The sequence below is a fragment of the Myotis myotis genome, unplaced genomic scaffold (assembly GCF_014108235.1).
Source record: "Myotis myotis isolate mMyoMyo1 unplaced genomic scaffold, mMyoMyo1.p scaffold_m19_p_10, whole genome shotgun sequence".
NCBI lineage: Eukaryota > Metazoa > Chordata > Mammalia > Chiroptera > Vespertilionidae > Myotis > Myotis myotis.
The window spans coordinates 15,782,977-15,855,065 of NW_023416314.1; the positions used below are offsets into that span (position 1 = coordinate 15,782,977).

The window sequence follows — 72,089 nt, forward strand, 5'->3', positions numbered from 1 at the left end:
TTCTTTGGGGCCCAGCCAGCGTGGCTCAGTGGTTGAGCGTTGATCTATGAACCAGGAGATCACAGTTTGATTCCCAGTCAGGGCACATGCCCAGGTTGCAGGCTTGATCCCCAATAGGGGGCGTGCAAAAGGCAGCTGATCAATGATTCTCTCTCATCATTGATGTTTCTGTCTCTCTCTCCCTCTCCCTTCCTCTCTGAAATCAATAAAAATATTTTTAAAATGTTTCTTTGGGGGAGAGATAATGTTGTATGATTAAGAAAAAGGCTCTCATCTTATCCTCCATTTCATCTTTCTAGATGACCAGCATGATTTCCTACCTACTCGATGACCAATCAATATTTATTGATTTAATAAATTATAAGGCTCTAAAACAATCTAGTTTAAAGTAGTAACATTTCTATAACTACATGGAAATTTATAAGTACAATTAGCCCATTTGATTCTTTTCTCTCACTTTCAAACATTAAACAAAATGTTATTTGTTTTAAACTTCTTCAAGGACTTCTTTTTTATTATCTAAGGAAACAAACAGTAAAAAATTTTGAACATTGCCCAGCCAAGTGCTGCTCAATGGTTGAGCATTGTCCCATGCAGCATGAGGTTGCTAGTTCGATTCCTGGTCAAGACACATGCCCGGGTTGTGGGCTCGATACCCAGTGGAGGTGCGCAGAAGGCAACCAATCAATCTTTCTCTCTCATCCATGTTTCTATCTCCCTCCCCCTTCTCTCTCTTAAATAACTAAAAGCATGTTTTTTAAAACAGAGGGAGGAGGAACCAAAATGGCAGCTTAGGTAAACGCCAGTACTCACATCTTCCCACAACCACATCAAAATTACAACTGAACACAGAACAACCATCATTCAGAACCACCTAAAATCTGGCTAAATGGAAGTCATATTACCAGAGAATTAAAGAAGAAAGCACATTGAGACTAGTAGGAGAGGCAGAGGCACAGAAGGGGCTGGTCTGACTCCCACATGTGGCATGGTTTTCATCAGGAGGGATATCTTGGCTGAGAAGGCCTCCTGTGAGGAGCAAGGGATCCCAGCTCCACACCAGGCCCCCAATTCAGGGCTCCAGTGCCAGGAAGAGAAGTCCCAGTAACTTCAGGCTGTAAAAAGCAGCGGAGATTGTGGCTGAGTGACATGGAAGCTGCTGGAGTTCCAGGCAGTTTCTCTTAAAGTACCACTGACAGACTTACCACAACTCACTCTTGAAAGGATTCAGGGGAGGAAATAAATTATCTGGCATCAGAGCAAGATCTTGGGGGCAGCTTTCTCCCATACAGAAGTGCTGGGACCTCCCCCCAAACAGACTGGCAGGTACTATAGCTGAGTCTCCAGCAACCTGGCCCACTATGTTCACCTCACCCTGGTGATTCCCTGAGATTCTGCCCCACCCAACTTGTAGCCCCACCCAAGCTGTTTGCAGTGTCTTTTTCATATGAATGGCTTGTCCCGGCACAGGCTTCAGACTTTCCTAAAAGCTCTTAAACAAGCAGCAGTTGGACTCAGTGTGCCTCATATCTCTCAATAAGTGGCCCCAGGCCCAGCACTAGCAGAAGCTTGCCAAGGTTCACAGCTTGGCCTCTCTTGGGCACCTCTAAGCCCAACACAAGTAGCAGCCATCTGCAGATCACTCTGTAGGTCATGCTGGGACACCCCAGGCAGGGCACAGGCAGTGGCTGACTTTACACCTCTGAGGAGGCCCCAGAGCCAGTGCACCTGGTGGACAGCTTTAGTCCACACCTGATTACAACTCTCCCACATCCATGAGCAACACACTCAAGGGGCAGACTTGGTGAGCACCAAGGCCCCACTGAAGCAAGTCCTGCTCCATAGGGGTGTCTCCTGCACAGCAGCTCTTCCTGTAGTAGCAGCTGGTCCTCATAACCAATTGGCCTGGGGTCAATTCCTCCCAGTAATACACACAGCAGCCAAGGCTCAACTACAACAGGACAACACACAAAGCCCACATCAGGGCACACCTAGAGTGCCCAGCTCAGATGACTAGGGAGGACACCTACACTGGGCCCTACAAGACACCTACTACACAAGACCACTCTAGCAATTCCAGGAGACCTAATAGCTCTACCTAATACATAGAAACAAACACGGGGAAGCAGCAAAAATGCAGAGACAAAGAAACACGTCACAATGAAAGAGCTGAAGAAATCTCCAGAAAAAGAACTAAATGAAGTGGAAGCAAGCAAACTACTAGTTACAGAGTGAAAAACAATGGTTTTAAAGGATATTCAAAGAACTTAATGACAGCTTCAGGGGACTTAGTGAGATTTTCAAGGAAATTAGTGAGAACATGAAAGACATGAAAAAGGACTAGTCAGATATGAAGAATACATTGACTGAAATGAAGAATAATTTATAGGGAATAAACAGTAGAGTAGAGTATGAGAATCAAATCAGCAATCTGGAATATGAGGAAGCAAAAAATACCCAATCAGAACAGCAAAAAGAAAAATGAATCCAAAATATGCAAATAGTGTAAGGAGCCTCTGGGACAACTTCAAGCATACCAACATTTGTATCAGGGTGGTTCTGGAAGGAGAAGAGAGGGAGCAAGAAATTGAAAAGAAGAAATAATGACAGAAAGCTTCTCCTACCTGGTGAAAGAAATAGGCATACAAGTCCAGGAAGCACAGAGAGTTCCAAACAAGATGAACCCAAAGAGGCCTACATCAAGACATATCATAATTAAAATGCCAAAGGTTAAAGACAATGAGAGAATCTTAAAAGCAGCAAGAGAAAAGCAATTAGTTATCTATAATATAGCCCCCATAGATTATCAGCTGATATCTCAACAGAAACTTTACAGGCCAGAAGGAGTGGCAAGACATAGTCAAAGAAAGGACCTATAACCAAGATGACTCTACCCAGCAAAGCTATCATTTAGAATTGAAGGTCATATAAAGAACTCCACAGACAAGAAAAAGCTAAGGGAGTTCATCACCACCAAATCAGTATTATAAAAAATGTTGAAGGGTCTTCTTTAAAAAGAAGAAGAAGAAAAAAAAAAATATGAACACTAAAATGGCAATAAATACATATCTATCAATAATTAAATCTAAAAATCAAAATAAATGAACAAGGACTCTAATGAACAAAATAAACTTATGAATAAAGTAGAATCAGAGGCATGGAAACATGGAACAGACTTATGAATCTCAGAAGGGGAGAGTGGAGCAGGAAGAGATTAACCAAAGATATTATATGCATATATGCATTACCCATGGACACAGATAATAGGGTGGTACAGGTCTGGGGTGGGGCAGGATGTGGGTGGAGAAGGGTAATGGGGGGAGGAGGGGGAAAGAGGGGATATCTGTAATACTCTCAACATAAACATTTTTTAAAATAATACATAAATAAAAAGAAAGAATGTTTATTGGTAAAAAAAAAATGCTTTTTGACTAACTAATTTCCTATAACCCTAATACCCTAATAGATTAATCAAACTTTTGTATAAACTTTACTTAACCTGAAAATTAAATGTGCTACACAGAGAAGGCTTAAAACAAATCATTGTTTAGCATTGCTGAATGGGCCCAAATCTAATCTTAAACCAATAAGTATCTCTTCGGCTCTATCTTGGATAAAAGCATAATAAATATCCCTCAGCTCCCACTTTCAATCTCACATCCAATTGTTTATATTTTATAGGCTTTTCTGGTTTTCTCTGAGGTACTGAATAATCTAGATTATAGAATTTTACCCACATGTTGGAGTACTCCTTTCCAACTGATCCTAAAGGTATATTCATGCTTCTTGTCTTTGTCTTAATATGTCCCTGATTTGAGCTTCTCTCTGACTCTCAATTGTTGAAATTAACTTGTATTTTCAATTATTCAGTAAATCTGAAGATGGTGGCCCATAAAGCTGTATTCATTTACATCTATGAGGGACCAAAATGGCATTCTGATTTCATGGTATTAGATATTTGACGTTCTGAAAGGAATAATAGACTAGAGGACCCTAGAGAACTATTCTCCTGATTTATTTATTTTTAATTTTTTTACCAGAAGTACCTCTATTATTCAAAATAAAAAATAAAAAAATTGAGGTACTTGAAACTAGCCATGTGTTTCCCCAGAGCCCTAATTTTCTTGGGTACTCTAAGAAGTGTGGGAACCAAGCAGCTCAGTTTTTAAGAAAATATCTGGGTCCTGGTCAGTTTGGCTCTGTGGTTAAAGCATCAGCCTATGGATTGAAGGGTCACAGGTTGGATTCCTAGTCAAGGGCACATATCTCGGTCGCAGATTCCCTATTGCAGACACATTGATTGGTTGCCTCCTGGTAGAAGCAAGTGCAGGAGGCAACCAATCAACATGTCTCTCTCTCACATTGCTGTTTCTCTCTCTCTCTTTCTCCCCCTCCTCCCTCCCTCCCACTCTCTCTAGAAATCAATGGAAAAGAAAAATATCCTCAGGTGGGAATTAAAAATATAAGAAGAAAATATCTGAGAATGGATGGGGCAGATGCCATATTAGATGGTGGTTAAGAAGAGTCTTGAGTCTACTGGCCTGGATTCATGTGCTAGTAGTACCATTTGTTAACCATATGGCCTGAAACAAATATTTAACTTCCCTATGTCTCAGATTATTCAGATATAAAGTGAAAACAGGCTTTTCAATAGTACCTACTTCATAAGGCTATTGTAAGGATTAAGTAAGATAATACCTTTTAAGTCTAGCATGTAGTAATCCCTCAATATGTGTTAGCAATTATATTGCACCCCAATATATTTTATTTCAATATTAGAGGCCTGGTGCACAACATTCGTGCACTGGGAGGGGGGGTTCCTCAGCCTGGCCTGTGCCCTCTCACAGTCCTTAGCACAGAGGCAGGAGCGGCTCCTGCCACAGCCACTGAGCTTGCCAGCTATGAGCCCGGCTTCTGGCTGAGCGGCACTCCCCCTGTGGGAGCACACTGACCACCAGGGGGCAGCTCCTGTGCTTAGCTTCTGCCCCCTGGTGGTCAGTGTGTGTCATAGGAACCTGTCGTTCTGCCCTTCAGTCAATTTGCATATTAGGGTTTATTATATAGGATATCCTTCTACCTCTGCCTGGACCTGTGAGGAACTCATGCAGGATCCCATGTTCGTTGAGAAGTCACACTGCGCTTTAAAATTCCAACCGCAGCACTCAGTTCTATCTAACATCAATCAAGCTTGGTTCTGGTCCAATTCCATGACCCTCAGGTAGACATGGTACTTCCAAAGTAGTTGCTCTGGAGAAAAGAAAGCTGAGAATTCACCATCTTATAAACATTCTGGCCGAAACCGGTTTGGCTCAGTGGATAGAGCGTCGGCCTGCGGACTGAAAGGTCCCAGGTTCGATTCCGGTCAAGGGCATGTACCTGGGTTGCGGGCACATCCCCAGTAGGAGATGTGCAGGAGGCAGCTGATCGATGTTTCTCTCTCATCGATGTTTCTAACTCTCTATCTCTCTCCCTTCCTCTCTGTAAAAAATCAATAAAATATATTTTTAAAAAAAAACATTCTGGAAGTAAGACAGGTTCCTCTTTTTTTTCTTATGGAAGTGCACTATCTTGATAGTCTTATCTGAAAAAGTAAAAGTGGCTACTTTCCTACAGAGGGAAAAGCATTTTTGCCAAATGAAATGAAAAATTTACTGTTCTCTGTTTCTTCCCACAGTATCCGTAAATATGCTGAGGCCGTTAATTTGACCAGCTGGTTTTTGAGACCCTGCTGAAATGAGAGATGCTCTCGTTTTACATTTCCCTCAAATTCTACCACAAACCACACTTCTTAGGAGAAAGAAAAAAAGTCGCCATGTAAGCATGTTTACCTTCAACAGACCAGGAAGTTGAAACTTGTCCATAAATGATGACTCACCATTGTAGGTCTATAAAAGTAAAGGTGCTGGTCTATGGAAAGACAGCAGCCTGCAGGCACAGCCATTCAAGATGCACTCAGGTGTCCTGGCTGCCTTCCTCTTCTTGAGCTGGACTCCTTGTTGGTCCCTGCCACTTCCCAATGATGAGGATGACGACGATCGGTCTGAGGAAGACTTCCAATATGCAGAGGTAGAGTATCTTGCCAGTCCCAATGGTGCGAAATATATCATAAATGCCCTTCTCTTTTAAAAGCAGGGTATTTTGGTCTCTTTTCCAGCGCTACCTCAGATCATACTACCATCCCCTGAACCCTGCTGGCATCCTGAAGAAGACTGCAGCAAGCTCCATGGTTGACAGGCTTCGAGAAATGCAGTCTTTTTTTGGCTTAGAGGTGACTGGCAAACTTGACGATAAGACCTTAGACATCATGAAAAAACCAAGATGTGGGGTCCCTGATGTGGGTGAATACAATGTTTTCCCTAGAACTCTCAAATGGTCCAAAATGAACTTAACCTACAGGTAAATCAATGGCTACATCTCTTTAATTTTTGTTAGTTTTCATATAGTAGTAAATGTCTAATTTTCAGCATAAGCTACAGATGAAAATGTCTCATAACATCAATTAATGTTATCATAACCAGCATTAATTTTTATTGGAAATTTCAAAGTATTTCTCTTAGATATGAATCAAAATAGAAATAAATTAAGTTTAATAAAATTTGCAAATATAGTGCATCAAGCATATTTATTTTAACAACACTAAAAAGAGAGAGTTCTACTCTTTCTACAAACTTTATAGAACTATTTCATCTATTTAGGCTATAGCAATACAATTGTAAACTTTTAGCATGCAAAATAAGTTTTACTAAACATCTGAATACTTTAAATTTAAAATGCCAAACGGTCAGATATTTGGAGATACTCATAATGTCTGATTGAATGCTTCATTTTAAATCTTTGTATGACATCAAAATAAGTTCTTTAAAATTTATTAAAGAACTTTTAGAGAATCGTTGCATTTTGAGTTGAAAAGCTATATTCTAAGAAAACATATTCTAAAATAGTTTTCACCTTCTAAACATTTAATTGAAACGTTTTCTGTTAAATAGAATTGTGAATTATACCCCTGATATGACTCATTCTGAAGTGGAAAAGGCATTCAAAAAAGCCTTCAAAGTTTGGTCTGATGTGACACCTCTGAATTTTACCAGACTTCACAATGGCACTGCTGATATCATGATCTCTTTTGGAACTAAAGGTAATGATGCAGAATCACTTTTGACATATTTGTATGTTCTGCTCCTTAATTGCCTCTTAGTTTTTAATTTCTTCTTTAAGTCATCCATTACTTTTTATGAAATTCAACAAAAATTCACTGAGCTGCTGTGTTAGGCACTACTGGGTATAAGTAAATTCTGAACTCTTGCTTTTGTGCAGAGCATGGCGACTTCTACCCTTTTGATGGCCCCTCTGGTCTGCTGGCTCATGCTTTCCCTCCTGGCCCAAATTACGGAGGAGATGCCCATTTTGATGATGATGAAACTTGGACAAGTAGTTCCAAAGGTAATATTTCTTATAAAGATATAATTAATGATTACTAGGTTAGACCATTAATAAGAAGTTAAAAAGTATATACATTATACATAAAAACATATGAATTATATTTGGTATTTGATTTTCCAAAAGTATAAAAGCTTATCTTATTAGTTTCCACAAATGACATTTCTCTGACATTTCTATTTAACCAATGTGAAAAGTAAAAAATGAGCAAAATCTACTTAGTTTAGTGATTTGAGGGACACTAACTAACTTTGAAATAGGACCAAAAATGTCTTTCTGTCAACCAAGGTGTTTTTACTGTGGATTACCTTTTTGTCTGTTAGAGAAATACAGTTTATTACAAATATACATCTAAAAACTATTAGAGCTGGATATGTAGGTCATAGATGAATTGGATGTGAGTTGAAATAGTTTCTTTCCCACCCCCTGATGGAAATATTCATGGCACAACTCCAGTCAAATTTGTGTTCCCTGTTATAAGAGTTACCTATTTCAGATTTGTCTATATCATTGATTTTATAAATACCATTAAGAAAACAAGAAAGTTCTTAGTGCAAATATAACATGAAACGGGCCAGATGAAAGTTGTATTTAACAGAGAAAAATAAAACTTAGCTTTGAATAAATCCAGTCAGAAGTTGAATCTTTAAGGCTCAAGAGAATTGGAAATGTTTATTTCAGAAAGAAACCTACAAAAAAAAAAAAAAAAAAAAAACCACCACAAATTGTTACAACTAAGTCTTAACTTTGAAGCTGTATTGACCCTTAGTTGTGACAACTAAAAGTAGTCTTCATAGATAGCTAATTTTTATTATTCATTTAAAATCAAAGTAGTATCTTTTCAAAGAGTAAAATTGGGCCTTGAATGATTAATGTCTCAACTCCAGCGCCTCCAATCTGTCTTTGGAAAGAAAGATAAGAATGTACATATTTATGTTCTGAATATTCCACAGGTAAGAATGGTTTTAGGAAGAAAAAAATAATATTTAGTATTTTTAAGATAGAAGATAGAGTCACAATAAGCCTCAGTTTTAGGTTTCTGAATAAATTCTGGGTTTAAAATATTTAATTAATCCTGGTAAATCCACAAGTAAACCAGGATTAACTTTTCAGCTAAAGGCCAAGAATGGTATCCATTATTAGTCATTTCAATGACAAATTACTATCATTCAGATTATGTGAACTTTGCTTGCTCTTCTGGCCTGCAACATTTACTGAGTTAATTATCCATTTTCTTCATGCATAGGCTATGGTAGCAAAGGGAATTTAAGGTCAATCTGAAACCACTGGCTCCAGTTTTCATGTATTCTTTTTCTTTTAAATTTTTTATCTTTTTCCAATTTAAAATACCAGTATTATGAGGCTCAAAAACTGGTGGAAAGAATGACTTAAAGAAAATAATGTAAATACAGAATCATAGTAGTCTTTTAAAGTAGAGGGGGGTTGGACAATCATTTTACTAGTAAGGATTTCTGTTTCTTTAAACTCTAGGGTCTAGAGATATTCTGAAAAGGATTGTTTGTTTGGAATTTGTTCACAGTAGATTCTTAGACCCTCTTTAGTACACACTCCATCCCTGGTTATCATCCTTTTGGATGCTGCCTAGTATTTCAATTATGTTCTACATAGCATCCTATATACTAGTACAGGATGGGGCAAAAGTAAGTTTACAGTTGTTTGTATGGAAAAATAATACAATAATCCTATCTAATAATAGACAAATAGGGTAATTGACTGTACCTTGACTATGCTTCCCATTGGCTAATCAGTTTGATATGCATATTAACCGCCAACAAAGATGGGAGCTGGCAGAGCAGCGAGACCTGACTTTTCTGGGGCCAACTCCGGCCAGAACTCGGCCAGAGTGAAGGCCTGGGCCCCGGGTGCTGGAGGCAAATGGTGCCAGCAGCCAGGGGAAAGGAAGGCCTATTGCACGAATCTCTTCATGCAACAGGCCTCTAGTTAATAAATAATAATACAAGAATAAACTCGGTGTTTCACATATATACTCACAACTGTAAACCTACCTTTGCCTCCACCTGGTTTGAACCCCCATGTGACTCCCACGACTCCTCATTTAAGGTCATCACTGTTCACTCTCCTCACCTGACCCGAGAAAACCGAGAACAAGTCAGGATTGCTAGTAAATTCCTCTTATTACCAAGTGGTTGAGAGCAATCTGTTGATATTCTAATTATGTAAGCAACTATAATGAGAGCACTAACTTATTTATAAAGATTAATAAATAATCTTTATAAATAAGATTAATCTTGCTTCTTCCTTCAAGCAACTGAACGTTAATTTTAAAAAGTGAGTGAAATAGCAAAGAGAGAGAAACAATGACATACAAAATAGATGAGGAAAATAACATTTCTTCCATTAACTACTCATTGGAGGACCTTGTTTTCTAATTGTTTCCTGTTTCCTTACAGGCTACAACTTGTTTCTTGTTGCTGCCCATGAGTTCGGCCACTCCTTAGGTCTCGACCACTCCAAGGACCCAGGGGCACTCATGTTTCCTGTCTATACCTACACTGGCAAAAGCCACTTCGTGCTTCCTGATGATGATACGCAAGGGATCCAGTCTCTCTATGGTAACTCTTTTTAAAAAATATATATATATTTTTTGATTTCAGAGAGAAAGGGAGAGGGAGAGAGAGATAGAAACATCAATGATGAGAGAGAATTGTTGATTGGCTGCCTCCTGCAAGCCCCCTACTGGGGATAGAGCCCGCAACCCAGGCATGTGCCCTTGACCAGAATTGAACCAGTGATCCTTCAGTCCGCAGGCCAATGCTCTACCCACTGAGCCAAACCAGCTAGGGCTTAACTCTTAATTTATCAGCTTAAAAGCAAAATAGATTTATACATTTATTTTCTAAATTATCAGTGAATTTGCCACTACCACCTTTGCCATTGTGGCTTTGTTATTAAAACCTGGGAAAACATGCCCACTTATTCTTTCCAAATAGAACAACCTGATTAAATAGAAAATATTCCATTCTCCAAAGTTTTCATAACTCTTTATATTTGTGTTTTATACATTGCAAGGTACATTTGATACTCTCAAAACACCTCTGACATAAGAAGGGAAAATATTTTGTTCCCCATTTAACCAATGAAGACACCAAGCCCTGTAGATTTTATAATTTTTTTATATCCTCACCTGAGGATATGTTTATTAATTTTAGGTAAAGGGGAAGAGAGAGAGAGAGAGAGAGAGAAAGAAACATCATTCAGTTGCCTCCCATATGTGCCCAAACCAGGGATTGAATCCACAACCTACAATGTGCTCTGACCAGGAATCTAACTCGCAGCCTTTTGGTGCATGGGACCATGCTCCAACCCACTGAGCTACACCAGCCAGGGCTAAGCCCCGTACAGTTAGATGGTATATCTACAGCTGGGGTGAAAGGGAGATCTTAACCAGTTTTTATAAATTCTGGGCATTCTTTCGATCACAATGGTTTGCCACAGTAGAACTATTCAATTGGCTTGTAGTAGGTTTTAATCAACATCTACAGTGACTATTGTAAAAATTTCTTTCTTTTTTCCTTCCAAATTTTTAATAATATTTACAAAGTAATTAATCCTAAACTCAAACAAGCAAATTATCCACCAAAAATAGAGTTAAAGCCATAGTGCACAGTCATCAGTGTAAAACTCCTAATACACAGCTCAGAAAACGTGCTCATGCCACCCAACCCATTGTCTCCCCTTTGGATTTCAATCTACTATAACAGCTAGTGTAGGTGTGAGCAAGCACTTTGTAATTATTCTTCCTACAATATTGTGACCAAGGGACTTGACGATTGAACTCATATGTACTAAGTAGAGAAAGGGCAGTTTAGAATAGTCATTGTACACTGCGCCTCTTTTGCACTCATGTGAGCTGGAAAGTTTACAAACACGTGGCAAGTCATGTTAGTGCTGCCGAAGGCCTGGCTTTTCACTGAGAGACAGCTGCACGGTGGGAAACTGGTGAAGCAACATGAGCTGATGTTGACAGCTGGGAAAATGGGCAGAGAAAGAGCCAAGGTAAGGGCTTCCATAGGGACGATGGGCCATCAGAAATGGCTTCAAGAAGAATGTGTTTCTCAAGAGCAGTCTGTCAATAGGTTATGCAAAGCATGGGGGAAATGTCCTCAGTCTCCCCAACCCCATTTCTATCACCATCCTCCAAAAACCTAAACTTGTATTTCAAATGAATCTCAAGGGGTTTTGAAGGATGAAAGCAGAAGGGGACATCCCACCTGCAAGACCTTGGTAACCCTGGGGGAAGGAAGGAAGATAACATGGTATTTGGTCCATTATGTAGGAGGAACAGGATTTACTAGGACTGCCCTCCCCAGAGGGAGCCCTCTCCTACCCTCCATTAGCAGGACCAGGTCATCAGTAAGGTTCTCCTCAGCAACTTCTTTCACTTATTTATGATTGCAGGTCCAGGAGATGAAGACCCCAACCCGAAACACCCCAAAACCCCAGACAAATGTGATCCCTCCTTATCCCTCGATGCCATTACCAGTCTCCGAGGAGAAACAATCATCTTTAAAGACAGGTATTCTTGACAATATTTTATAAAATCTGCATGTAACAAACATCTGTGAAGCCATGTCTGCAAAATGCCAAAACATCCAGTCAGACCTCCAATGGTGAAGTGGACAGTGAACATAATAGAACTTTGAGCAGTGTACTTACCTATTTCAGATGAAATAGCTAATAGGTAAATGTTTATTTTTCAATAAATAACCTTGGCATTGTACAGATTTTTTAATATCTTTGGTCTACTCTTCTATATAAAGATAGTCAAGTAAAAATATAAGTCCAATTTATTTATTTAAAAACACAAATATTGGAATTAATTACCATTACCATATTAGTAAACTGTTACTCGTAATGGCTACATGAATTCCTTTTGGTGTGAAAGACTTTGCACCAGGTACACATGTTGGAATATGCTTTACAACCTAAACCTGTAGGCAATGAAAAATGAAATATTTAATTTTAATCTGCTTATAAATATGCTTATTTATTCATCATCAGTTAATTGTTCCCTCACCTGTGACCCACTAGCATTTCTACATCCTCTATTACAGCTCTAGTGACACTGTACTATACCCCAGGTATTTTCTCATTCAGGTTCCCCAGGCCATGAGACTTTGGCTGATGCAGTTTATGTAACTCATGTTTTCTTTCTGGAGCCCTACACAGTGCCTGGTTTATTTGTTTTCCACCTGCAAGATCTGCAAACTTGAGCAAAGCATTGTCCCAATCCACAAAGGACTTATAGTCTTCACAAAGGCTCTGTGAGACTTTAAATTTGAGTATTGCAGGCTAGAGTTAGGATAGCAACAGCTTGGATAACTGGCACTTAAAGGGAAATGCTTTCCTCCTTCACAGGTGATAGAGAATGTGTCTAACTTGTCTGCATTGATATAGAGACAGGTGTCTAACAGGATAGAAATACTGCACTTACAAAGTGACAGAAAACTGTATTTTTATTTTTGTGTTAGATTCTTCTGGCGCCTGCATCCTCAGCAGGTTGACGCGGAGCTATTTCTAACAAAATCCTTTTGGCCAGAACTTCCCAACCGTATTGATGCTGCATATGAGCATCCCTCCCATGACCTTATCTTCATCTTTAGAGGTAAGCTTTCCACTAGCTAAGCCTCCCACGCAGGCAGTGATAAACTTGATGATACCAAGGACTTAGTGAAATGATCACTCCTGAAAATATACCTAAATTAAGAATCAAGTATAACAAAATGGAAAAGAGAAAGCACCTAAAACTTTTTATCAAGTATCCTCAGATTTGACAAATGGGAAGTCTACATTACTATAAGTATATAAGGGTATATATACACATATACATATATACATATACATACACTATATGATGAAAACCCACTTTTGCTTCATAGCAATCATGTCAATTTTTTTTATTTCCTTTTAAAAGTCATTTACTGAGCAAGCATTATAACAATGTACATTTTGACAACTTGAAAAAATGTTAGCCATAATTTCCCCCTGGAAAAGTCTATTTTCTCACTTTCTTTTCTAGTCCTTCACTCTATGTAATATTAATATTTAAATATTTATATTCGTAGAATATTTAAAAATTCTACCTGTTCCCTTGACATAAAAATCATAAAAATTTTTCCAAATTGTCACTCCACTGTTATGATCATAATTTATAGTGGTTATATAGCTTTCTACTGACATTGTTTCTATTGTTTGATTAATATAGTTAATGCTATAATGAAGTTATTTTTTAGAGGTGGAAATAACTTTTTATCTCCTATAAAATTTGACTTTCAGTCTAATATACTGTTCCTACCATGCTTTTTATTCATGCAGAAATCTTAATGTATTTTCCACCCAGTTTTAACTTAATATTCAGAGGAAATAAGTTGCCAAATTAATTATTATATTTGGTTGGCTATTTTTGTGTTAAGTAGGAAATTAGAATCTTAAAACTTATTTTTGTGTGAAGAATGCTCATATTTCTATGTTTCACAAATATGGTGACCACCAAAGCTGACTAATTTATTTCTAAACAATTGATTGTGGACCACAAATACTGACTTGTTTATTTTTAAATGCATAAGATGGCTCTTTCTTTGTTAAAATAGATGTCTGTCTATGTGAATCCTAATAGATTCCCTTGGATAATGAGACCATCCTTTCACTTTTTCTAGGCAGAAAATATTGGGCTCTTAATGGCTATGACATCCTGGAAGGTTATCCCAAAAAAATATCTGAACTAGGATTTCCAAAAGAGGTTAAAAAGATAAGCGCAGCTGTTCACTTCGAGGACTCAGGAAAGACCCTCTTCTTCTCAGGAAACCAGGTCTGGAGGTATGTCCGCCATCTTTACTGACCCATTATCTTGTGTCACAGAGGCAAAGTGAGTCTTGTCCATCTCTCACGACGTTAAGTTATTATCTCATGCATTATTTAAAATGTTGGAGTGTCATTTAATTTCTGTTTTGTGTCAGCTCTTGCACGCAGCCTCTCAGACAGAGATTTTCAAGTTTCAAGTCCTCTTGAAAATACACATATATTCATATAATTCTCACCACTCTTCTTTCTAAGCCATTGGTTGTAGCTCAACTATGCTAAAACCATCTTTTTTACACATAGATGCTAAAACCCTCTTTTACACAATAGAAAAGTATTCAATTCATTAACATATGTTGATTTCGCTCTAAGAATACTTTTCTAATAATCTACTTTCAAGCAATTTGTGAAATGAAAGTAAGCTTGTAACTGTCCTTACAAAGATGGTCTTTAAGCCAAGTCAAAAAATACTCACCAGACATCCACTATACACTCAGTATTGTAATTCCTTATTTTTCAAATCTACTAAATGTTTTAAATGAACTTAAAATTTTAAAACTTGTCAATTTTGAAAGATACCATTATATTGATTGTATTATTTCTAAGTACTTTCTAAGAAATATAACCTACTTAAGAGGTGTTTTTTTTTCTTATTAAATAGCTATGATGATACTAACCATATGATGGATAAAGACTACCCCAGACTAATAGAAGAGGACTTCCCAGGAATTGGTGATAATGTAGATGCTGTCTACGAGAAAAATGGTAACTAATTCCGTTGCACTGGCCAGAATGGAGGGCTTCTATACTCCCTCAAAATCATTCCCTTATAAAGGATTTTTATATAGGACTTAGATGTGCTCATAAATGTTGTCATTAAGGAATTGGTCCGTCTGTGTGACTACTTCCACAGACAGCAAGCAAAAAATATCATGCTTAGCATAAATGAGAATTTTACTTAATGATTGCCAAACCTTAAACACTATCTAAAACCATGCTTAAAGATGCCAAGATGCAGGAGTATTGCCATAATTCAAATGAGGGGTAGAGTGGGGAGTACTTTATATATGAAGATCAATGGCTATCATAATTGTATAATGATTTTTACTTTAATTATGAAAAGGGATATAACCCCTAACTTACAATAAATAACTAATATCAATACTTCAGGCATCAAAACGAGAACTCATGAAAAGACAACTAACTTGTGATAATTTAGGTGAGCGGGGAAACTTTAGACCTTTCCCCCTCAAACTGTAAGCCATATAGTAAAGCGTTAGCAGGGTTTATAGAGATAAGTAAATGTTGGCATATTTTTTAAAAAGTGGCATCTGTCAGAATGGACTTTTTAAGAGTAGCTGGAGTAAACCCTTACTGTTTTCAAATTTGATTTTTCTTTTTTTGGTCTTTTTCTTATAGGTTACATCTATTTTTTCAACGGACCCATACAGTTTGAATACAGCATCTGGACTAACCGTGTTGTTCGGGTCATGCCAGCAAATTCCCTATTGTGGTGTTAAGTGTCTTTTAGATATTGTTATTTAAATCCTGAAGAACATTTGGGATAAGGATTCAAGGATCTGGGAAGGAGGGAGTGGGGGAGGGGCAGATATCAGGGAAAGCTTCGTTCTGTGAACAAGCTTCAGTAAGTTATCTTTGACTATATAATATCTATATGGCTATGCGTGGCTGGAACCACATTGAATTTTAAACTAATAAAATTCAATTTCTCTAAAGGTCATTTAATTTTTGTGTGAGATATAGAAGCAATAACTGACAATATTTCCCAACATCAAAAAATGAAACATAAATGGTCTGTCGGAGAGTTAGCATAATTTTTAATATATTTATAAGGAAATTTTGCAAAGGCATAAGTATATCACATTTATATAATTAATAAGTCATCTTTGTCAAAAAATATAAAATAGTATAAAAATAGAATTTGGGGGACCATATGGTAGCCAGAGAAGAACAAAAATAAACCAAAAGGAAGTGTCTGTAATAAATATATTATAAACAACTTTGCAAAGAAATAATATGGGTTTTGCATTGAAGGATTTGGGTGTATATGTACCATTTCATACAGACACGAAGGCCGCATCAACATCACTAAAGGTAGGAGACAGAGACTAATAGTGAGGACAGTAGATGAGGCCTTTGGACTCTGTTTAATTTTACTTTTAACAATGACTCAATGGCTACTTTCAAAGAACACAAATATTTCTTTGCTTATTTATAGAAGATAAAGAGGAACAACCTTTCTGTATTCAAATACTTCAGGTCTTTCAAAAAATCAAAGTAAAGTATTAAAATTGTTATCAAAATTGTCTAAGATAATTTCTCATAAAATTATTGGATTAAGAGTAAAAGTAGCATTTTTACCCTATTTTTATCAAGTCAATTGTTTTAGTTGTCTAATTTACCTTGGGTATATAGGCTATTTTATTTATAAACAAAATATATCTTATATATAGAAAGGAGGTATGTTAAAACATCTAAGATAAAGAAAACAGTTTAAATAGATTGTGGCCTTCCTGAGGACTTGCAACAATGGCTTTTTCTCTCCCTTTAAAACAAATTCCTCAGTACTTTTTACAGTGCCTGGCACTTGGCATTTGTTGAATATATGAATGACCATCGAGGCGTCTGAGAGATCTTGTTTATAAAAACTCAGGCAAAGAAAAGAAAATGTGTTATATTTGCAAAATGTATTAGGAAGTGTTTATATTGTTTATAATAAAAAAGATATTTTCAACACATGGTGTTATATTTTGTCTTTTGATGTATTTTAAGCTTTTCTCATAAAAATGTCTAAATTATCTATTTATCTTGAGAATGTTTCTTGGGGAATAGAGCTCACTCACTATTTTAGTTTTATTTTGTTTTGTTTGTTTGTTTGTTTTTTATAAGACTAAATTCAGAATTTAGAATTCTTATACCAGGCTATTTTTTTAACTAAGGTTCTGGTAGAGTTTGGTCAGCTTGGTGCCAGCTTCCCTAGAGAGTATTGTAGAATAATGGCATGGAAGGAGCATAGATCTGGAGTTGTAATGCTTACTCAGTGATGAACTTCGCATGTAACTTTGGACAGGTCATTTAGTCAATTTGGGCTCTGCTTTTCTGATGTTTAAAAAAATGAGAGGATTAGCAGCTTTGGTGAAGTTAGGAAAATATGGGAGGCAGGAAACTCTAATGAGGAAGGCAAATGCTATCTATCAAGGAACATCAGGGTCCACTGAGTTTAAGACATTAGGTCCCTTCTGTTCCCTAAACATTGCCCACCCCAAACATTGAATAAGTGCCTGTTAAATGTAGGCACGGAAAATGTTGAGATGAACCAGAAAAACTTGGTCTCTAGCCCTGAAGAGCCAACACAATTAAAATTTATTAAGTGCTTTTTCAGAGGAGCAGTGACCACTTGCTGTGAGTTCAGCGAGAACTGCTGATTTCTTTCTCCAAGTGTAGCCCCCAAAGTCAATCTATGCATTTGTTATCTTCCTTGACAATTTAGTTTGATTTCTGATTTTTAAGGTTTGCTATTGAAGTCGAAGATAGTCCATCCACCCATCCATATATCCATCCACCATCCATCCATCCACCCATCCATCCAGTAAATATTAATTGAGCACCTAAGTAAAGTAGATTCTGAGGTTACAATGAAAGAACAAAACCTCATTGCTTTCGTGGAGCTCACAGTCTAGTTGGAGAGACAGATATTCATCAAATAAGTACAAATTACAACTGTGATAAAGAAAAGGAACATGGTGCTCTGAGAGCATATAATAAGAGAGATTTTATCTTCTGTGTATGTAGCGGGAGGGGCACTGTAGGGCGGCTCAAGAAAGGCTTCACAACTGAAGAGATACCCAAGCTCACGCCCAAGGTGAGCAGAACTGGGACAGTGAAGGGAATCAGGGAAACGGCTTCAGCGCATCTCTCCAGACTCGAGTGCAGTGTATTTGCCCAGGACCTCAGGTCTGGCAAATGCACTCCAATGTTTGTGGACATAGTATGACTTCTCATAAACATTCCCCTTGGTTTCCTCACATCGCTCATAGTAGATCCTGTGAGAATCAACTGCTCAACTCATAATGATCTCTTTGTAGTTTACCTCATCCCCATTGGTAAGCTCCAAATAGACATTTGTTACACTGCACTCAATTGAAGCTGGTAAGTAATAGCTCCTTTCTCAGATAGCAAGGGGGGAAAGTTTGAAAAACTCCTGGAAGTGAACCACTTGCCCAAAGGTTTGTGAAATAGGAGCAATTGACAAGATCCTATGCTGATATAACAAATTTTGTCCCTCAAACTATCCTGGGAGGACTCTCATATTAAATTAAAAAGAGTGCCCTGGTTCTCCACATTCTCATGTCAGAAAAAAAAAAATGAGAAAACATATATAGCAGACCTCATACAAAGAGTCCCGGTATCAGAAAATGTCTTGATTGAAGGATTCATCACAAGGCTGTGAGATTTCAAGTAGTTCCACTAGATGGCACCAGCAATACTATTTTGAAAATGATGAAAGGTTCAGACAATTTGAGAAACAAAGCCAGCGTTTTGTTCTTTCACGTAGGGATGAGGCACTTGACCAAATTGCTGCTGGTTTAATCCACTAACTGCCTTTATGCCACTAACTTACAAGTAAGTTTTAACAGCTAAGAGACTCAAGAACATGTGCCCTTGTGCTAAATGTTTCCTTTCTGGAAGTGGGAGTCAGGATGGTGTGTCATTCCAAGCCACCAAGACCTGTGGCAGGCCCCGTGGAGCTGGGGCTGTGAGTCATCACAGGACTCTGGGTGGCAAACATCAATGTGAACCACAAAAAACACAATGTACGCAGAGGAGCGGAGTTACCCTCAAAATAGAAGCCAAACTAGCCAGCAGCAAGAGGGGGGAAAAACACACAGCAAATTACCAGGCCTGTTATCTGGGACCAACCTCAAGTCTAGAGGAAGAGAATATTTAATGTTTCCAAAGTTTCTGTCTCACATGGTTTTGTTTTTTCTAACATTTTTGGACTTTTATACCTGATATTCTAGGGTGTGTGAAATGCTGATTAAGAGTTTCTTGGCTTTGTTCTACCTCTCTGCTCATTGGGCACAACAGTTGGACCACAGCGCTCTCTCTCTCTCTCTCTCTCTCTCTCTCTCTCTCTCTCTCTCTCTCTCTTTATTATTGTTTAAAGTATAACATATGTCTCCTTTTTCCCTGATTGACCCCTGGACCACAGCTCTTAATGACCTCGGGAAAATCAAAGATGTGTTGGTTTTACACCAACAGCACAGTCATTTTAATAAAAGTTTATCATGATGTCTTACTTGACTTAAATGGTAAAAATTATGCCCAAAAATGAGATGCTGTGAGAAGACAAATTTCTCTTTCATATATTTAAAATGTATCACCCACTGTGGAAGTAATCATTCAATAGTGTCAGCACACAGCAAGGAACGATGATAAATCCTCAACATCCAGTGAATCTGTGAAACTCTTAAATCTTGGTTGAAATGAAATTAGACTCACATTACTCAAAATCCACCTGTTATATCTTACCATTCTTTACAAGCAAAGATAGTGCTGTTTCCTTTGTCATAGCTTTATGCCAGGTTAAACGGCATCATCCAAGCATCCTTAGCTAAGTCCCCATCTCCTGTGCCGAAAGATTTTTAAAATTAGTAACTAAAATTGTATTTATTTATTTATTTATTTATTTATTTATTTATTATTTACCTACACCAGTAACCTTCCTTTTCTTCTTTCTTTCTTTCTTTCTTTCTTTTTCTTTTCTCTCTTTCTTGTTTTTTTTTTTTTTTTTTTTTGTAACCTTCCTTTTCTTAACAACCTTCTCTTTCCTTTAATAGACTGGGCACTAAAAGCTAGCAGTGTTCAGGCCACAAGCAAAATAGTTCATGGGAGCCTTCCAGTTCTATTTGAAAGGAAGTGTAGCTTTCTGTGTTTAAGGAGTAGATTTTCTGGGCTGTACATTCAGACCAGCTTGTGCCTCTGCTTACTGAGTGCCCAGTGGCTGTGACTTTGCTTCCAGAGCAACTCAAGGGAAAAGGGGTTCCATGAGCTCTAAGTAGCTGTGAGCGCACAGGTACATGCGTATGCTTATGTTGGCTCTGCTTCTGGCACACTCTGGTTTGGATCATTTTTGTGCTGAGTAGAGGACCCCAGCCAAGCCCACTTTTCCAAATCTACTTTAACTAGAGGCCCGGTGCATGAAATTCAGCCCAGCCTGCACCCTCTCCAATCTGGGACCCCTTGGAGAACGTCCAACTCACAATCCAGGACTGCTGGCTCCCAACTGCTCGCCTGCCTGCCAGCCTGATCACTCCCTAACCGCGTCCTTGCCAACCTGATCGATGCCTAACTGCTCCCCTGCTGGCCTGGTTGTTCCCAACTTTCCTCCCCTGCTGGCCCAGTCATCCCTAACTGCCCTCCCCGGCAGGTCTGGTCGCCCCCAACTGCTCTCCCTTGCCGGCCCGGTCGTCCCCAACTGCCCTCCCCTTCCAGCCTGGTCACCCCTAACTGCCCTCCCCTGCCAGCCATCTTGTGGTGGCCATCTTGTGCCCGCATGGGGCGGCCATCTTGTGTGAGGGCATGACAGTCAATTTGCATATTACCTCTTTATTATATAGGATAGGCTGTATCCCTTAATAAATAGATACTCCTATGCAGTTGTATGCTCAATACAGAAAACATCTAAACCAGCAGTTCTCAACCTGTGGGTCGCGACCCCTTTGGCGGTTGAACGACCCTTTCACAGGGGTCACCTAAGACCATCCTGCATATCAGATATTTACATTACGATTCATAACAGTAGCAACATTACAGTTATGAAGTAGCAATGAAAATAATTTTATGGTTAGGTCACAATATGAGGAACTGTATTTAAAGGGCCAGAAGGTTGAGAACCACTGATCTAAACTGATTTATGGTTTGAATAACAGTGAGATAAAATAAAGGCCAAGAAGGCAGGATAATAAAGAATTAAAATACTGGGCAATATTTTTGCAATAGTGGTAATAACAGTAAAGTACTTAGGCAACAAAATTTCTCAGGAATTATGTGGGATTAACTGGAATATGAGTTAAGAACTCAAAGATATTTGACTAGAATTGCCTTAAGTACTCTGTATATGCTTCTGTTTGATATTTCCATTTAAGTTCAAAACATTTCCTGAAATCTTTCCATGTGGCCACTTTGGTTGAGGGGATATGACAGTATTGTATGTATTGTGTTTACTTAAGATGAAAATAATTTGGACAAGCCAATTAGATCATCTGATTCAATTTTTATTTTATAAATAAGAACTTGAGGCTGAGAGAGAGGAAATGATCTCTTTAAGGCCAGACAGTAACATTGAAGGCTGGACCATTAAAAGTCATCCCTCTTTTTTCTTTCCATCTTATTAATTCCCCTACTCCCTTCCCAGGCCAAGATGCTAACTGTTTAAACATTCCTTACTTATCAGGGATCATGAAATACATATAATACCTACTATATGTATTCCACTAATCTGATTCCACAGTCTGACTCCACTCCCCTTGTATCATAAGGATTCCACTAACCTGATGGTACTAGGGCAGCAGAGTAGGAATGTCTATCGTATCTTGGGGAATTGTCAGGTACTACAATGTTCTCAACCCTTGCTGGCCATCCTCTCCCCACAGCTGAGATTGCTTGACCTTGACTGATCTTAGTCAGGAGAGGTGGAGGGAGCTCCAGCTTAAGTGTCTGGGACTCAGGGAAAATTTTCTTTGCCAGGACAGCTTTGGCTTTGCCTCCAGTTTTAACAACTCAGTTTCTGTGTTATTCTCGAGATTGAGTTTCTACCTTGCTACAAACTAGACCCTCCTTTATTCCCTATGCCAGCGCCCCTGCTTTTTAATCCTCTGTGCCAGAGTGTGCTGCTTTCTTTTTGGCAGACCTTGCAGGGGGGGGGGCAAACTTTTTGACTCGAGGGCCACAATGGGTTCTTAAACTGGACCGGAGGGCCGGAACAAAAGCATGGATGGAGTGTTTGTGTGAACTAATATAAATTCAAAGTAAACATCATTACATAAAAGGGTACGGTCTTTTTTTCCAATAGTTTTATTCATTTCAAACGGGCCGGGCCATAGTTTGCCCACGGCTGCCTTAGGGCCTCAAGTTCTGACCCTTGACTCAGCCCAGAGGCTGGGTCCGCTACTTACTTTGAGGTGCTGGTCTCTTCCTTCAGTGAAGACATAACTATTGAGACAAATCCAGACAAGTATCTCCATTTTGTTTGGTTCATCCCAAATATCTTATATTTGCCCCTCTGGCTCTCAGCCATCAAGTTGGCTTCTTCAGCAAGGAAATAACTGCCAACTACAATGACCTGATTCTCCACAGCACTGAGCACCCAGCCCATAGCCCTACTTTGAAAACTGGCAGCCCAAAAGCCAATCACAAGCTTTGCTCCTTGTGGCTCTCTCATTGTCATCTGCTGGAACTATGCATGCATGTTCTTTGACCTCCTCAAGACTGCCTTTACCCAGGACTCTCCCTGACAATTGTGAGGCTCCTCTTCCTGGCAGCTTCTTCTTCTCTTCTTGCCCCTGCTTTTGTTTGGCACCACAAGGGACCTCCCCCATGTGTATGAACACTAGATCCATCCACACCCACTGTATCCAATAGCCCCTTGGCCGCCACTAGGGTTATGCACATCATTGAGGCATCCATCCTTGGCTCAGAATTCTTTTTTAGCCAGAACTCAAGAACAGAAGTTGCTGAACTGAGGTCCAATAGCATAACAACTGGTGCCATTTTCACCACCAGAAAAATAATATATGTATGTAAAGCAATTAAACAGCTTTGGCATATAGAACGATGTAGAGAGCCATTACTATTACTACAAACCACATTTTAAAATGTGGTTTATAATTGAGGGTTTCACACCGGTATCACAGGAGCAGGTTAAGAACTGTCTTAAGGCACAGTGTTTTATAGATGGTTAGGTTACTTGCTCATATGATGATATTGACTCCAATTTCTTCCCTCTAGCCTCAGAACAAACTGATGGAAGAGGCCCATTCAGGCAGATTCAGAGGACCCATGGTCTAAATCAGCCCTGTGTAATAGAAATATGTGAGTCACATATAAGATTTTAAGATGTTTAAATTAAAAAATGTTCACATAAAACAGTAAAAAGAAACAAGTAATGTGGACTTTAGTAATATATTTTATTTAACTCAATAAAACCAACATATCATTTCAGTTATAGTTATATTTTAAAAAATAACTAATGAGATATATACTGTTTATCATATGAAGTCTTAGAAATCCAGTGTGTATTTTTTAAATACGTTTTGTTTTTATTTTAGAGAGACAGAGGAAGAAAGAAGGAGAGAGAGAGAGAGAAACATCCATGAGAGAGAACCATCGATCTGCTGCCACGGCCCCTACTGGGGATCGAGCCCTTAACCCAGGCATGTGCCCTGACCAGGAATCCAACCGGAGACCTCTCAGTGCATGAGATGACGCTCAACCAACTGAGCCACACCAGCCAGGGCTCCGGTGTGTATTTTATACTCAGCATATCTGGCTGGGTTCCCAGGGCGTAGTAACACCTGTGGCTAGTAGCTGCCAAAGGGGACAGAGCAGGAAGGGAGCAGATACAAAGATCAGATGGACACATCCCTGGCACCTTGGAAGACTGCAGTCTGAGGAGAGCAAGTGCACTCTTAAAAGCGTGGCACTTCAGATCCCTTGCTTTTCCTCACTCTATTAGTCTCCTTTTGCCGTCACTTCATTCCAAATCTAACCCAGGCCTCTTGACAACACTCACGTTAGGGCTTCTTTGTCCTTTTAATCCACGGACTGTAGATTCATCCACACCCACTGGATCCAGTAGTCCCTTGGCCACCACTAGGGCTATGCATGTCATTGAGGCATCCATCCTTGGCAGAACAGACTGGTAGAAGAGGCCCATTCAGGCAAATTCAGATCCCTTCATTTTCATGTAAACAAGTGAAAAGAAACAAGTAACATGGACTTTCCTTTCAAGACGCAGAATGGGGAGGGGCTGTTGGAGAAAACCACACTGCTGCCTGAAGGTGTAGTCTCCACTCTCAGGAGAATTACTTGGATGATGAGATGCTACTCTGGAGGCTAGAGGGAAGAAATTGGAGTCAATATCATCACATGAGCAAGTAACCTAACCATCTATAAAACACTGTGCCTTAAGGCAGTTCTTAACCTGCTCCTGTGATACCGGTGTGAAACCCTCAATTATAAACCACATTTTAAAATGTGGTTTGTAGTAATAGTAATGGCTCTCTACATTGTTCTATAGGCCAAAGCTGTTTAATTGCTTTGCATACATATATTATTTTTCTGGTGGTGAAAATGGCACCAGTTGTTATGGTATGGGACCTCAGTTCAGCAACTTCTGTACTTGAGTTCTGGCTAAAAAAGAATTCTGAGCCAAGACTCAAACTATAAGAGAAAGTGTATTTAGAAAGTCACAGAGGTAGAAGAAGTGAGCCATAAAAGAAATGAGCTCAGAACACAAGTTATAGAAGTAAAAGAAGGGCCTTTGGAGCTTCAGAGAAAAGAAGGTAAAGTTAAGGAGCCTGGGTGAGGAAAGAGGAGAGGGAGCAGAAAGGCGAGGGCATGCACCTGGTTCCTCCATCCTAAGGGCTTTTAAGAGTGGGGATTTCAGGTGAGGTCCAAGGGGAGGATCCTAATAGAATATTCATCAGTTTCCCAGGTGTGTCCCCTCAGGGTCCTGGTCTCCACTGATTGGTCAGTCGCTGGGCAGCAGGTCACTAGTCAGTGCAGCTGGTGCTGATGTCAGCCATGGCATTGCTTGTCTGGTTTTACTGCTTTTCTGGGCCTGGATCTGAAACACAACTGAGGCCTAGACGTTATCCCTATGGGTTAATGCTTAAGGTAGTGGTTGTGCAAGGGACCCCTCTAAGGGAGCCTACCACGTGACTAGCAACATGCCAGGGGAGGAAAGATCAGTGACGGTCTGAACAGCATGGCCAGAGACGTGCTAGGTGAGGAAAGTTTATCCTGGGGTGAGGTCCTTTTTCCCCCAGTTTTGCCCATTGCCAGGAACCCTGGACTTTTCACCCTGCTCACCTTCTGTACCTGGCCCATCGTCCTTGCTCTGCTCATGTCTATCTAACTGCCCACCACAAATTTACTTATTGTCACTGAAGTTCCATTTTTGTTCCTATTTTATGAGTGAGCAACCAAGCACAGAGAGGTTAAGAGACTTGTCTTAAGTCACACAACTAGTATATGGAAGAACTGGAATTGGAATTCAGATATTTTATCTCTGGAGCTACGCTCTAAACTGAAATAATGCATGTATAGCACTGAGCAGAATTAAAAATAAAACATCAATCATCCACTTCTTTACAGCTAGTAAGTCCTGCCTTTTTTTGTTTGGTTCTGGGCCAATGGAGGGTTCTTCTTTCATTGGTGTGGCATACAGCAGGCTAACAAAAAGGAAAGAGCACCTCATCAAGGATTTATTACCTGTTCATGGAATACTTTTTAAAGCACACTGGAAGAAATTGTTTTTCTTTACTAGATGTCTTACTTAAAATTCCCAAGTATACACAAAGCCTGGGGGAAGGCCTAGTGGCATCTAAGTTGCAAGGAAGATTAGCCAATCATCAGGCATTGCTCCCAAGGAAAGGTAAAGACTAGATGGGGATAACAAGGCACTGCACTCTGGCGTATGGCCCATCTAAGACTAAGATCCTGATGGAACCTTAGGATGAGCAAGGATAGAAACTGTTGACGTCCAGCTCTTTTCTAAACTTGTTTCTTTCCATACTTACACAACTTCACCATGCCACATGACCTAGTTGGCTGAAGCACCAGGTAGTCATTTTTTCCAACCATGAGCCTGACTTTAATTCTGCATCACTAATTGAATCAACTCTGACCATTCATAGTGTAATTGAAAACCAAATCTTCTAATCCTAAACCCATTGTTTTAAAACCCTATGGAGTGGATGTAGTCATTCCATAGACATGGCCACGCCCCAAGTTGCAGCATTCTAAGTGTGTCTCACGTTGTCTGAAGGATACCTGATCTATGTCTTTGCCTGTTTTCAACCCCAGCTGACAGTTGATGCTATCAACTCCCAATTCCGCTGTGTTCCCTTTGATAGTATAATCATTGATGATTCTTCACTTAGTGAATATGAATTAAGACTTTGGACCCAGGGGCAAAAACACACCCTGGCGAAGCCGGTTTTATACCAGCTTGTTACCGAACATTATATCATGATAAATAGAATTGAGTCAAGCTTGAGAAGCCTCTTGGTACATGCCCCTGAGACTAATTGTCATAGTTGAATCGCTCAAAGAGACTGGCGAGCTACCATTAATAAGATGGTCTTCCATGTTCCTTATTATAAAATTTCAGTCTGTTTGGGTTTTTGTTCATCACTTCCTCATTCACTAAGCAGAGTAATTCTGTGTATATAGCAGATAATTCTGTTTACTAAGGTTGTTGGTATATTTTTCAGGGAGGAACCAAAATTAGGTATAAAACTGGGCTAATTCATCCAAACAAAAAGTGCCAGAACGTATTTAGTTAATCGTGTGAATTAATCTGCAGGTTACTTGGTCTATGGAATTTTACAAATAGGGAATAAACAACATTCCATGGCAGAGTAGATAAATGCTTATAATTTCTGACCACTGGGAACATAACTGGTGGTGAGGGCAGAGTAGGTTGGGAAATAATAAGTCTCTGAAATTGATTGGCCCTGCCTTCTCACTCTCAATTAAAATGCAGAAATTCTAGTGGTTTCTTAAGAAGCTGTTCTTTGGGGTGGTATAGTCCTATTGTAATGTGCAGACAATCACTGAATTAAGAAATGTAGCTTGGCCAGTGTGGCTCAGTGGTTGAATGTTGACCTATGAACCAGGAGGTCATGGTTCCATTCCTGGTTAGGGAACATGCTCAGGTTATGGGCTCGATCCCCAGTCGGGGGCATGCAGGAGGCAGTCAATCAATGATTCTCTCTCATCATTGATGTTTCTATCTCTCTCTCCCTTTCTCTTCCTCTCTCAAATCAATAAAAATATATATAAAAAAAATGAAATGTAAAGACAGGTGCATATTTATCTTTGTGGCATTGAGCACTCTCAATCTTTACTTGCAATAAGGGAGAGCAACTTCACTGTGTCCTCCTATGGGTGGTGGTTTCTATAGGCCTGGTCATGGTAAAGAGGTTAGTGGATTACATCATTTTCAGGCCAGGGCTAGATGTATCATCTTAAGTAAATCTGGCAGTCATTCTGCCTCAGAGATAGTCATGCTGATTACAAAACTTTCCAGGTTCATGGTCTTATTCTGACTAGAAAATACCCTTGTGTATGAAGTGCTACTGAGTGGCTTAGTGGAGGGCTTGCCCAGCAGGATGTGGGGCAAGGGAAAGGAGAAAGGAAAGGGGAAATGGGAGGAAATGAGAGGCCTTGGAAAATAGAAATACAAATTGTAGACATTTATCCTGCTATAAACTGCTATGCTTAAAGGGCACTTAGGAAACAGGTGTCTAAACAATATAGAAGTGAAATATGTTGTCTAGTGTGTGTGAATGTGTATGTACTTGGCAGGGGAGATGCTGCAACCATCTAGTCCAATTTTCCTGAAACATGGGCCACGGGAAGAGCCCAAACACTCCTGTAATCCTCTATAACCTCCAAGGGCTAAGCCCTGTGCAAAGGGGAGTTTGCCTTCCATCACTGGGAATTATTGAATAAACTAGAGGCCCAGTGCACAAAATTCATGCACAGGTGGGGTCCCTCTGCCTGGCCGACGATTGGGGCCAATCAGGGCCATCTCGCCCAGTACCAATCAGGGCCGATCGGGGCCGGTGACCGGGGAGGGACCGTGGGAGGGCTCCAGGGTGTGTTCGGCCCTGTCTCACCCAGTCTTGATCGGCCAGATTCCAGCAGCAAGCTAACCTACCAGTCGTAGCATCTGCCTCCTGGTGGTCAGTGCACATCATAGCGACCAGTCAGTCGACTGCTCAGTGGGACACTTAGCATATTAGGCTTTTATATATGTATAGATTGTAACTCACAGCACAGAATGCTTGGGAAAAACTTTCCCTCCAACCCCTGGTCTTGGAGACCACATGTCCTTCTGAGGCTCTGCTCACCCTCTTCAGCTGCCACATGAAGTAAATTGCATTGTGTGCATGGAAACCCTTTGCAGGCTCTGTGGGCGTGCCTTTACTTTGCTGCAGTTTCCATTATCCCAACATAAGGGAATTATTGAATAAACTAGAGGCCCAGTGAAGGATTTCTACTTCAACCAAGGGTGATGCTTCAGCATGGCCCTCCTTCCCTGCCCAGCTCTGTCCTCAGTCCTGCGGGGTCTCTTCCTCCCTCCCTTCCATCTAACTTGGTGGGCCCTGCTTTGCCCCCTCCTCCTGCAACCTCCTGTCCACAGCCTACCCATTTCTCCTCTAGGGGCAGAGCTCCCCAAAGGCTGTGCAGGGCAGGGTGGGGCTATGCTATGGGCGGGGTGAGCCCTGGCAAGGCCTCAGAAGAGAGCTGGGGTGATGGGTCACGGGAAGGAGGAGGGAGGGCTATAGAGCCTGTCCCGTGGGAGAGACATTGGGCTCCTCCGCTGACCCCACCCAGCAGCTTTTCTAGGCCCCTGCAGCTGTCACCCTCCGCCCCTTGCTGCCTCCCGCTTCCTTTCAAGTTTTGGACTCAGTTTCTCTGCCTCAGCCCTGCCCATCTCTCTACTGTGTCCCGGGAGCCTGAGGCTGCCCCTTGGCCTGGGCAGGCAGGCCGGGCCCATGTCTTCCTCCCCCACAACCCCCCGCAATGGTACTACCCACTTTGCTGGAGTAGTTAGTGGAACTTAAATAAAAAGAAGCAGCTCTGGAGATTATAAATTGTGCACTGAGAAAGCCACAGGCTGCGGAGGGCTGTGCAGTCCATGGCTCTCAGATCACGCATAGCAGCCTCCTACGCCACCCAGTCCCTCCTGGCTCCCTCCCCGCCCACCTCCACCCAGGCTCAGGCCAAACCCTGGGAGCTTCCTGATGGCTCTCACTTCACACCTCACTTTCCAGTCCAGCCCACCAGTGCCTGCAGCAAGGCAACCTATTGGTTGGAACGTCTGCCCCCTGGTTGTCAGTGCATGTCATAGCGACTGGCCAAATGGTCAAACTCCCAGCAGAACTCTGGTTGAGGGGACAATTTGCATAGTAGGCTTTTATTATATAGGATGATCTCACTCTGAATGAATTAGTTATACTTCCCCACATTTAAACCCAAGGATTAACCAAGTCATACATACTAATTGATAGAAAGAATGGAGCCACACCTTGCATTTCAACTGACTTATTCTATAGAACAGCATCTTTCATATTTTTCATACAGAGAAATATATTGTCTATTCCTTTAGTTTTTAGTTGTCCTTTAAAACCTACTTCTTTAAAGCCTATTGACTTTTGAATTGGGATCCCCTAGGTGTTGTACCATTAAATCTAGAAGAGTTATGTTATTGCATGATGGCTAAGCCAGTACAAACTTGACAGAGAAAATATAGCCCAGGAACAAGCTAGATCTTGTATTTTGTGCTATGGAGACTGTGCTTTCAGGTATCTGGATATTGTGTTTTCCTAGTTACCACGCTGAAGAGTCTTAATTCCTCATGTCTTTGCCTTTTTTTAAAAAAAAAAATGGCAGAATTTGAAAATGTTGACACAGTCCCCAGTTTTGAAGGTCATGGCATCCATGGCTTCTTATGAGGGTGCACTTAACTGATGTTTTTTAGAATATATTTTATTGATTTTAGAGAGAGGAAGGGAGAGGGAGAGAGAGATAGAAACATCAAATGATTAGAGAGAATCATTGATCAGCTGCCTCCCGCGTACCTCCCCACTGGGTATCGAGCCCGCAACCTGAGCATATGCCCTGACAGGGAATGGAACCATGACCTCCTCGTTCCTAGGTCAATGCTCAACCACTGAGCCAAACTGACTGGGTAACTAATGTTTTTATTAGCTCTGTTAGTTCTGCGCATGTTTTGCTCTTTCCCATAAATATTCCCTAAGTTTATGTCATCAGCCCATTTCCTTTCTCCTTGCGCTCTTGCCTTTGGTTGCCTGATGCATTTCCAGAGTTTCAAATGGCTCTTCCCTGAGAAGACACAGCCTCTTAAACCTGTAGTTACAAAATAGTCACGAGGAGGTAGAGTACAGCACTGGAAATATAGTCAATAATATTGTAATAACTGTGCATGGTGTCAGATGAGCACAAGAAATATCAGGGAGAACACTTTGTCAAGTATGTGATTCTCTAATCACCATGCCTACACCTGAAACTAATACAAAATAATACTGAATGTCAACTGCAATTGAAAAAATAAAAAGAAATAAAAAAAAATATTCCACAATAAAAGGAAAATAATCATCTTTTAAAACCACACACCTGCATTTCTGGCCCACACTCAATTTGAATTCCCAGTGTCTCTTGGACCTCTCCGTTCAAACAACTTGCTGGCACATCAGATTTCACAAAGCAGGAGGTGCACGACTGGCCCCAGCTTGCTTCTCTGCCGTCAATCCCCTTGCATCACTTGTCTCTTCACTTATTCATTGTCTTTCAACCACACTGGTGGCTCTCTCTTCTTCATCTATATCAGGCTCATTTCTGCCTCAGGGTCTTTGCAAATGCAATTCCTTCCTGGGCCCCCTTCCCCTGATTCTCCACACAGCAGGCTCCTGCTTACTCTGACTGCCAGCCAGCCCATGTCCACTACCCTCTCCCACAGCAGTCTAGTCTATTTCCTCCATAACCTTCATTACTCTGAATGTATCCCTTGTGTGTTTAGAATATAGATTCTGTGAAGAGAGCCTGAATCTATCTCTGTCACGTTGTAGCCTACGCCCCCAGTACAGGGCCAGGCAGGCATTACACATTCCAATAGTGAATTGTGCAATAGGAAATCCTGCTATTCATTCTAGATCTGCTATTGACCAGTTGTCTGCCTTTGGGCAATTCACTTTGCCTCTCTGGACAGCAGTTTTCTCCATTCTAAAAGGTGGAGCACTGTTTTCCCAACCGTTTTCCACGTACTGTCTGAGAAGCCCCCTTAGGTATGTGTTGAAGGTGGAAGAAGTGAAAGGAGGAGACCTGAGTGGGAAGGCTCTGGGACACTCCTACCCAATCCTGCCTCAGCAAGAACAGTTTTACTTTTATTTTGTTAGACAGTTTAGACTTCCACTTGAGATTTCATTTGAAGACAGGTATCCACATTAAAATTAAAAATGTAAAGTTTAAAAATCACCTATTCTGACTATTGAAAGTTTCCTTCCATCTTGAATTGTGACTATTACCAAAGTAGAACTGATTCTTTCTGTCCTCCCACAAACCGGTTTGAATTTCTTGTTAGCATTTTTGGTATTGTCACACAAATTTCAAACCTCAGAGTTCTTTTTGACAGTGTCTTCTCCATCCAACCAGTGGTGTAATTGTTCTAAATGCCTTTCTTATCAACTGTTTGTTTCCATTCCCTAAGGCTGGATATAAGGCCTTGCCTAACTCCTAGGTCAGGACTGATAACCTCTTATCTGGACAATTACAGCATCCTCCATGGCATTCTTTGTACCTTCTGGGCTGGTAATCCTTTCCCCACACAACTAGTAATTGATTTATCTAAACAATATTCTAATAGTTAAGTCTTTGTTCAAAACCTCCAGTGGTTTTTCATTGCCTATGAGAGAATCTAAATGACTGACCAGGGAGCCTGTCTTGGTCACAACACTATTCGCGTCTACGATGTTCACTGCCCACTGCCTTTGCCTCACAGATCCATCCATAAGGATCACCATTCCCTGTTCCATAGGATCCCACTTTCCTGGCCAAAGCACCTGGTCAAACATCTATAGTCTGGGTAGTGGTCTCTAAGTCAATCTGGCAAAAGAACTTTGTCTAACAGGTATTCTATACCAGATGACAGTGCTTGATTAATCAGATATTTTCTTCTGGGAAACTGAAATGCAAGATTTGAGGAAATCCGTAGAGATTAGGGTGGAAAAGAGTGAAGAGAAATTTAGACAAGAGATATTGGGCAGAAGCCATGGGATAGGAAAAGTTATAAGTGGGCAATACCTTCACACAGGGAGAACGGAGGGAGTTCTTTGATAGTAAGAGTAGAAGTGGAAATGGAGATATGACTGATCCATCTGGATATACAACAATCTCCATGAAGCTTCCCCTCGTCACAGTAGGCAAAACTCACCTGCCTCTAAACCCAGAACTTTGCCTTTCTTTTTTTGGCTTTTATTCCACTTTATATGTCCAGGGCTTTTTGAGTATATGAAATATAGAACTTGATTCTGGCTAAGAATTCTGGGTAGTCCCCAGAATTGAAAGAAAAGGTAAACTCCTGGGTATCAGAAAAGGCAAATTCCAATATAGTGAAGAGGAATCCAGAATTTCTTCAGGCAATGCCATTGAGAGAATTCTGCTCAACTGCTTCCAACTTATGTTACTGCACTCAAGAGTCAAACTCCAGGAAGGCCAGGCCACCCTTGGTGGCTCTGGCCTGAACTGAACTGAGAGTTCCTCGGCACAATAATCCCATGGGAGGCAAGAGAGAGTTCCTCAAAGTTAAGGACCCGTGCTTTTTTACTAACAGATAGAGGAGAGGATATTGTACAACCAAACAGACAAAACAAAAATTTTCTTCTCTACTTTATGATTATTTGGAAAGATGTCTTTGTCTCCAGTTTGAAGAAGGTACATAATACATTTCTCCCCTCCCCTTTTTATGTTTTAATTACAGTTCATATTCAATATTATTTTATATTAGTTTTAGGTGTGTAGTATAGTGGTTAGATATTTTACATTTTCCCATTGAGGACAGAATTTATTCATTAGTTTTATTTGATCTTTTAATAATCAATATTATTATTTACTAGAGGCCTGGTGCATAAATTCATGCACGGGTGGGGTCTGGTCAGCCCGCCCGGATCAGGCTGGGCCAGCAGAGGGGAGAGGACACAGGAGGTTGGCTGGCTGGCCTCGCCCCCTGGTGGAACTCCCAGTTGAACTCCCTGTTGAGGGGGCAATTTGCATATTAGCCTTTAATATATAGGATGTCTAACATTTATTGAACACATATTCAGCTATGTACTGTGCTGAGTGTCCTATATCCATGATTTCATCTGATTTTCTCAATAGATGTATATAGTAGATCTATTATTAAGCTCATAGATGAGAAAACCATGGCTGAGAAAACCAAGTGAGTCGTTCACATTCCTAGAATGCAGGCCTTTTACTTCTTCCACCTTCAACACATACCTAAGGGGGCCTCTTAGATGGTACGTGGAAAATGGTTGGGAAAACAGTGCTCCACCTTTTGAAATGGAGAAAACTGCTGTCCAGTTTTCTAAGAAGACATGAAGGGCAAAACTGATCTGAAATGAATGGAATCCACACACTCTTGGGGATCCAGGCAGCCATGTCCTGTGCACTGGTCTTCACAACACAGAGTCATGGTCTTACCCATTTCTTTGTCCCATTGAAGGAATCTGGCCAAGGGCCTTTCCCTTAGCAGGGTCACCTATCTCGAAAAGATTACAATCTGAAGACAGGAAGTTGGTCCCATGGAAGTCAGTGGTTTTCTGAGTTTCATGGAATCATGACTCGCCCAACTCATGTACTGACTAAACTTCCATGTGATCTTAGAGCTCTTCTTTGGAAAATGAAATCTTCGTTCCTTTCTTTTCGTTCCCTGCGGCACTTACTAGCAGCTTTCAAATTTTAGCACATGTCTTACGTGGGGTCCATATTAAAGAAGCAGATTCTAGGTCACACCCCTGCAGAGTCTGATTCCATAGACGTTGGTGGACCACACACTGAAGCACACTAACTCCCAATCTGTTGGTTTGAGAAGTTGCGTCAGACCTGCTCAAGTGTTGCTTTTATGGCTTGAACTTCTCTCCCCTTTCTTTATCTGGTCTTCTCTGATTACAGCATAAACTTTGAGATTAGGATTTATGTCTTTTCTTTCTCCAAAACCCCAAAAGTGACTCTCACACGTTTGAAATATACACAGGAGTTGCTGATGGACCAAAAGTTGACAGAAACTGTTCTTCCATGCCTTGTCCAGCATGTGAATGTCAGGGCTGGGTTTGAATGGGAAATATATTCTAGATTGAAAGAACCAACCAGAAAAGAGACATATGAGGTTGTCCAGTAGGTTTACATAGTTAACTCAAAACACACTGGGAAAAAAAACAGAATATGGAGTTTTAAATCCTCTTTTTACTTGAAGGTATTTTAAACCAGTAATTTTACTTAGAACATTAAAGAGGTTGAAATAGTGTTTCCTTCTATCCTATGATTAGGATATATCCATTTCTTCCTTTTATTAATAATTAATAGAAATGCAGCCCTGACTGGTTTGGCTCAGTGGATAGAGCGTCGGGCTGCGGACTCAAGGGTCCCCGGTTCGATTCCAGTCAAGGGCATGTACCTTGGTTGCGGGCACATCCCCAGTGGGGAGTGTGCAGGAGGCAGCTGATCGATGTTTCTCTTATCGATGTTTCTAACTCCCTATCCCTCTCCCTTCCTCTCTGTAAAAAATCAATAAAATATATTTTAAATAAATAATAAATAAATAAATAATTCGTAGAAATGCAATATTGCAAATTAGTTTCAAGTTAGTCAAGAGGGCAAACATACATCAAAAGCCAAGGTCATCATAGGCATTTGTTTAGGGAGGATTGAGAAGGGTCTGTCACTGTCTCCTTATTTAGCAATGTGTCACTCCCTTGCTTAAAGCCCATGGATGGCTTCACTTAGCTCTGAGGGTATAATTCAAACTCCTCATTGTGGCTTACAAATGTTACCTGGTCTGACCCTCTGTCCCCATCTGCCACTCTAGCCTAACCTCTGTCTCTGTGGCCCTCCATTCCCTCACTCCCCCACCCCCACCCTCTCCATTGCACAAGATCAGCCTTTTTTCAGTTCCTTGAAGACATTGTTCTCAGTCTCCTTTCTGGCCTTAGTATATGCCTTCCTTCCTGTCCCAGATAACTCCCTTTTCAACCTTCAGGTCTCATTTTATATTTCATTTCATCTGGGGAGCCTTTTCTGACCCCAGGTCTGGATTAGAAGCATGACTGTCCTTTTTATATTATAATTTCCTGTTTTCTATTCTGTATTCTCCATCCACTAAGACTGTAAGCTTAGTGTATGGCAGGGAAATAAAATGTACATAGGTAGGTATATACATATATAGACATATACATATATAGACCTAGATATCTCTCTCTCTCTCTCTCTCTCTCTCTCTCTCTCTCTCTCTCTCTCTCTCTCTCTTATACTAGTATAGAAAATAAGCTGATCAGGAAAGAGGTAAAATGATTTGTCTCGCTTTCCATGATTTCATGCCTTGTAGTTAGATTCTTTCAAGTCCTGGGCACAGGGAAACCCATAATGGAAGCTTATGGGGAGGATGCCTGCAGACATGGGGAGTATAGGCAGAAGCTCTACAGGCACACAGCTAGTACTACCCTTTGAGCAGGCAAGGAGGGCTCCCAAACTGGGTTCCATATTCAGAGTGTCTTGCATATAAAAAACACTGAAATATAAAGCTCCTTTTCCTATTTGATAAACTAAGGAGGTGTTTTAGAAATGTGCTATGCCATCAAGTGAACGACATTATGGGAGAAGAATGCACAGGTTGAATTGGCCCTCTAAGCCCACATGGGCAAGGCTGAGGGTGTGGCAGTGTTTATCTGTAAGTGGTGGGGGTTGGGTGAGAAGGGTGTCTACCCCAGATCACATGAAATGTACGTCTTTGGAAAAATCTTTTCTCCTTTGCTCCTCTATGTTGATGCTTAGGACTTTTGCAGGGGTGCTTAGAACTACCTGGAAATCTCGAGTCAGAACTGAGGCCCTGGGGAGGGTCACCCATGTGCTATAGGGCACTTGGCCTGATGAGTCCCAATCCTAGGTTTGGGCAGGGCCAGCCATGCCAAGGAGTCCTGGTCAGAGCCCAATTTCCACCTACCTCAGCAGACCCACCCTACCATTCAGGCTTAGAGGCCACTCAGGAAAGGGAGGGGATGGAGATGGGACAGAGCAAGGGGAGAGGTGGAAGTCCAGCTTCTTTATCCTCTAGCCTGTGTGGACCACATCATCTGCAGATTGTTGGATGGAAATAAGAGCTGAGACATGGGCATGATTTGATTTATAACTTCTAAATGTTTAGACATATATTAAGTGTGTCTCTATTTGGATCCTTCCCTTTACTTCCCTACCAATGTTTGCGATAGTCTTACACACAGTCTTGCTTCATAGCCAGAGCTATCTGTGCTAATTGATTCCTTGGAAATGAATACCATTACTCCCTACTTTAATTTTCTATTCAAGGAGTGGCTCAACTTTTAATGTTGGCTTGTATTGATTCTACTTCTGCCTCTACTGACTAACATAACTGCTCATATTTGAACTCTTTCTGAGAGAGGATCCAATTGGTTGGCCAGTCTAGTTAGTATGAAGCCCCTCCGTTGGACCTGCTGGGGAATACATATCTTGGATGAGACACTCCTCTCTGAGTTAATCAACTGTGGCCACATTGCAGGTCACCTTGTGACTTTTGACTGAGCAAACCACTCTGGTCATTGGCTCTGAAGAGGCTATGAGTAGAAGAGGCATTCAGAGCTCCATGACCAAGGACCTCCTCTTCCCTCTATCCCATACTGCTGCCCAGGTTGTTGAATGCTACTTTTGTAATAATTTTTTATAAAGTCACTTATGCATTATTTGCATTCTCACTTAAGCCATGCAGGCTACGAAAATATGTGAGAATCTAAATCATTCTGTCTCTTCTGCAAAAGAGGAAGAAAAAATAAGAACTCTTCAAACTTCAATGAACAATTTAGAAGGAAGGAAAGGTCAGTTATTTCACTGTAAATTTATCTAGGAAGATGCGGTCAGCTATTATCTAGGATGATGCGGTCAGCTATTTCACTGTAAATTTAATTTGGTTTTAGTAATTCCTTCTGTCTTGGAATGGTCTCACTTCCTCCACAATGGTCGGCAATAGTCACTGTAAAATTAGACAGTGGGAATAAAAAGCTGGGTCTACATGTAGACAACAAATCAATTTTTTTAATTACACAATAGTTTGGGGCAATTTTAGTGACTGTTTCTGTACAATTTACACATAAGGCTAGGTATATAGTTTATATAATTTACTGATTAAGCTGGCTCAAACACTAGGCTGGATATTGTTCAGTCCTGCAGTTTGGTCACATAGAACTAACCATCCCTCTTAATGTTATGTGGCTCCTACCATGGTGAGTGCTGTGCTTTGCTTAAAAATACGCCAATAAGTTGACTTCTGAACTTTCTTCATGACTGACATTGGCTCTCTACTGGCATTTCCTCTCAATAGATGCAGCAGGGTTAGAGAATGGTCGTCCCAGGACCCTTTAGAGTTCTGGTTCCTGGCTCCCTGTGTCCGGTCCTAAAAAAATGTAAATATGAATGTGACAGGATTCTCCCCAAATGACCTGTCTCAAAGTGTCTGTCTCCTCTTGGGAAAAGAGGAAGAAGTGGATGAGAAAAAGTGAAGCTTAAGTCTCTTCTACTCTAGAGAATTCAAGTTCTAAGAATTAAGGAGAGAGTCAAGGACGGGATTATCAACTTCAGTTATTCCCTAGAACCATTAACCATGTTTAAAACGCTCACACTCTAGCACCAACCTGAAGATTCTAATGTCAAAGTCAGAGGTGGAGATTGGCCTGTGTAGATATTTTAGGCTTCTAATTAGTAATTTTGATGCCCAGGTGGGATTGAAACCAGTGGTTTGGATAAGAGGCTCAAAATTTGATTTTTTTCTCCCCTCCATTAGAGAACAAGAACTTTATTTTACTAAATGACAGACTGCACACATTGGTGCTATTCTTGCTTTCGGAACAGAAAGGTTGGGTTCCAAGAGTAACCTCTTCAATCCTCCACTGAACTTCAAAGGAGAGTGTGCAGATCACTCCGCAAAGAAGTCTGACTGACTGGATAGTTCTTTACCCCAAACCTGTTTGTGGTTCAATACAGCTTCTGTTTCTCAGGTGCTGAATTTGCCTTTGGGGAGCAACAGTGTCAGGCCCCTTTGGTATACTATTGCAAGTGAGATTGCAAACAAATACTTGAAAATGTTAAAACTTTGTCACTACCATGCAGCAGTAAAAACACAAAAATCACCTTTGACTCATGTGACCAAATGGATAAATCTTAAAAACATGCTAAATGAAAGAAGGTAGACATACAAGGTTACATACTGCATGACTCATTTCTATTATATTCTAGAAAAGACAAAAGCACAGAGACAAAAAATAGGTTAATGGTTGTCAGGGACTAATATTGGAACAAGGGAATTGATGCAAAAGGACAATGGCATTTTTTGAGATAATGGAGATGGTTTATATTCGTTTGTTTTTCTGGTGCATTACATTTATTAGAGGACATTAGGCTCAGACTTTTGAAGTGATGCTTGGTTGTCACATGAACTTTCAATACTGGGATTTGGGGTGTATTTTATACAGGAATAAGAGATTGAAATACTCTGTAAAGAAAGGATAGATGCTGTCTCACAAGGAGAAACCAAAAGTATCACATGGCAATTAATATTTCTAAAGGCAAACATATCCTGTACTGAGAAAAAATTCCCCCCATTGTTTATTGTACCAAAAATTATAACATTATTTTTTATTAATAATAATTATTAGGGAGCCTGTGCCATCTTGAAGGGTGGAGCAACAGAGGCAGGGGGTGTAGCCACACCAACACCCAGACTATTCCTGGACACCATTGGCACCTGGGCAGTGAGTGGCACCCTGCCTCGCTGCTGGCTCCCAGTAGGGACCCCAGGACAGGGAGACCCCCAGTGTTGTGCCTCCCTACCTGCACACCCGGACCCAGCTCTTCAGGATTCTGTATACCCATTCCCTACACCCAGAACTGGTACTTCACAGACCTGGGACTTTAGGAGCCCGTGCACGCCCCAATGGTCACATGCCCAGACCTGATGCTTCAGGGCCCTGTGCACACTCGGATCCAGCTCTTCAGGAACCCATGCCTGCTGGTATCCAAGCACCCAGACCCAGTGCTTCAGGACCCCATGTGCACCCAGTGGCCATGCTCCCAGACTTGGTGCTTCAGGAACCCCCACTTGCTAGTGCCTTGTTTCTGCACTAGCACCCCTTGGGCCTGGTCACCATGTGCCTCGTCACCGTGCCAGATCCCCACATGGAACTGTCACCACAGGGACCCTTTGTGCCCAGACCCAGTGCACCTGGATGCTGTACCTGGACCAGGTGATTCAGGATCCCCATGTGCTAACACCAGGTCACTGTGTCAGAACCCCTCACAAAAGGACCTGGCTTGCCAAGACACAGTGCACCTTGTCCTTGAGGCCAGAACTGGCACTTCAAGGACCCCACTGGAGTCACACACCAGAAGAAGTGTGCACATGCCCCCACCAACCCCAAGTACCAGCATGGGACAACTGAGGAACCAGATCTGTAGGGGAAACGACTACAGCTCAGAACAGAGATAAAGGCATAAGACATAGGCAGACCCAGCCTCTGAGCTAAGGAGTCCCAGACCATTGGACTGCTAAGGGCATCAACTTCTCAAACTTCAAGCAGGTTGCCCAGGGCCATAAGGTGACAGCAACTCAAATTACATAGAAACAAATATAAAAAGACAGCAAAAATGGGGAGACAATGAAAAAATTCCCAAAGGAAAGAAAATGAGGAATCGCCAGAAAAAGAAATAAATGAAATGGAGGCAAGCAATTTGTTAGAGAAAGAATTCAGAGTAATCGTTATACTGATGCTGAAAAGGCAGGGGGAGAAATTCACCAACATGTGTAAGAATCAAGTGAAAATTAAGAATGACATAGGGTCAATAAAGAACACAATGGAAGGTCTCAACCACAGACTAGACGATGTTGAGGACAAATGAATGAATTAGAAGACAAGAGCTTTGGGACAACACAAAAAGAAACAACATCCACATAATTGGGATGCCAGAAGGAGAGGAAGCTGAGCAAGGAATAGAAAACCCATTTGAGGAAATAATGACAGAAAACTTCCTTGATCATGGAAAGAAAAAAGTCATTCAAGTCCAAGAAACACACAGATTCCCAAGCAGGATGAACCCAAAAAGATGGACACCAATAAATATCATAATTAAACTGGCAAACATAAACGACAAAGTAAGAAACTTAAAGGCTGCCAGAGAGAGACAGAAAGTTACCTACAAAGGATCTCCCATTATACTATCAACTGACTTCTCAACAGAAACACATCAGGCCAGAAGGGAATGGACTGAAGTATATAAAGTGATGCAAAGCAAGGAACTGAATCCAAGAATACTCTACCCAGCAAGGTTATCATTCAAAATTGAAGGGAAAATCAGGATTTTTGCAAACAAAAGTAGGCTAAGGGAGTTATTACCACCAAGTCAGCAATGCAAGAAGCACTAATGGGATTGCAGTAAAAAGAAGAAATCAAAAGAAGGAACATAGGCATAAAGAATAAAAATGGCAACAAACAAGTACCTATGAATAACAACCTTAAACATAAATGGATTAAATGCTCCAATCAAAAGATATAGGATAGCTGAATGGATAAGGAAACATGACCCATATATATGCTGTCTAGTAGAGATTCACCTCAGAACAAAGGACTCACACAGATTGAGAGTGAAGGGATGAGAAAACTTTTTTCAGGCAAATAGAAATGAAAAAACAAAACAAAACAAAACTGGGGAAGCAATACTTATATCTGACAAAATAGACCTCAAAAGTGAAGGCCATAACAAGAGATAAGAAAGGCCACTTCATAATAAAGGGATGGATACAACTATAGGATATAACTCTGGTAAACATATGCACCCAATGCAGGAGCACCCAAATACATAAAAACTTCTAGAAGATATCAAGGGAGAGATCAACAGAATACAATCATAGTAGGGGACTTTAATATCCCATTGACACCACTGGATAAATCCTCTAGATAAAAAAATCAGCAAAGAAATGGCAATCCTAAATGACTCACTAGATCAAATGGAACTAATTGACATCTTCAGAACATTTCACCCTAAAGCTATAGAATATACATTCTTCTCAAGTGCACATGGGACATAATGAGCCACCTATTAGGACACAGGAAAAGTCTCTACAAATTCAAGAAGATTGAAATCATATCAAGCTTCTTCTCAGACCACAATGGCATAAAGTTAGAAATCAACTACAATAAAAACAATGAAAAAAATCAAGCACTTGGAGGCTAAATAGCATGGGATCTAAATTCATTTGAAGAGTACCGAAATCTAGAGGGACCTGACACTTCCTGCCCAGTAGATTGGGAGAACTGAGCAGGAACTGATGGGTAAGAAGGAGGGCAAGAAGAGAAAAATACCTGAGATGGAAGGGATTTGATGGCTTCTTTTCTAAGGTAGATTCCATTCAGACAGAAAGGTGACTGGATAGGAAAATGAAAGGATTATTTTGCACCAATGGTTCTCAATATTAATCTGCTTCAGAAGAACCGAGGGCATTTGTTAAAACACAGATTATTGGGCATCACCCCCCAGAGTTTCTGAAGCCTTAGGCGCAGGGTCCCTGGAGTATTCTAATAAATTTTCAGGCACTGCTGATCTGGGGATCTCACTTGAAGCACCACTGCTTTTCATTTCAGTACTCCAGGCCTATGCATAAATGACTAATAAAAGACTTTCTTTTGAGTAATGGACTGAATCTCTACTTGCTCCAAAATATTATTGTCTATAACTAAGGGGTTATGCACTGCAATAGGATCATTATAATTCCTTTGAAATCTTTTAATCTGTTAAAAAACCAAAACCAAAACTCTTGGCATCTAAATTAATCTATCTGAGCCTCAGCTCCCCATTATCACTGGCCTTTGCTTGGATCACTTCCAAGATATTTTTAGATGGGAATAAAAAGTGGAAAAACGCAAACATAATCACACAGAAACTTTATTTCTTTAATCTGACCTTTGCTCCTTTTTCCCTTTTAATTCAAACTGGCCTTATCCAGCACCATGACTTACTCACCTCCCTCTTCCTTGAATGTTTAGCCCTTAAGCATTAAACCCCCAAGACAATGAGGTTCTGATCAGCATCAGACAACCTTAGGAACAAAGCCTCGGGTCTGTTGACCATGGAGACATAGTTTTGGTCAAACTATTGATAACATCTAGGCATCTAAGCAGCAGTGGTGTTTCATCTGCAGGCCCAGAAAAGCTGAAGGTCTCCATTATCACAGCCTGGGGAAATCAACAGATGACACCAAGGCTGACATCAGGATCAGATGCAATGATGAACTGCCCCTAGCTTAGCTCCAACCAACCAATACAGGCCAGGACTCTAACCACAATCCTAACCCCCTCAGTCACCATGGTTAACGATGTCCCCCTAGACAGCCCATCCCCTATCAGGTTTTAGAGCAATCTATCTCTTGTGCTTGGGGGTTTGACGCAATTTCCTGGAAAAAAAAATAAGCCTTTACTTTCTCGGCTGCAAAGTCCTGTTCACATTTGATTAGGTTTGATGAGCACAGACAAATGAACCCCTTTAGTTGGGTAACACAAACAAGCTGAAATCCCATGAGCTGCCTGATCGAGAATCAAACTAATAGAGACAACTGAAGGTTGAAAACAAAATGGCTTTCTTGGTGATAGCATTCTGGTCTTGCTACATACTTGCTGCTTGTGTTCCCATTTTTAACACAGAATTTCTGTCACCTTTTAAAAGTATATTATTTGCCTATAAAGTTGAATGTGTATAAGGAGCATGCTGTGTAACCCAGATAGACATTCATTCCCACAGTCGTAATAATGCCTTTCCTAACATCTGTGTGCTTTACAGATGTTAACTCATGTACTTCTCACAAGAGGGTACTACATTCTATAGAGGAGGAAACAGGCACCGAGAGATTGAGGAATGTACTCAAGGTTGCACAGCTAGTAAGTGGCAGAGTCAGGATTTGAACCCAAGCCGTAGAAATCCAATCTGAGTTCTTAACTAAGATACCAGAATTATTTTTATATTTTTCATAATGAGATCTTTAAGGAAGAAATTAAACACAGAAGTATAAAAAAAAGATTAAAACTAATGTCTATATAAAACATTTTTTTTTTTCAGGAAAACAAGACATACCATAGACAACCAAAACACTATAAATGTGAAATGGGACAGAATTTATAAATCATTTGATAAAAGGCTAATTTCCTTATAATAGAGTTTTAGCAAATCATTAGAAAAGAAACAAACAACCAGATAGAAATATGGACAAAGCATGTAAAAAAATGCATTGCAATGGATTTTTCATGGTAAAAGACATATCAATGGCTTTCATATGTGTGAAAATATATGTAACTTCACAATAAAGAAATGCACATTAAGAAAAAAGAGATATGTTGTCCCTCATAGTTCAGTTCCAGGGGCTCAGCTACTTTGCCTCTGGCTTTAGGCCTTCAGTTTTCCTTCCAAAGCTCTGCCCTCTCCTTCAGGTGCTGCATTGCCCAGTTTCACAGTTGAGAGAGTACTGACCCAGTGAGAAAAGTCCAGCCTTTGTCATGTGCCTTCTCAAAGCATGTCCCCAGTAGAGGTCAGAGCACTCATTCTATCAGATCACAGTAGTTGGTTACATGGCACCTTCCCTTGGGAACTCTTCAAGGGCAGATGCCTCATCTTATTCCTCTTTATATACCCAGTTGCTTCTAGGAGACTTGGCACATGGCAAATGCTGAATAACTGAAAATTGCAAAACGTTTTCCCATGCTCTCTTCTTCACTGCTTTATTTGTCTTCATAATAATTAGACCTCTGACATACTACAGTTTTGAAGCTTAAAAATATTTTGTTTATTACTCAGATGTATGATAAGCTTGTATTTAGCTTTAGTAGATATGACCAATTTTCCAAAATAATTGTATCAATTTACACTGTTACCAGTAATGTATGAGAATCCAATCTATTCCAAATCATTGCCAACCTTTATTTAAAACAAGCATGTCAAACTCAAAGGCTAACACGGGCCAAATAAACAAGGTTTAAGTTTATGTGAGCTGCAAAAAAAAAACAAAAGCTTCAATTTCCATAGAAACCTAGGTTTGTTTCGATAGGGACATGTTGAATGCAAAGGGCTGAAATAAGTGAGTAATCGTAACATAAAATAATAGAACATTTTAATAAAAATTAATATTTTTTTTCTTGAACATTAACTTACCAGACACTGAATAACTGCACAAATTAATACGCATAATGCAAATAAACCTATTTTTCTTGTTCTCTGAAAGCGAAATATTTTCTGTTGCTCACAGCAAACAAGTCAGTACAAGACTAATGACGTGGCAATCAGCTGCTAAAATATTCGCTTCTAGTATTAGTGGAGAGAAATGGTGCGCCTGAAGGGAAATGAATGCAACATGATTATAGTAATCAGTCATTAGCGAACGTGGTAGCTCGTTATTAATAATTATGCGTAACAGGATATTGTAAAAATTAAGTTACAAAACTTTATTAAAACATTTCTTACATACCATTATATTGGCTGGGCCGCAAAAATATTCCTTGTGGGCCGTGTGGGGCCCATGGGCCATGAGTTTGACATGCTTGCTTTAAAACTATCATTTTAATCTTCGTCACTGCAGGAGCCTGGTGTAGTGGTATGTCACTGTAGTGTTAATGCACATTTCCTGATTAGTATCTTTTTCATGTCCTTATTGACCTTTTGATATTGACCCAGATAGTTCACTCCTGAATTCAGAGAAATGAAATAAATAATATGATCATTCATACACATATATATGAATGTTCATACTTTAATTCCCAATATCCAAAAACTGGAAATAATGAAATATCTAGGAGAATAGATTTTTAAATGGTGATATGTTTATATGTGATACCATAAAGAATAAATTACAACATGGTGATTCTCACAGATAAAATTTTGAGTGAAAGAAGTCAGACACAAGACAGTACCTACAGTGATCCTATTTAAATAAAGTGCAGACACTCACAAAACTAATACATATTGAAAGTAATCAAAATAGTTACATTGAAAGGTTATTACCTTTGGAGGGAGGGAGAACAAGGAAGCCTGGGAAGCTGGAGATATTCTACCTTCATCTGAGTGGCAGCTACATAGTATATATATTACATATGCAAACTATTAAGCTGTATGCTTTACTCTATGTGTTATATCTCAATTAAAAACTAAGTATTTAAGAAACAAAATTTAAATGTCTCCTCCAACTTGCTCTATAAGGGTGGAGATTTTTTTCTGTTTTGTTTACTGTTATATATTCAGTGTCTGGAACGTACCTGTCACCTAGCAGGTGTTCAATATTGGATGAATATTGTATTAATGAATGGTTCCTGCTTAGTTTTCATGTTGAAATAGCACCGTCTGGTAGCTACAAACCAGATTTTTGTTTTATGTACTTTTTGGGAAACACCTTTCTAGTTAATGAGATCATGTTTAGAAAGAATTAACTTGTAGAAAGAGCCCCTTAAAGATGTTATGAGAGCCCTGGCCAGGTGGCTCGATTGGTTGGGGCACTCATCTGGGTTTTGGGGTCGATCCCCAGTTGGGGCACATACAGGGCAACCTATTAATGTTTTTCTCTCACATTGATGTTTCTCTCTCCATTCCCCTCTCTCTAAAATCAATACGTGTGTTCTTGGGTGAGGATTTAAAAAACAACGACACGATGTTGTGAGAAGGAAAAACACACTGGCATTATCCTGAGAGCCAGCTGAACACCTATGCAGCAGTTCCCAGGGCTCCGGGGTATACCACAGCCATTTCCCCAGAACACGCCTGACAGCTGTGAGTGGCTGAATCATACACACAGTTACAGGAACTGGAACAAACTTTGGCCTGTAATCAAAGAGGAATTATAGCAAGAGTTTAGAAATTAATCTATAAAGAAGAATAAACATTAAGAGGAAGATCCAAGCATATCAGAAAACTTGATAAGTGGCATTTTAGTTATATTTGGGAATTGATGGTTAATTTGAAAAATAGTACTAGAATAATTGGCTGCAAGAAGAAAAGCGTTAACTTTTTTTTCACACTACTTATAAAATTAAATTCTGGATTGATTAAAGATCCAAATGTAAAATAGAAAATATTAAAAACGCTTGAGTAAAATTTAGGAGAAATATACCCATAGCTTTAAGAGTATGGGATACATGCTTAAGCAACATAGGAAATCTAAGAGCCACAAGAGAAAAGATTATTCAATATTATCACATAAAAAACTTTTTTAAATGTTTATAATGGTGAAAGACACCATAAAGACAAAGGAAAATGTCTACTGGGAGAAAATATTTGCAGTGAATATAATGAAGGGTCAATTACCTTTATAAATATAAAAGAGTTTTTACAGATTGATATGATAGAAAGAAAGTAACTCAATAGAAAAATCTGAGATATAAAAACTAAAAATATGAGCAGGAAATTCAAAGAAAAACATGTATGTAAAGATGTTGAATCTCTCTAGTAGTCAGGAAAATGCAAAACAATAACAAGGTGCCTTTTTATTGATAAGATTGGGGAAAATGCATTAACTTCTTAATTTCTTTGGTTCTTTAGGGTTTTTTTTTCCTGAAATTCCTGTTTAAGTTTCAGTAAACTGAAGCTTAATATTTCCATTGGAAATTGGAGGCTTGCTGATTGAGAACTTAGATTAGAAACCTAACAAATAGGGCAGCTGCTTAAAAATATGAATGCGATGCTTCACCCTCACTCCCACTCCTGTGCCATAGAATGGAACCCAGGTATCTTTGGTTGATGTTTCTTAATGCTCTGCCTCTAAAATTGACCCATCAACCCAAATACATTCTTGCTTCTAAGAGGGAGTAGAGTTTTACCAACTCAAATCATGCCTTTTTTTTTTTTTTTTTTTTATCGTAAGCTCAATACTTTTAAGAAACAGAAAACTCAAGAAGAGCATTTTACCTCCCCTTTACCCGACTAAAAGAATTCATATTAAAACAACAACACCCTGCTCAAGGAGTGTGGCAGACTGTGGAACCTAAGAAAGTCTGCTAGATTCCTCTCTGTGACCCATTATTGCTGGGTGGCCTGGCAAGAATTTATTTACCAAAGGTTTTCTTTTCATCTACCTTCCCTTTGAGGTTCAAACCACTTCCTTTAAGCTGCACCCCATTTCCTTAGCGCAAGATGGCTTATAAGTCTCAAATGCCCAATATTCCTATGAAACCCCTATCTGTACATACATAATAAATTTGGTTATTTTCTTCTGTTAATCTGTGTCCTGTCAATTTTATTATTAGACCAGCTAGAAAGAACAAGGAAGGAGAAGAGGGAAATGTTTCTTCTCCTTCCCACCTCTCAACATTTGCTGGGAACAAAATCTTAAAGGAATACTCTCCTTCACTTTGTGTTTAAAAAGAGTAGAGAAAACTGTACCTAAGGAAAAGAAAAAAGAATGTCCTTTCAGTGTCTTGTCGGAGCATTGTTTAACTGGTTACCCCAAGGATTATGTAATCATATAGGAGGATATATTTTTATTTGACTAGTTTCCTCATTATTAATTAAAAGTCTAGACTTGGGGAAACTACATGCTAGTTTATAATTTTTTGTCTATTAACAATATCAATGATTTCTATCCAGTGGAAAAAATAGCCCCACTGGATTTCTTGCCTTGTAAGATATTAACCAATTTGTACCTAACCTGAACTAACTCTAACTTTTTTTTTTTCAAATGCCTATGCACATGTAATTTCTCAAATACTCTTTGGACTAGCTTTACTATTTGCCTGGTTCTCTCATTAATGAACTGAATATATTCTTAAATGAATAATATTTATAACTTTTTGAAAATTTTACTTTGATAATCTCATTTCTTAATTTTATCCAATGTTCAAAGGCCAGCTACATGCTCATATTTTTTTTTTTCCAAAGAAAACTTGCTTAACTGTGCCAGACGATCTCTACCTGCTCTGAACCACTTAACTGTAGCAGTTTTCCAGATTGGAACCTTAGCATTTCTTGAAGGTAACTGGAAAGCTGGGAAAGGGAGAAAGATAAAAAGTAGGGGGATAGTGGTGATAATGATTAAGCAAGGAGGGTCTACTTTTCTGATATATATATATATATATATATATATATATATATATATATATATATATATACTATTTTGGAAACCCTTGTTCTACAGCAGGGGTCAAAAAATTTATCTGTAAAGGGCCAGGTAATAAACATGTTAGACTTTGTAGGCCATATGGTCTTTGTCTCAGCTACATACTTAATTCTACCATTGTAACAAGAGATCAGCTATAGATAAAGTATAATTAAATGAACATCATGTGTTCCAATAAAACCTTATAAACAGTCAAATTTAAATTGCATGTGTCATGATGTATTAAGATGGGAAAACATCATAACTCACAGGCCTGCAATAATAGGCAGCAGACTGATTTTTAAATGGCCCACAGCTTGCGGCTCCCTGTCCTCCTGCAGTGTTTAAGGATCATACAATTTTTTGGTAAGTCATTGGCAGACTATATTGTTATTATTATTATTTTTTATTCAAGATCTTATGTCCTTAGCTAGGTTGTAAGTGTTTTATACACATTTATAAACCTCCTAAGGACCAAGTTCATTGTTTGGAGAAAAGCAACCACAATAAATGTTGACTATGGAACAGTTTTGCCTGGGATGAGCCTGGCCTGAGAAAATTGTGGGTGGTAGGGAAGTTAATATTTTAAGTGGGTGGCAGATTCAGGAAGAATCAGAGAGAACCGCATCCTCAGAGAAATCCTTGAAAATCAGCCAGAAAATTGAGTTAGAAGCAAAGCTTTAAGATGACCAGGAACTAGGATGCAGGTGTCCCTTTTGCATCCAAGTTGTGAGGTCAAAGTGAAGCCAAGCAGAAAAAAAAGCAAGCTCCTATCTCATTTGGCTCCTGCAAGGTTGCAGTATATCTTTAAGGATCAAAATATGCATTGACAAGGGAATCTTTGTGCTTTTCTGCAGGCTGGCTCTTCTCACTTTTTGACATCATCTCCCAACTGACTCATTATTTCCAAAAAGCCTTCCTCACTTTCCACTCCACTCCCAGCACAGACGCACATGCACGCACGCACGAATGCACACAAGCATGGGCACCGGCGCACACAAAGACACAGTCTTGAGCAGGCCTCCTCCAGGAAGAAACAGTCACTCATCTTCGTATTTACTGTGACTTAAACAGTAGCTGGGATATCCTAGGTACTCGGTAACTTTTTTTGAATAGGGATTTTAAATAGAACCTCCTTTAATCCAGCAATGCATAAGTCTCAGAAATGCTTGAGTTTTACGTTTTTAATCTTTGTTACCAGGGAGTGTAGAAGGAAGGAACTGAATCCTTTGTAGATCCTCCCTTTAAACACTTGGGCAGTAATCTCCAAAGCACCATGGCTGGACCCCACCCTAGAGTTTCTGAATTAAAAAGGTCTGGGGAAGCGGCAAACATTTGCTGTCTAATTCCTACGTGAGCCTGCCACTGCTGGTCTGCGACCACACTTTGAGAGCCAGTGCTCTACTCTACTATGGCTCTATTCCTCTAAGAAGTTTCAGGAGCTTGTCCATCCTTATTACCAACCTTCCCTCTCCAATCCCGGATCCCTGATTCTCATGCCAGCCCCTCATCACTAGGACAAAAAGGGATCAAATGACTAAAAAAGGATCTGAGATAATTTCAAATTGAAGTAAAAATAAATGGAAAAGCTTTGTTTTATATTAAGGAATTAGCCTTTGAGAAGGAATATAATTTGGTAAGCTAATAGAATTATGCTCTAGGAAATTTTGGGAGTTTACTTAGGTGGAAGAGAACCTTCCCCACAGGAAATTACACAATCCCAGTCACACCCACCACTTGCGGGTACACCCTTCTCAGGACAGGTATTAAAGTATTAAAACCCGCCAGGGTCAAGTATTTAGCCACCCTCAATGGAAGTAAGCACATCTGGAGTTCTGATTTTCATGTGCAGCTCTGTGGTGGTATCTGGAACTACAAGATATAAAGTGTTGTGGAGTGCGATAGACAGAATGACCAGAACTCCAGACTGATTAAAATTTAGAGAGCCTTTATGGGCTGGCCAGTGTCCGCCCTCCACTCAGGAAGCCCAAGAGAGAAACAGCCACGACCATCAGCAGAGTCCAATATTTAAAGGGGACAGATACATCTGTGTTCAGGTTCCCATAGCAAGCAAAGCCAAGTTACAAAAGCTAATTGCGTAGTTTTAGCCAAGCTACTCATCCTCCTCCTGTTATTCATTTCTGGGTAACTTAAAGGTCAGGACTAGCCTTAATTTTGATCTGTTTGTTCTTTGTAGGCCGTGGCTCAGGTGTGTGCGTTCAGTTCCTAGAAACTTTGCCCAGGCTGGCAAGCTGCTGAGGTGGCTAGGTCATTAAGCAGGCCTAAAAAATTTTTCTACTCTGTAACATAAAGCAAAGTCACCAGATCCAGGAATGTGGTCTCAGAGGGAGAAGGGGAGATGGGACAATAGCTGCGAGTATCCACGAGAAAGAAGGTTAAGATTTGGAGAAATCAGAGGAGAAGTGAAAGAGGAAGTTCTCTGTGGAAGAGGACTTACTGCAGCAGCAATGTCAGAGGGCCGGGAACAGGAGCGTTGGCTAGAGAAGAAAAGTCCTTTCAGGGAACTGTTGGGGAAAGGTTGGAAAAGGAAGGGTGCCAGGCTGTAGAGATTAAGTCTGGCTTCATTAACTGGACCACAACTTTGCTCTTCTTTCATACATTCTCTCCACAGCAACCACAATGACAACATGAATGGCCCTTGAAAATATTATGCTGTGTGAAATAAGTCAATCAGAAATAGCTAAGAACCATATGATTTCACTCACATGTGGGATATAAAACTAAAACTTGTAAACACAAATAGCAGTGTGGTGGTTACCAGAGGGAAGGGGATGAGATGGTGGTGGAGGGGGCCTAACATATGGTATTGGAAGATGATTTGACTTTGGGTGGTGGGCACAGAGTGCAATATAAAAATCTGGTATCATAGAAAGGTACACTTGAAACCATATGATCCTATTAATCAATGTCACCCCAATACATTTAATAAAAAATTAAATAATAATAATCATATGAATTGGAATTTTTACTAAAAATTTATTCTAGAAAAATTCAGAAATGTACAAAGAAGAAAATGAAAGTCATTTGTAATCCCCCTATTCTGAGATAACCTCTTTTAATTTGAGGTTAATTTGAATGAGTTTTTCAGAAAGGGAATACCATGAAAAAAGCAAAATGTAGAGCCAGGCTGGCATGGCTCAGTGATTGAGCAACAACCCATGCACCAAAATGTCACTGGTTTGATTCCCGGTCAGAGCACATGCCCGAGTTGCAAGCTTAATCCCTGGTGGGGGCATGCAGGAAGCAGCCGACCGATGTTTCTCTGTCATAGATGTTTCTATTTCTCTCTCCCTTTCTTATCTCTCTAAAAATCAATAAAAACATATTTTAAAATAGTAAAATGTAGAACAAAAATCTGGTAACAATGAATCTTGCATAGATAATGGAATTAAAAGACTAACTAGAAAGGGATTTAGACTCCAGGTATAAAATGGTAAATGTATGGGCTAAATGGGACTGGAAAGAATTGATAAATAGTGAAGTGACAGGATTTGGAAAATGATTAAAGATGTTGTGAGTGGGGAATAGAAGAGAGGAAGAGCATCAAATGGCCTAAAGGTTAATAACATTGGTTAAATAAATAAAACGTTTTGAGATTGGGTGAATGGAAATTTTTTTTTTTACTCTTTTATTTCTTCATCAAATATTTATTGGGCACCTCGCCTATGCCAGGCACTGGTCTAGTTACTACAGCACATCCGTGAACACAACAGCAAAAGCCTATCCTTCCCGTGGCTTCAGTCCTGGCGGCAGGAACTGCGGTACCAATGAAGGAAGCAGGCAGATTTTGACTGGGAGATCAATCAAGGATCGCTAAAAAGTTGCTTAAAGAGCACATGCATGCCTTTAATTCTCTGAACATCTGTATGTAATTACAGGACTAAAATCCATTCAAGGCCGTCACACTGTAGTAAGCTGGGGTCTTTGGGGTCAGGGAAAAAGAAGATGCTGTTTCAGAGGAAGGTAGAAAACCTCCAGTTACGCAATGACTGGTTTTTGGTTGGTGCCAGATGTGGATGGGCCGAATTCCTTCCTGATGAGAACTGAGAATTAGTTGCTCGCTGAAGAGACATCCCCTAATAAAAAATTCCATTAATAGTCAATACCTAGAAAAACCACAGAAAATTTAAGAAACTGCTGAAGAAAAACTGCTAAATAAATGAACTAGACCAATTATGGTTACATGAGTATATTCACTCTGGGAAAATACTTTGAGATCAACATTTCTAAATGTATACTTTTCTGTATGTATATTATACATATTAATAAAACTTTATTTTAAAAGCAAAAATTGTTCCAGATACAGCTTCTTCTAAAAAACAAACAACAAAAAAACACAACAAAGCACACAAAACAAGAAAATCCTCCCTTGTTTCAGTCATAAGAATTGCTGCCTTATGCCATGATGTCCTGGTACATTGTGAGGCTCTCTCCTAAGGAGTTTGTGAATGTGGACACACCACACTCAAATTCCATCTCCTTAACTTGTTGGTTGACCACAGACAAATTTTCAAAACTCTCTGAGCTTTATGTTTCTCATCTGAAAAATGGGAATATTACAGTCATCTGGGGCTTGAAAGAGATAATGTGCATAGTCTGTCCTAGTGCTTGCCATACACAATGCTCACATTAGTGCTGGGTTCTCATTTTCCCAACTGCCCTCTTTTACAACTTCAAGAGCTCTCATAGGTCTGAGCTCCCAATAAAGTCAAAAGGAGATGCTACTGGGTCAAACATGTCAAAGGCTGAAGAGCGGAAGTGCCTCTAGGAGAAGCCAAAGCCAATCAGGCCCTGGGACTCCTGAGTAATAAGGAAAATGTGAAGGGATCCCTGTCATAATTGAAACCCAGCCAAACGCTGCCACTGAGGTGCCAACGATAATATGGGAACTTGCAGCCGAAATTACAGCATTTGCTCACCGCACAGATTTTCCCCCACAGAAAAAAATAGAGGGTAAGTAAAACAGACAGTAATACCAAATATCAAAACAGTGGATTTTCCCATTGGATGATCATAGCAGGGAATTTGGGTTTACTTTTTGGTACCAGTCTTACAGGAATGTTTGGTTGACTCATTAAAATTCAATCAATGGTTGTTTTCATCTTCTGACACATGGTTTGGGGGAACTGAGATATTCTGCTGCACACAGCAGAATGTGGCATCAACTTCCTTACAGTGGTTTCCCCCAAGTGTTCCATTCTCCCCAGTTTGGTGCCTAAGGGAACTTGTCAAGGTTTATCTAGCAATAGAATCTTCGTGGTCATTAGTTCTAAAGCTTCCCTCGATTCCTCCCTTCTTGTCTCAAAGTCCACCCTTGCCTTAATCATCATATCAGCTTTTTAGTGTCTTCTTCACTTCATATAGAGCCCCAGACTGATGCTTTCTTAAAACATTTTTATTACAGACTAGAGGCCCAGTGCATGAATTCATGCACCAGTGGGATCCCTCAGCCTGGCCTGTGGATCGGGCCAAAACTGGCTCTCCGACATCCCCCGAGGGGTCCTGGATTGCAAGAGGGTGCAGACCAGGCCAAAGGACTCCACCAGTGCACTATCGGGGCCAGGGAGGGATGTGGGAGGTTGGCTAGCCAGGGAAGGACTGCAGGAGGGCTCCAGGGCATGTCTGGCCCGCCTTGCTCAGTCCTGAACTGCCAGACCCCAGCAGCAAGCTAACCCAGGGGTGGGCAAACTTTTTGACTCGAGAGCCACAATGGGTTCTTAAAGTGGACCGGAGGGCTGGAACAAAAACATGGATGGAGTGTTTGTGTGAACTAATATAAATTCGAAGTAAACATCATTACATAAAAGGGTACAGCCTTTTTTTTTTTTTTAGTTTTATTCATTTCAAATGGGCCGGATCTGGCCTGAGGGCCGTAGTTTGCCCACGGCTGCTAACCTATAGCATCTGTCCCCTGGTGGTCAGTGCAAGTCATAGGGAGTGGTTGAGCAGCTTTAGCATACCATTAGCATATTACACTTTGACTGGTTGAACAGACAACTGGACACTTAGCATATTAGGCTTTTATTATATAGGATTTTAAGTGTTGACATAATTGCACGTGCCCTTCCCCCCTCCCCACCTTTCCACCCTCCACATTTTCCAAGCTCTTTGCACCTCTCCTCCTCCTTTGGTCATCACCAAACTATTGTCTGTGTGGATGGGGTATACGTATATAATAAGTTCTTTAGCTAATCCCTTCACCTTCTTTATTCAGTATTTTGATGTGCTTATTTGGTGACTAGGAATTTCTTTCTTTCCCACATAATTTGTTCAGTGTGATTTCCATGAATACTGTGCCTCCTTAGACCCATGTAGGCTGGAGTTTTTTCTTAGTGAATTTTTTAAACATAAGGTAAAAATCCCATCAATCTGTCACTTAAATAAGAGACTTGTTAAAACTACATATTGCTTAAATGCAGAAGACACTCCAAATGTGCTACTGTATGTATCGCTGGATGGCCTTGGCCCAGTAGAACTTCTGACCTGTCTTTCTCTGCTGTCTTATGGCCTTGGGCTAACCTCAAACCGTTAAGGGGCAGAGGAGAGACAGGAAACAGATACAGGAGAGGTGACACATGGGGTCCAGTTCCAAACCTCAACATCTCCAGCCCATTGCTTGCTGTTACCACAGAAACAGGGGCTTGCACTCAGAAATGCTTCCGGTTTCTCCCCTATAAGTCTGAGCAAACGACACATTTGCTTTTCCTGTCCAGAGGAGTAAAGGCAGCTCTCTGCTGAAATTTGGGACTGACTTCTGTCATGGCAATGCTGGTCTAACAATCAAGCATAAACTGTATAGGGAATTTAGATTGCATGTGTCATTAAAAGATCTGAGAATCATCACCCCCATTATCTCTATAAGAATGAAAACTAAGACAATATTCACAATGACCAATTACAAGCTTATGTGAATAAAACGATATGTGAATAAGTACTTAATAATTAGATTGCGTGTAAGAGAGCAGTTACCTTCACAGTAGCCCCCAAACTCGCACCATGCTGCCAGTCCACAGCCTATTTCAGGTCATCAGAAAAACGAAGAGGTCCAGAGATGTGAGGGATGATTACAATAATAGTAAAATGTTCTTTGTTGTGCAGAATTTTCCTTTAAAATCCAGGAATTTTTCACTGGATCCAAGGACACTAAAATTATTTACAAAAGAAATAAAATGCAAGTACATTTTTTTCTGGAGTTTTGTCACTTGAATGGAGAGACCCACAATCTCCAGAAGGTTCTGAACCACACAGTTCCATTCAAATCACTAGACAGTGGTACAAAGTAGACACAGAAAATTACTTTAACAAACCTGCAAATATGAGAGGAGAAAAGTGCTTCAGTAGAGTAAACTTAAGATTCTCTTGCTTCTAGTACAGAGGTAAAAAACTGGAAACAGGATCTATATTCCTCAATAAAGAAAGCCTTGAAAATTCTGGTATATCTAAGCTATGAAACCTAATAAAGGGGTTTTTGAAGACCAAGTTAGATCTATACTGGACGATTTGGAGGTCTTTCTATAATATGTTTGTTAAGTGAGAAAAACAAGAATCATAAAAATGTATGTAATATAATTTCATTTTATAGAGCAAAAAAGAAACACATAAGAGCCTATCGTACCAATTATGAATGGAGAGTAACCAGAGAGCAGGAGAGGGTGAGTTTTCAGTGGAGAGAGGAAAATAGAAGGGGGATGTACCCAAAACAAAGGAACAAAGTACCAAACAAACAATAACAAAAAAACCCTACTGTATTAAAAAAGGGAAGATATCTATAATAAAACTTGCATATAGGATATGAACTCATTTATATACAATTAACTATATGTGCATAAAGAGATGCATATGTGGGAGGCAGTTAGACAGACATGAGCAGAGCAAGGACAAATGGCCAGGTCGGAAGGTCACCAGGGCAGGGAAGGCCTGGGTGCCAACGAAGGACGATTGTAGGGTGGGACCTCAAACCTAGGGAGACCTTTCCTACCCTCGCATTAGGCTGATCATGCAGTTTGGATCCCTGACCTTTCCTCCCTAGAGATAACATCTAGGCCTCAGTTGTATTTCAGCTCCAGGCCCAGAAAAGCCGCAAAACCATGGCCAAGGCTGACCTCGGGACTAGTGGCACTGAATAATGACCCCGTGACTGGCACCTACCAGTCAATCAGTAGAGACGTAGACCCTGAATGATCTCACCTGGAAAGCTGATGAATATTTTATTAAGGTCCTCCCCTGGAACCTCCCCTACAATCTCCACCCTTAAAACCCTTAGGAGAGAGGACCCAGTGCGCTCTCCCTCCAGGGAGCACGCCCTCATCTTTTCCATTCCCTTCCCCCTCCCACCCCTCTACCCGGGTGCATTACTCTTACCATTACCTTTCTCACTCCCAAGCTCCTAGGGCCCCTCCTTTGCCTCTATAACTTATTCCCTCAGCTCATTTCTTTAAACAAATTACTTCTCCCACCTCTGTAATTTTCTAAATAAACGTTCTCTCATAGTTTGAGTATTGGCTCTGAATTCTTTCCTAGCCAGAACTCAAGTATGGAGGTTGCTGAACACAGGTCCAGTGTGACCCACCAGTCTAACCCTGGTGCTGTTTCCACTCCCTACAGGTAATAGAAGAATGGTGACTATAAGGGTGGTTAATATGGCTGAAATATTAATTGATATTTTATTCTATTCATATATATAAATTCATTCCTTACTCTTTTTCTTATATCTTTTGTAATTCAAATAGTTTATGACTGGCATGTATTATTTATAAAATCAAAGAAAACATTTTAAATATCCTTTTGATAAAAACATTTAGTTATTTTTATTACAGATGGCTGTTCTCATTCTCAGTGTATAATTCCAGTAGGCGTTAACTTAATTATCCTCAGAAATTAGACACAGAAAGCACACTAATTGTGGTCTCTGCATCATGCATTTTATGTGGGCAGATTCCATAGGGCTATGGTATCAGAGGGCAGGTGTCAATGTGGGTGGCACCAACAGTGTGGCTTAGAAATTGAGAGGAAAAACACCCACAAAATCCACGTTCGTGATGAAGGGAAGGCAAACCCATCTCAGGTTTTCAGTTGGAACTCTTAACGGAAAGACAGATTAACAGGGGAAAACATTTTATTAAACGAGGCCAGTTCACATCACATGGGAGAAACCTAAATGAAAAAGAACTCAGAACGGCAGCTTAGAATTCCAGCTTATATACAATCTTCCAAAAAAAAAAAAAAAATCAGTAAGTTTGTAGAGAAAGGACAAGACAAAGGAAAGTGTTTTGGGAGGTAAATATAAGGGGAGAAACTAGTGGAGTAAGGTTTGTTTGCAGACTTCTCTGGTGCCTTCTCTGGGTTATATGCAATAAAAGGAGAATTTTTATCATGCCTTTCGGCATAAAAGGGGAGCTTTTTCTACTTTTGCTGTTTTTAAATTGTCTTTGATTCAAAATATTTTTTATGTCAAGTAGGCATATTTTAGGTGAAATATTCTAGTTACGTTTGGTGGAGTTGGGTTCTGGGACTGAAGTAAGAATACAAACAACCTGCTCAGGGTTACAAATGAGTAAAAAGCACAGCCTGCTAGCTGTGTGAATAGGGCTCCAAGCAAGCTGTGTGTGCAGAGCTGAGCCTGGACACAGGCTGCGCTTGGATTACTGAAAAGCAGGATCTGAGTTTCCCAGAGCAGACAAGAATGTGACTTAAGATGTTATTTCCTTGAATTATGCCTAAAACACGACTGTTTAGACATTGCTATATTCGCTGTAAAATATTTTGCATTTATAAAATAAGTTTTAGGCATGGTTCATGCTTCTTTGCAGGGCTCATTAATCATCTGATGGACTTGGTATTCGAGAGGAGACAGTTCCTTGCTCTCTCCAGAGTGGATCTTCTTAGGGCTGACTTGATTTGGAAAATCCCAAGGGCTTTGTTATTCATAATGAAACGAAGATGTGAAACTTGAGGATATGAGTTTTCTTGGTGCTGAGGAAGAGCGCCTGTGTTTTCTCTGTATCTGAGGTACGTTAGGTAATCATTCCGCAGCAGACAGAATTCCGGTTTTGTAAAGCCATGGATGATAGAAGGCCTTCCCATGGAAGAGTTCACTCAAAAACTGTCCCTCATGAGATAACCATGTCTCATTCTTCCAGTAGAAACTAGTCATGATTGCCCAAGCCAGTTTTGCTCAGTGGATAGAGCGTAGACCTTTGGACTATAGGGTCCCAGGTTCAATTCTGGCCAAGGGCACATGCCCGGGTTGTGGGGTCGATTCCCCCAGTAGGGGCCATGCAGGAGGCAGCCAATCAATGATTCTTTCTCATCGTTGATGTTTCTATCTCTCTCCCTTCCTCTCTGAAATCAATATATATATATATATATATATATATATATATATATATATATATATATATATATAAACTAGTATGACTCTCCACGTTTTTCTAGGAGAAAAAAAAAATCAATGGCTTGAGAGAGGGGAACAAATCAGAGAGAATTGACACAGTTCCCTTCAAGAGTGAGGCAAAAACAAGAGCCTTTCGTTGACACAGAATAACCAAGATTTTGTAGTATGGTTGATTTAAGAGTAGTGATGATTGATATACAGTTTTAAAGTTCCAAAAAAAAAAAGAGTGAGGCAAAATAACTTTTAAAATATTAATCTCCCCCCATCCCCCATATTTCTTTCCTTTCCTTCAAGTTCCATTCGTGCAGCCAGTGGAATCTGTTTCTTGCCTCAACATTTGTGACCCTGAACCCATTATTCACTTTGACTTCTTTCCAAGAGTTTAAATCCACTGAAGTTATTTCCATCATTCAGAGCTCTCTATACAATGATGATGCCCATGATATAAGTAGCTCTTTAAGGGCCATCAGACAATACCTTGTAGAAGGATTTGTTGAAAGGCAGCTGAGACCAAGAGACTTTTGGGAGCTCTGACTTCTTTGAATGGAAATGGCTCAAGAATTGGGGTAATGCCCAGCTGGCATGGCTCAGTGGTTGAGAGTCAATCTATAAACCAGGAGGTCATGGTTTGATTCCTGGTCAGGGCACATGACTTTTTGCATATCACGTTCTGTGAACTAAATAGTGGGGCTTGCAGAGGCAGCCCATCAATTCTCTCTCATTCTCTCTCTCCCTCTCTCTCTCTCTCTCCCCCCCCTCTCTGAAATCAATAAAAATATATTTTAAAAAAGAATTTGGGTGAGGACATTTTTAATATTTTCAAAAATTTGCCTTAGGTGACCCCTGATTTGAATACATGCATAGGAAAGAGACTGTCCACTGTGGAAATCTGAGCATGTGCCTGTGTTAGGTCCAGTGGTGTTGCCTCCACAGTTTTATTTAAATTCATTTAAAGTCAAACACCTATTTATTGACCACCTAGTAATAGTACTCCTTTGTGTTCTTTGAAGGCTAGAAAGGGGTCTACAATGATTGCTAATTCATAAAACTTAACCATGGACACAGACTGTAGGGGAGTGAGGGCAGCTGGGGAAAGGTCAATGGGAGGTGGGGAGAAGAAGACATATGTGATACTTTAAACAATAAAGAATTTAAATTAAAAAAAGAAGAGAAGAAGCTCTTTCTGGGTCTGCTTGGCCCCGATCATCTTCAGCTCAATATAATCTATACGGCACATTCTGGGGTGGCGAGTTCTGCTTCACCTCACTTACACCAGGTCTGTTCGCTTACTTCTGGTCCTCACAACAGGAAAGGGGACAGCCTGGCTTTAACTAGAAAGCTTGAGGGTATCATAGTATCATTTCTGTAGTGTTTGCATTAGAACGTACCCAGAGGGAGACCTAAATCTGAAGAAAAATTAAAGTGATACACATGACGAGATGAAGTATGTTGTAGCAACAGGTCAGGACAGAATCAGGAGACTTCCCAGATGTCTTCTCAGGCCATTCACTTCCCTTTTCTAGATTCCAATTTCAATATCCAAAAAAGGAAGAGTTAACCAGCTGAAGTTTTCTCTCTGCATGAATAGACTATTGGTGAAAGGGTCACCTAATGGATTTCTTTCTATATTTGGGAGCATTTCTCCTTCCTGGTCTTTGCCAAAGACTGTGTTTCCATTTAACTGTGAATTCTCAGGGATGACACTACAACTACCGGATGATGATTATATCAGGTTATACTTTAAAATGTTCTGGGGTCAAACTTAGAAAGGAAACAAGGTAATGGAGAAGCTTTGTGTTATAAAAATCTGCCTTTTAAAAAGAAAACTCTTATTAAAAAAAAAGTTGTCCCTCTTAAGAGGAACTCTGATCTTGGCTCCTTTTTGCACTTTCATAGACATGTTTTCTTCACATTGCCAATGATTCCCTTGATTCTCACTTCCTTCAGTGTGTCCCCTGGAAGTCATGTCTCTGTTGGGACCCCCAGCTTCTAGTTGTGACCAAGATTGCTACTGGAGCCACAGTGTTTTTGAGTCCATCTTCCTGCACACACTGATGCAAAGAAATGCATAAGCAAGATAGAAAGAAAAATCATTTAATATTGAATTAGCCAATCCAGAAATAGGAAACTAATGTTAAAGATGCCATTTCTGCACAGCATGTAGGTTACAAATTATATAGAGCAACATCACAAGGTACTGTGGGTTAGGGATTTCCGTTCACGCTGGGAACTGAGAGGCCAGAGGTGAGATAAGGGTAATAAAGAGTTTCCTCAGATATTGAGGACAGTTCTTAGGTCTGCTCCTATGTTGCTCTCTCTGGTCTCACTGGAAATTAGCCAGAGGATCTCTAACAGATCTCAGATCAAGATTTTATCTTTAATCTGCCAGAGTTCCAGACACTATGACCATTAGTCAGATCTAGACTTCTGCTGCCTAGGGGGTTGCTGATTATGGAGGGAAAGGTTAGGTCTCTGAGGGGTATAGAGAGAAAGAGATATGGTTTCTAGAGCTGGGGTTAAAGCTAAATGAAATAAACATCATAAGGATTTTATCATAATCTTTTTGTAGCTCCTTCTACCACAGAGAGAGGTCTGAGCATGTTGTTGATCTCCCTTCTCATTCCCATTACCAATCTATTTCAAATGTCTTGCAGTACAGTAAAGGAAGGATAATAACAAATCATTGAACAATTAAGGTGTGTCCGGATTAAGCCAAATACTTTTCTTTATATTTTAATGTAATCCTATGATAACTCTTGAGGTAACTACTCTCATTCCAATTTTACAAGTGAATATATTAACTCTTAGAGAGATTAAAGTGATTGCCCAGGGTCATAAAACGATGGAGCTAAGATTCTAAAGCAGGCCTATTCGACCCCAGAACTTAAACTTATAACCACTGCATTGTTCTATGCCTGCCCAAATGGCCCTCATCTACTTGACCCACTTGGGGCATTTGATGAGACCATTAAAATGTGGGTGCAGTTTTCTATTTTTTGAGACCTTTCAGTGAGAACATTCTTTCACTTCATTTGTAGCTTGGGGCAATTTTTATTTTGTATCTTTCACCTTATATTTTCTAGACTTCCTGAAAGTCTTCCAAAAAACAGATTCCAACAGCCAGTTGGCCTGGAGGTCAAATCCCCGCCAGTATTACCTACAACAATCTAGGCTTAACTACAACAAGACTGCGCATAAAGACCACTAGGAGTTGCACCAAGAAAGCATAAAAAATGTGGAGACAAAGAAACAGGACGCAGATGTCAGAAATGGAAGATATAGAGCTCAAAACTACACTTTTAAGGGCTTTCAATAATTTTCTAAAAACTGCCGATAAATGTAGTGAGATCCTCAAGAAATCTAATGAGACCCTCGATGTTCTGATAAAGAACCAACTAGAAATTAAGCATACACTGACTGAAATAAAGAATATTATACAAACTCCCAACAGCAGACCAGAGGAGTGCAAGAATCAAGTCAAAGGATTGAAATGTGAAGAAGCAAAAAACACCCAACCGGAAAAGCAAAATGAAAAAAGAATCCGAAAATACGAAGATAGTGTAAGGAGCCTCTGGGACAGCTTCAAGCGTACCAACATCAGAATTATAGGGGTGCCAGAAGATGAGAGAGAGCAAGATATTGAAAACCTATTTGAAGAAATAATGACAGAAAACTTCCCTCACCTGGTGAAAGAAATAGACTTACAGGTCCAAGAAACGCAGAGAACCCCAAACAAAAGGAATCCAAAGAGGACCACACCAAGACACATCATCATTAAAATGCCAAGACCAAAAGACAAAGAGAGAATCTTAAAAGCAGCAAGAGAAAGAAACTCAGTTACCTACAAGGGAATACCCATACGACTGTCAGCTGATTTCTCAACAGAAACTTTGTAGGCCAGAAGGGAGTGGCAAGAAATATTCAAAGTGATGAATACCAAGAACCTACAACCAAGATTACTTTATCCAGCAAAGCTATCATTCAGAATTGAAGGTCAGATAAAGAGCTTCACAGATAAGGAAAAGCTAAAGGAGTTCATCACCACCAAACCAGTATTATATGAAATGCTGAAAGGTATCCTTTAAGAAGAGGAAGAAGAAGAAAAAGGTAAAGATACATATTATGAACAACAAATATGCATCTATCAATAAGTGAATCTAAGAATCAAGTGAATAAATAATCTGATGAACAGAATGAACTGGTGATTATAATAGAATCAGGGACATAGAAAGGGAATGGACTGACTATTCTTGGGGGGGAAAGGGGTGTGGGAGATGCGGGAAGAGACTGGACAAAAATTGTGCACCTATGGATGAGGACAGTGGGTGGGGAGTGAGCGCAGAGGGTGGGGCGGGAACTGGGAGGAGGGGAGTTATGGGGGGAAAAAAGAGGAACAAATGTAATAATCTGAACAATAAAGATTTAATTAAAAAAATAAAATAAAATAAAAGTTAAAAAAAAAACAAAAAACAGATTCCTTCCTGCTCTGAATGAGACCAGTTCTTGTGTGCTTTCAGTGGGGTTTAGGAACACACCCTCTGTGTAGTAATTGCTCCCACAAAGGGCGTATACTACTGATATCCTTTAAGCCCTATTCTCCAACTAGAGTCATTCACACCTATTTATTGAGCACCTACTAAGTTCAAGGTAGTTTTAGGCACCAGGAATACAGTGGTGAACAACACATACGGGCCCTGCCCTAATGCAGCACCATCCTGATGGTGAAGAACCAGCCACTCCCATATTGTCTAATAAATCCCATTTTTCTGCTTTCCAGCCAAACAGCCATGTTCCTATTATGATTCATTTTTATTTTTGGTTAAACCTCACCCAAGGATCTATTTTTTCCATTGATTTTTTAGAGAAAGTGTAAGAGAATAAGAGGTAGAAAGAGAAAGAGACAGAGACAGTGACAGAGAGAGAGGGAGAGGGGGAGGGAGAGGGAGAGGGAGAGGGAGAGGGAGAGGAGAGGGAGAGGGAGAGGGAGAGGGAGAGGAGAGGGAGAGGGAGAGGGAGAGGGAGAGGGAGAGGAGAGGGAGAGGGAGAGAACGAAGCATCAATGTGAGAGAGACACATTGACTGGTGGCCTCCCACATGGGCCACAACTGGGTGAGTGATTGAACCTGCAACCCAGGTACTTACCCTTTGGGGTCCAGGCTGATGCTCTTACCACTGAGCAACACTGACCAGGACACCTCTTATGATTCTTGAGTTATACTCAGTATTTGAAAAGATCACCTTATAATTCTTCTACATGAACTTCCTTTTTATGAATCCTGCACTCACACCTGGTTGGAAACTTAAGATGCATGATGTTCTTTCAGGCCAAGGGATAGGGAATGAATATTAGTGAGCACCTGTAGTATGTGCTGGTATTTATAACACCTTGTCTCAATTAACCATCACAAAAGCATAAGGAAGCCAAGGTTATTATTCTAATTTTCAGATTAAATACTTGAAAGATTTTAGAAGTCAAATCCCAGAGCTTGAAAAAAAGCAGAGCTTGGAGGTGGATGCTAAATTCCTTCCTACTTAGGAAGTGACTCATTCTCCCTGACTCCAGCCTCAGGGAAATGCTGGTGAGCAGCCAGCATTTTCAGGACCTGGAAGATGGGTCAGAGCAATGACTGAACCATAGCACAGTATTTTGCTGCTCAACACCACCTCAGACTGTTCATATGGAATCAGGAGATAGTCCCACTGTTTGCACTTCAGCCTTCAGGGGGATGACTTCATTGCTAATTCTCAAAGTTTTCAGTCTTCAAACATTCTCTATTGACTGGGAGGCAGATTCTGTGTTAATGGGACAATTAAGTCACAGGGGAAGGCAGTTGAGCTGATAAGGAGGTAGAGAGGTTCTGGAGGCAAACTTTTTATCTCCCAAAGTTGAAGTATTGACTTTCATGCTGCCAACTCCAGATGATTTCCTCTAGGGAAATTTGCTTCTGGAACCTCTCTACTCAGCTACTCAGTTGGGAATGGGCCTCTGATTAGATGCCTGAAAATGTGAAGTTATAGAAACAGAATCTAAGTCTGTACAACACATAGAACAAACATCAAAGCATCATGATGTCATAAACTTTTCTTTAATAAACATGAAATCTCTACATCAAGGTTCTTCAGGGAGCTAGAGTAAGCATAGAGGGGATGCCTCTATTCTAGCAAAAAGCATTTTATTTATCTAACCCTTTACATTTAGTATTGTGTTGTTGTTGTTTTTTTAATAAAAGCTTACTTCATCTATAATGAACATAAAGAAGGTATTACAGTGAAAATTCAGGTACTAAACTCTCTAAAAATTTATTTTTTAGTTATTTCTATAGTTTGGTACTCAGAATTTTTTGTATAATGGCTTATTTTGCAAGATGGGTAGAAGAAGGAGCTCATTTCATTTGAAGAAATATAACCTCAAGTTGTCTGAGTGAGGGTTGATGTCATTGCTAATTGAACCATTGATGGGTTAGATACGAACTGACCCATTGTTGGTCCTAGAGTAAGGTCACACTCCTGTTTGTGGGTTTTTGAGATTTGTAGAAAGATGATATTAACTATGAGTCACTCAAAGGATTTCATCTTCATGTCTGGCCTAAAAGATATATAAAGAGACACATTTAAGGACTTGTACTAGAAAAGACAAGGTGACTTATGTTGTCATTCAGGAGAAGTTTAGAATGAAGTTTCTTCTCTTGATCCTGGTCCTGCAGGCCATTGCTCCTAGAGCTGTTTCTCAGATAAACTCTAAAGAAAAGAATGTGGCATTTGCTCAAGTAAGTATTAACCACTCCAGTATTTATCTAACCTGCTTTCTGTCTTTAAGATTTATTACATTGACCAGTTTTATATTGAAAAGTACTATTTAGAAAAAACTTCTCTAAGGAGCTATTTGATTTTAGCACTGAAGTTTTCTTTGCCAAAGAGGAATGTAATAAAGAGACACTGGTTTTGAAGGAGTGTTATAAAATTGGTGGTTGAATTTGTCCCTTTTACTAAAAAGCCTAGGCCAAGGATTTTTAGTTCAAAATAATTGGTGCTCTACTTCTGTTACAGTATTTTACATTAATCATTTAATGCTGGTAATAATCTCAGATTTGAATGTTTTGATTATTTTAACCACTTCAGTCGTCCATGATAATTCAAGAATACTATTTCATTAAATGTATTTTTATTTATTTCAGAGAAGAAAGGAGAGGGAGAGAGAGATTGAAACATCAATGATGAGAATCATTGATCGGCTGCCTCCTGCAAGACCCTACTGGGGATCTAGCCCATAACACAGGCATGTGCCTTTGACCGAAATAGAACCTGGGACTCTTCAGTCTTCAGGCTGATGCTCTATCCACTGAGCAAAACCAGCCAGGGCAAGAATATTCTTTACTGTCTCTATCTCAGATATTTCTTCCTGACCAGTTTTTAAAATATAATTTTGCAATTCATTTCTTCCCCTAACTACATGAGTTCAGATGATGTCCCCATTTCCTAAGACTGTTTTAACATTGAATTTGTCATGGTTGTCCATTTTGTTGAGCTTTGGATTTTTAGGCAAGAACATTTTATTCCAACTTAATTTATGGATCCTGATAATAAAGGTTTTTCTGCCCTAGCTGGTTTGGCTCAGTGGATAGAGCCTCAGCCTGTGGACTGAAGGGTCCCAGGTTCGATTCTGGTCAAGGGCACATGCCCAGGTTGTGGGCTCGATCCCCAGTAGGGGGCGGGCAGGAGGCAGCCAATCAATGATTCTCTCTCATCATTGATGTTTCCATTTCTCCCTCTCCCTTCCTCTCTGAAATCAATAAAAAAATATTTTTAAAAAATAAATAAAGGTTTTTCTGATTTACTGAATGCCATGATGTGTCAGATGCTGAAATAAGTTTTTAAAAGTAGAAACAAGTTTGAAGCAGTAGAGACATAGGATGTTTTTAGTGGGCTTCCAGGAATCAATCTTGCTAATAATTTATGACACGCATGACAGCACAAAAATTTTTTCTTATTATGATTAATTTTCTGATACCTGATTCAAACTTATCAGTGCACAGTTGATCCACATATGCAGAGCTCCAACAGAAAACTTTAGATATATAATAAGGTAATACTAAATGTATTTTTCCAGAGGTACTTGAAACGCTTTTATGGCTTCAACATGGGGGCAATTTCAGCGACAAAAATGAAAGTCAATGAGAACTTCATGGAGAATAAAATTCAGGAAATGCAACAGTTCTTGGGACTAAATGTGACAGGGCAACTGGACAAGTCCACTCTGGACATGATGCACAGACCTCGATGTGGATTGCCTGATGTTTATCGTTTCGACACAACGCAAGGGAGGCCAGTATGGGAGAAGTATCTCATTACCTACAGGTAACATCATAGCCGTGTATTTTTCTGCTTCCCCCCAGGTCTGACTTCTGGAATCCTGAAAATTTTAGATATGGCCCTACATTTGGTCATGACTAAGCAGCCTCCCTCAACTGTTAACACTATCCTTCTATTCAAGTTCATTATCTCCAGGAGCGAGGATTGTTCACTCAGGGATTGTTTGGCTTGCCAGTCCAGACCCGAGTAGGAAGCCTGCAAACAAAAGGAGAATGAAATTACAATAAATAAGACACAGGATAAGTTTTTCTCAAGTAGTCAAGATGAATAAATGCAGAAGTCTTGGAGCAGGGGCAAAAGGCATAAGCTTCTATGAATGTAAATTGTTCGTAAGGGTCACCTATAAATGACATATGAGAACAAATCAAGGTAGATTCCATTTAAGGAGGAAGTTGTCCAAGGATAAACATTTCTGTGTATCATAAGTATGCTTTTAAAAAAAATTGGTGCAATTTATTTATGAAAGAACTCATTCTCCAATGATACCAGCAGATATGAAGTATCATAATATAAAAAAATTAGCACATGGTTTCATATTTTTTTTTTTGTTTTGCTGATAAAGAATCAGTAATTACACTACTGACATGAAGAGTGAGGATGTTGACGATGCTATAGAGAAAGCTTTTCAAGTATGGAGTGATGTGACCCCTTTGAAATTCATCATGATCAATGCAGGAGAGGCTGACATTATGATAAGATTTACAGCTGCAGGTAGAGAACTTGGACTTATTTCATCTCTATCATTTGATATGACCTAGACTGTAGTGGTCGGCAAACTGCGGCTTGCGAGCCACATGCGGCTCTTTGGCCCCTTGAGTGTGGCTCTTCCACAAAATACCGACTTCTGCGCATGGGCCACGAAGCTTCAATCGCACTGTACGTGTGCGCCTGCACGTGGTATTTTGTGGAAGAGCCACACTCAAGGGGCCAAAATGTCGCATGTGGCTCGCGAGCCACAGTTTGCCGACCACTGACCTAGAGTATGCATAGAAAGACTAATCTTCTTTTCGTTTTCAAAAGATTATGGAGACTTTTACCGTTTTGATGGCAAAGATGGAGTTATAGCTCATGCTTTTAAACCTGGACCTGGTTTTGGAGGAGACATATATTTTGATGAGGCTGAACGCTGGACTATGAACCACAAAGGTAGGCAAACAAATAAACAAAACCACAAAAGAAAACCCTAACAAATTATAAATAGTGCCACCATTTTGGAAGAGGCTACATACTGAGAAAGGATTATAGAATGAGAAAACGTGATTATAGTTTTTGTAATAAATAAAATGTAACACTGTCTCAGTTTTACACTCTATAAATTGAGGACATTGAACTAGGTAATCTTAAAGATCAGTTCTAAAAATCTGAGGATGAGCTACTTCGTATAAACTCAGAAACCTCAGGAACTATAGGTATGTTATGTGATCGATTTTGACAGTGCAATCCATAAACTCACGCAAACATAGGTACTAATTCTAACAATGCTACCAATCCTAAAATGGTGTGGTTATCTTCCTGATCCATTATCTATACTCATAAAAGCATAATATGCTAATTAGACCGGAAGTCCTTCCAGACGAAGACGTGGCAGCAGGGGCTGAGGCAGAGATAGCCACAAGGACGGTGGTGGGGGCCAAGACTCTTGCATGAATTTCGTGCATCAGACCTCTAGTATGTTGATAATTTCTTAGATTCATAGTGACACAGAAAGGCAATGCTGTAGAGAATTTAGAGAACCTCATAGAGATACACCATGTTATATGGTCATGTAGTCTCTTGTGGTTCTAGGATAAAAATTTCAGAATGCCCAACTAGTCATTCAATGATAATTTGTATGTATTTACAGAGGAGCTGTAAGTCACCATTCCTATATAAAAGTGAAGATGTGAATAATTAACCTCCCTTATTTGGAGGAATCACTTTCCATTGGAAAGTTGGAGCCATCATATCAGAAGCCTACTTAATCTCTCTATTGGGAATCCTAGATTATGTGACTGAGTCATGTGGAAAGTAAATGGAGAGAAAGTCATGAAGAATTTGCTTTTCTCAGCATCCCCCTTTGTCTTACTGATACTGCAAATGTTAGATAGCAATAGTTTATAGACCAGAAAGACTATTTATTTTAGTCTGACACATGGTCTAAAGCTTATAGGATTCTTAAGTGATAAGAAGATTTTTACATTGTCAAAAGACAAATGATGTACGATTTGTTTTTAACTGAGCTACAAATTTTCAACTTAGACGTATTAAATTTGTCTAAATTTTATGAAAGAACATTTTGGTTTTATAATCATTTCATTTGGTGTGGGAGAATTGTGCCAGCTAGCTAGAATGTTTTGAAATTCTAAAGGACCTTGGAAAAATCACTTAATATAGTTTTTTTACAGTTAGAGGAAATTGAGACCAAGGGAAAGTTAGTGGCTAGCTTGTGAAAAGCTAGGGTCAGAACACGCATTTCCTAATTCTTACTTTAGTCCAATGTTAGTCCAATGAATTCTAACTGTCCATGTTGCCTTATTGTTAATTGGCTCAATTTCATATTTTTCAATAGCTAAATTATAAAAATTCTAACTTAAAGTGCTCATTCTCAACCTAATTTTTGACACTGTGAATTAGATGAACAATCAACTCAATGGTTACTTTCTATTCGAGTGTGAAGTGATGCCGCGGGGGTAATTTCAGCGACAAAAATGAAAGTCAATGAGAACTTTGGTTACACAGATAAAATGGACGAAGTCCTGCCCTGGAGGAACACTCAATGTAGGAAACAAACAAACAAACAAAGAACCCCACAAACAAAAATCCATTATTTTGAGATAAGAACCAGTTTATACAAAGTATTATATGAGTTGGGAATAAGATAAATTTAGGTTTAGGCCAAAATATCAAAGCCTTTGTTTACTCTTCCCTGTATTATGCAGAGCAGAGAGAATGACAGAATCTACACTTCTTTTTCATTATTTGAGAGAAATACAAGCATTTCCAAGTTTGTTGCTAAACCCCTTTGTTAGAGGGAATGTTCCTGGACACCTCCCAAAAGACAGTGTGTAGACTCTATGCTCATGCTTGAGTAGTGGAGAGTATTTCAAGGCCTTGCTCTGAGGCTAAGTGGACTTTGACCCTGGGCAAGTCAATTTGGAGCGGTCAGTTTTGCCATAAAACAGGAAGAAATAATGAGGGCATTAGACCAGAACACAGATAAAAACTAAGATTAAAGGGTTATTCAAATCTTCTTGAGAAGCTTCAGAGAAAGGACACACCTCTCTTTCTTACCTACAAAGGTGCATGCTCTAAGAGATACAGAAAAATATGAACAAGCATGACTATAACTTGTCAGTGTAAATATATCTCACTTGTAAGCACAGTCTCTGATTTTATTTAGAATCATGTATAGTAAAAAGGTGAGCTTTATTTAGAGCCAAGAAATTCAAATTTGAATCTTGGGTCAGCACTTAATTTGGTCAATTAATCTCGCTGATACTGTGCCTTCATCTGTAGATGGAGTGTGTGGTGGCTTCCTTTTAGTTGTATAAGGATTATACATAATGTGGTATATTTCTCAGTGACTCATAGTACCTGAAACTTCATATTGCCTTATATTTGGGTTTAGTAAAGAATGGTTATTAAGTACTTTTTTATATCCACTCAAGACTGACCAAGTGTAAAAGTAGGATGAAGTGATAATAACTTAGAGGCAGTGCAGTGAGAACTATTGAACACAGCTATGAGTTATTGTAGAGATTTTCACAACAGAATATATGTCATTTGTGTGATAGTGCAGTGATCCTTAACCAGAGGCAATTTTGCTCCCAAGAGGACATTAGACAATGTGTGGAGACAATTTGGTTATAAAAACTGAAGAGGGATTTGCTATTTATTTAATGGTAAGCCAGAGATTTCTAAAAAACAAAACAAAACAATTATCTGGGCTATAATATCAATAGTACCAAGACTGAAAAACCTTGTACAAGGAGGGGAACCAAGTAAAGGATTCCCAAACGTTTCCCTTCTCATTGTGTCAGATTTAAATTGTGTTATTGTCTTCTAGATGCCTGCAGATTTCACTGCTCTTTTCCTCTTCTGGTTGGTTTCCTCTTAGGCATCAACTTGTTCCTAGTTGCTGTTCATGAGCTTGGCCATGCCTTGGGTCTAGACCATTCCAGTGATCCACAGGCTGTAATGTACCCCATCTACAGTTATGTGGACCCCAACACATTTCACCTCTCTAATGATGATATACATGCCATTCAGTCTCTCTATGGTAAGTTGAATTTCTTTACCGTTTTGCCTTATAAAGATACTCACGCTTCTGAGTGGTTTCATGATACCTGTATTTGGCTAAAACTTTAACATCTGTATTCACTTTTGAATCCCATGGAAACCCTGTGAGGTAGGTAGCACAGATATTATGTTCATTTTTGCAGATGAGCACAAGAGATCTAGTATGTTAATGCCAGAACCAGAGGCAAAACCTAAGCCTTCTGGCCTTGAATCTGTTATTTCTATCTAACATACCATTGTCTATTGAAGAAGGTACACAGAGAAAAAAATATAATATAACTGGAACAAGAAAACCATAGTGAACAGATTTTTCCTCCTCCGTAATGTTGCAACCACATGGGGAAGAACTTTTTTGTCTGCTTCCTGTAAATGTTATAGAGAGCATAAATTGCTTTTTATGCATTTTTCATCAAGAAAATGGAATGTTTTTTAAAAAGAATGATATTCCTTTGATGAACTAAAAATTAGATTTTTTTTTCTAATGCTTCTTGAAACGTATTTTCAGGAGGTCCAGAAAACTTC

The 72,089-nt window shown here is 39.8% G+C and overlaps 2 protein-coding genes across 2 annotated transcripts in view; both read left to right on the forward strand.

Moving 5' to 3' along the window:
- Positions 1-5,680: 5,680 nt before the first annotated feature.
- MMP13 (matrix metallopeptidase 13) lies at positions 5,681-17,009 on the forward strand. Its single transcript, XM_036324571.1, has 10 exons — positions 5,681-6,066; positions 6,155-6,396; positions 6,987-7,135; positions 7,315-7,440; positions 9,870-10,031; positions 11,878-11,995; positions 12,951-13,084; positions 14,136-14,295; positions 14,939-15,042; positions 15,697-17,009. Exons 1-10 carry the CDS (start codon positions 5,947-5,949, stop codon positions 15,795-15,797), a joined length of 1,416 nt encoding a protein of 471 aa, XP_036180464.1. The 5' UTR covers positions 5,681-5,946; the 3' UTR covers positions 15,798-17,009.
- A 48,581-nt stretch (positions 17,010-65,590) lies between these two features.
- The window catches only part of MMP12 (matrix metallopeptidase 12), a 9,620-nt gene continuing 3,121 nt past the window's right edge, over positions 65,591-72,089 (forward strand). Inside the window, exons 1-6 of the mRNA XM_036324572.1 lie at positions 65,591-65,686; positions 67,027-67,274; positions 67,852-68,000; positions 68,310-68,435; positions 71,386-71,547; positions 72,073-72,089. The exon at positions 72,073-72,089 is cut by the window's right edge and continues 107 nt beyond it. Coding sequence (XP_036180465.1) covers positions 65,591-65,686; positions 67,027-67,274; positions 67,852-68,000; positions 68,310-68,435; positions 71,386-71,547; positions 72,073-72,089 — 798 coding nt within the window. The remainder of the gene's footprint in view (positions 65,687-67,026; positions 67,275-67,851; positions 68,001-68,309; positions 68,436-71,385; positions 71,548-72,072) is intronic.

Bases quoted from the DNA above. Each gene is read 5' to 3' on its own strand.
- MMP13 (XM_036324571.1), top strand. From the start codon at position 5,947: ATGCACTCAGGTGTCCTGGCTGCCTTCCTCTTCTTGAGCTGGACTCCT. The intron at 7,441-9,869 runs GTAATATTTCTT...GTTTCCTTACAG, and splicing joins TTGGACAAGTAGTTCCAAAG to GCTACAACTTGTTTCTTGTT. The intron at 13,085-14,135 runs GTAAGCTTTCCA...CACTTTTTCTAG, and splicing joins CCTTATCTTCATCTTTAGAG to GCAGAAAATATTGGGCTCTT.